Source organism: Pithys albifrons, chromosome 18 (assembly GCF_047495875.1).
Source record: "Pithys albifrons albifrons isolate INPA30051 chromosome 18, PitAlb_v1, whole genome shotgun sequence".
NCBI lineage: Eukaryota > Metazoa > Chordata > Aves > Passeriformes > Thamnophilidae > Pithys > Pithys albifrons.
In genome coordinates, this window is record NC_092475.1 from 3,808,544 (window position 1) to 3,880,632 (window position 72,089).

Below are 72,089 nucleotides of genomic sequence, written 5' to 3' on the forward strand. Positions count from 1 at the left end.
GAGTATTTTCTCAACCTGTGGAGCCTTCAGATGCTTTGCCCTGCTGAAAGGAGAAGTGTGGGTGATGCTGGGTGGGTGTTGGAGAGGAAATGAGCAAAATGAAAGGAAAAATAAACAAATGCCAAACTAAAACAGCAGCAGTCTGGAAAGTGGATCCATTGAGCAGTTTATCTGTGAGTCAGATCGCAACATGCCCAGCTCTGATGCCTTTCCTGCTGCTTCCTCTGACAGCCCAGGAACACAAAATTAATTCTGCAAATACAATATTTTGCCAACGCTTCTTGGAAGTACTTCCTCCCCACTCCCCCCCAGAATGATCAGAAATAAAATTCCACAACGATTTTATAGGAAGTGAGCATGAAACTCAATTAGTTGCATTAATCTGCTTTACAATTTCTTTATTGTACATTCCTGAAGAATAAACCCATTTTTCCCAGCTGGAGAGGGGCTGGCTATGAGCAGAAGCTGCAGCACACACAGACTGTGCTGCTTCTTTGTCACTGTCCTGGTGTGACCCAGATTCACATGGGATTTGTCATCACTCTGGGGGATGAGACCAAACATGACCACGGGAGGCAATGGCTGATCCATGTTTGTGGAGGTTTTGTGACATTGGCCTTGCTCTGGGCTTTTGTTTGTCCTGACTGGGCTCAGATGGACTGTGTGTAACTTGTAGACTCTTTTCAGCCACTGGGGAAAATTGGGCCAGGTAAGCAGAGCTGAGAAAAAACCCTGGAAAAGAGGGTAAAGTGATTCTAAAAAGCAGCCTCTTATACTGCCCACCTGTAAGTTCAGACCCATCTCCTACTAAAATTATTTATGGGTAAGTTCCCTAAAAAAGTCTTAAGGTCTTAATATTTTTATAACCTCTTTCATCCTTCTGGTAGGACAAGGAAAAGGGAAAACAAGACTGGAAGTCACATTTTTGCTTCCAAAAGGAATAATTTGATGATCTAAATTGATGTCTATTCCTACACCAGGATCAGCTGCTGGAGCCTGGGAAATCCCTCTGGTGTGTGCCTGGCCCTTGGAGGGGCAGCTGGGCTGAGGCAAAGGCTTCAGGGCACAACACAGACCTGGGACAGGCAGGCAAAGCACCAGGGAAACCTGCAAATTCCCATTGCCTGTGCATTTGGCTTTCAGGACAATGATGGTGGAAAAGACATCAAGGAAGAAAAACTGTGGTTATTGTCAGATAGCAAAGGCATCAGTCTGATTAATCTGCTATTAACAGCCTGCCTGTCTAAAGGGGCTCAGCTGTGGCCAGGGAGAAGGAGGTGGGCAAACAGGGATGGAAGTGGCTGCTGTTTCTGCTGTCTGCTGGCACTGATGCTGCATAAACCATGGGATGGGAATACAATGGGATAAAACAACATCACTGCTCTGCATTCCAACGTTGAAAAGGCATCTGCAAAATAGCAGGGGTTATTTGACATAAATCATCTCAAGTTCATCCTTTTAGGAACTGTAAATTCTTGGTATAAGCAAAAAAAAAAAAAACCAAAAAAATTGAAATATCTATGAAACTGAAGAAAAAAGAGAAATGCAAAATGAAAATTTAGAGATCTGATTCTTTCTGATGAAAACGAGTTGTGAGGTTCCAGCTTTTCAGCTCACTGGGGCCCCAATTAATATTTTTTTTCCTATGCAGGATGTAAAATCATGTTGTTCTGTTTTGGAATGTGAAAAAGGGATGGTATTGTTATGAGATTGGAAAAAAAATCTCTTTCTCCCTTTCATTGTTAATAAGGCACAAAAAATAACAAATATTCATTGTGCAAGAACCTTTGCTATTCTGCACTTGGGTCTTTTCCCCTGTCTCCTGCCTTTCCCCTCATCACTAATAATCATGTAAATATGCAAAGTATTTCAGAAAGAGAGAAAGGAGATGTGCCTTTGAGATAACACAACATATTTGCAACTTCAGGGGAAGAGTCATTTGCAGCTCTGAACCTCTGCTAATGAGAGCAACCTCGTGCTTAGTGGGAATGTTAATCAATTAGACACACAGAGTATTAATGATGTTCTTTTGCCTAATTAGATTAGCAAAACACGAGTACAGCCACTTTGTTTTTTCCCTTCCAGCTCTCTGACTTGTGCTCCCAAGGAGCACCATCCATCTGGCTCCCTGCAGGATGTTCTGGAGGGAGGTATTTCCCCAGGCACCCCCGGAGCAGGGAGCAGCTGGGTCCTGCCTATGCCACAGCTCCCCGTGCCCACCCTGGGGACAGGCAGGACACCACAGTGGGAGTGATGTGGGAAGGTTTTTAGTTCTCCCTACAGCTTTTAAATTTTTGAAGGCAGAAGTTTAGCAGCTCCTCCGTCTGCTCTGGGCTGCCACAGGGAACCCCCAGTCCCTGAGCTCCAGCACCCACAGAGATGTAGCACATTATTTCAGTGGAGCTCAGGGAGGACCAGATGCTTTCCTGTGTTCACAGGACTCACAGAGAATCTAAAACCCAACTGGGCATTCCCATGAGTCATCCCACGTGGAGCTACCAGGATCTCCATGATAACAAAACAACGGAGCTATGGAAAAATGAGATGAGCCTTATCTCCAAGGGAAGAGAATCATAAGATTTAGAGCAAGACAAGAAGCAGATAAGATGACAGAAACATTCACAGGTCCACTGACCTACAGAGTGAGATGCCTGAAACACACTGATAAACTGTCCTGAGTGTTCATCAATTTTCCTTCTGGTTATCTGATATATGCAGATGCAGGTAACACTGCTCAGCTCCCAGCACAGAGAAAATGAAAGACAGGCACTGCAATATAGTACTGAGGGAATATTCTTAGAGCAGATCCAAATGAAGTGTTAAAAGGATTGCACGAAATTAATTGATCTTCCCAGCTTTCTGGTGGAGAATTGGGGATTATCATGTAAAAAAAAACAAAACCAAAGTTTTAACATGTCATTAAAGGAAGATGAGCTATAACTCAGAAGGCCCAAGATTTGGCTTCTTTAGCCCAAGAAGCACAAGAAGCAGCAAGTCTTTAAGAAGTAAGTTAGATGGACAACCCCCAACGGATTCTGTTTGATGTTTAAAAGCACAAATCCATCTTTCTTTGGGTGCATGAAGTTAATTCTAGTGCATTTTTATTTTTTTTTCTCCCATAGTAAACCAAGAAGCAGTATCTGCATTTCTCAACAAAAAATCCACTGCCAATCAATCCTTAGGAATGAAGGCGTGCAAAGATTAAAGGTACTTTACTTTTGCTGTTAAAACTGTTTTTCATAGTTGCTGCTTAGGTGATAACTAAGCAGTTGGAAGTGGCACAGGTTGCCCAGGGAAGCTGTGGCTGCCCCATCCCTGGAAGTGTTCAAGGCCAGGTTGAGCAGGGCTTGGAGTAACCTGGGCTAGTGGAAGGTGTCCCTGCCCATGGCAGGGGGGTCGGAACAGGATACTCTTTAAGGTCCCTTCAAACCCAAACCATTCCATGGTTCCACAATTCTGTGAACTACTGGGCAGATTTTACCTGTAATGCCACAGAGGTTCAGATAGCTCATAATTTTTAATTCCTCCTCCTGCTGAGGTGAAGGCTTTATCAACTTTCAGAGCATTGCTCCACTTGGAACAGTTTTTGTATTTTTAAACCAGATAGCTAGAATAGTAAGAGATCACATTTTTCCTATTACTTTGATCCAGGACACATTAGTATGTTGAACACTCATGTCTAGAGATACAGTTTCTATAGTTACTGCAATATTCATTTTATAGCAGCTTTGTTTCCCCTTTACTAGAACAGGAGGTTTGTAAAGGGAGTTTTTGGTGGGTTCATCCCATTGTATGTACTTTTAGGAGCTTTCTCAGGACTCTCTTAACTGACAGTGTTACTTGGCAATGAAGCAGGAGAGATGTAATACAACTGAAAATTTTAATTTAATGTGAGATTTGTTCTTCTTTGTGTCTCTAGGAAATTGGACAGCAGGTTCCTGGCTGAAGAAGACATGCAGCACCTCATTAAAAGGGGCAGAATGGTCTCATTTCCATCTTCTAAAATTGCTGCTTGCGGGTCAATATGAAAACTCCAGGGAAGACAAGAAAATTTTAGCATTTATTCTGTTCCAAAGAAAATTATTTTTTGCCACAGAAAATACCAGCACATTTTGCTCCCTGAAATGCTCTGGAACTGTCCAACAGAAACCCAGTTCTTCTCCTGCAGCAGAGCCACAGCCACTCCACACCTCCTGCCCACCCCCAAGTTCATGAGTTGAGGCTGCTCAGGTTGGTAAAAATACACCTTTCCCTTAACCTGCCATTCTTCTTTTTTGCTGTTTGATTTTAAAGCAAACCAGAGAAGTCATTAATTATGAGCCTGACTCTGAGCCCACCAAGCTCAAGTAAAATGTTTTCCACCAAGTTCAGTACCTGGGGCTATTTCTGTGCCCCAAACCAAGCATCCTGTGTAACTTCAGAACACAGGTAAGCTTTGCTCAGAGTGAGGTGAAAGGATCAGGCTAATAGCAGTCAAAATTATCATGTTTGGAGAAAAAAAATCAAAATATAAAGAGAAAAACTGCCTTTTGAGTGAGAGCTCAGAGCCCTCCATCCCTCCTTGGGAAAGGAATGCATCAAATTATCAACTTTTGTATAAATAATGCAGCTGCTCTGTTTGAACCCTCACCTGTTGCATAGCTTTGTGATTACAAATGGTATCTACTTTATGTAGAAGAATGTGTACTAGATACTAAACCTTTATTTTAGATCTTATTTGGATCTTATAAAATATATTTGTGATTTTGCTGTTGCAAATCTGGAATCCAGTGCACTAATTTGATTTTTGTCTTTTCTACAAAGCACCAAGAATTTGCTCTCAGCAGCACACAGAGGTTCTGGACATGCCATCGTGCTGCTGACTCCATTGCCATCTAGTGGTACCATCCCCAGTGCCACCTGGCCCTGCACAGAACCCTGACTGTGGCCAGGAACAGGGTCTGGCCCCCTGGAAAAAGGGACATTCTTCCTTTTGATTAAATCAAATCATGCCAGTCAGGTTTTGTTTGTTTGGGTTTTGCTTCTTTTCCTTTCCTGTATTATGTTAAACTGAGTATAAAAAGTGAATTCTCAGTGTTTGCTGCCATTCCTGTCTGCAGATGGGGGACAGGGATGGGGGCAAGGGGAGCTGAGGATGCATCTGCTGGGACAGGAAGGCATCGAGGCTCTTCTGCACACATGGGCATAAGAGAGACCATGGCAGCAGGAGAAGGGTAGGAAGCTCTGTAGGAAGCTCTGAAAAACCATCTATATGTCTTTCAAAGCTTTTACTTGCTGGCATTTTAAAACCTCCAGGAAGCTTCCAAACAAACTCCTCACCAGAGAAAACCAGCTCACTGACTGCCTGAGATTTTGTCTACAATAAATAATGATCAGTTCCTCCTGTTTTCCCTCCCTCTGGCCACTCATTTGTTTTACTTCCCTGCAGTGTCTCCTCAACACCAACCCCGGTTTGTTTGTATTTTTTAACAGCAGGAATCACCCTTAGCAAACCACAGGTGACACAGAACTCTGACCTCATTTACCTGGTGCAGGTCTGGCAGAAACTCCATGGCTTTAACAGGGTTGGTCTGTGGAGGAAGAAAGGAAATGAAAGTTCTTCTTCCCCAGAAATCACAAACCTCCTTTTCCCTTCCAAAGCAATTATCCTCTGCCTCAGGAGGAAAGGGTAAATCAGTAGGAGACACCAACCAACAGGGTCTCAATGTCACCTGGTGCCTGGTTTTATTAACACTATGATTTAAACACAAACCTGAGTTCAAACTCTCCTCCTTGCAGACACCATGATGACCTGCAGCAAAGCCTGGCACAGGGAATACACCCCTGCCAATAACAGCAGCTGGGAAAGGGTCACAACTGATGAAAAACACACACAAATAACTGTGAAATACTGATTGTATTACTATGCTTTTATAGCAACATAATACTTCAAATGAACTGGGAAAGACACTTCCAATTTTTTCAAGGTAGCTGTACACTTAAACAATCTGTTTATGGTTGCTGCCTTGTTGCTGTTTACTAAAATTCATGACTTACTAGTCCCACAGCAACACAATAAATGCCCAGAATCCTACAAGCTTTTGTTTTGCTCTGGAAACAACACACTCAGATAAAACTCATTTTATAAACACTAAAATTGCATTTCAATATCCATATATATATATTAAGAAAAACTTCTACCTTTCATAAATACATCATACATAAAATATGTTCCCAAAATACATTCATGCATTTCCCCCATCTAAGATCCCTGCTTGTACCCAAAGTGTCTAAGGTGGGAAGGGCAAGGTCTGGAGAGAGGCAGTTTGCAGGTGGTTCCAAACCCAGGTGGAGGTTGTGAAGAAGTCTGTGGTGTTTGGTGGTGTTGTGGTTAACTCTGGCATCAGTGGGTCTCATCCTGCCTCCCTGGTAAGACAGGGCTCTGCTGCACACTGTGCCCCAACAAAGCTGCACCAGCGGCCTGTGTACAAGCAGCCAAAAACCACCATCCATCTCAACCTTAGCACTTTTAGTTTTTCCAGCAGTTACTGGAGATAACATCATGGAATCACAGAATGGTTTGGGTCGGAAGGAACCTTAAAGCTCATCTCGTTCCAACCCTTGCTGTGGGCAGGGACACCTCCACTAGACCAGGTTGCTCAAAGCCCTGCCCAGCCTGGCCTTGAGGACTTACAGGGATGGGGCAGAGATGCTCAAGGGATGCTTTGGAAGCAGGAATCTGGCTTTGGTGGAAGGGAATCTGTGAATGGAAGAAGCTGCTTTCTTGATGACCATCGACCTGAAGATGGACCACACTCCCAGTACCACCATCTCTGTCTGTAATGGGAATGGCTTCACCTCTGCTCTGAGAGTCAGTCCTTTGCTAAAAGAGCAAGAAAATGCCCATCCCATGTCCGTTTATGAAAGTATAAATACACAAAATATACAAAAACATCTAAAAAATAATTCTAAGTAGGAGCTGGCACAAAAAAAAGCACCACTTTTGCAGCTCAGTTATGTAGGTCCCGCCCCCTGTGAACATGGTTCTACAATGTAGGATTCCAGGGACTGGCCACAGCCTCCCCTGGAGCTGTACCTGGATCATGTGGCTGTGCAAATACAGGCAGACCAAGCACTAACCTTGCCTGATCTGGACTGAGAGAGAAGCCAGGCATAAACATGCCCAAATTCTACTTTTACCCCTCAGAAAGGGTCCAGGTCAATATGGCAAGTGCACATTCATACATCATTTTGGGAACACTGCCCTCTCTGCTTGCAAGCAGGCCAGTTACAAGTCAGCATCCCCTTCCCACAAGGCAGTCCTATCCCTTAAGCTAGTGGTCTAGAGGCAAACTAAATTCACCCTAACTTGTCCACTTACCCAAACCCAACATCTTTACAGAACAACCAAACAGAAGCATTGCATAGATCTGTATCTCATGTCTCCCCACACCCAGCAAACAGCAAGAAGTTCAAGTTTTGCACAGTACATTACAAAAGGCATCACTTCTAAACAACACAAGGGAAAAAAAAGAAGTGTCACCACGGTGTAAACCCTGCAATGAGTGAGGCAGTGAGTGTACAGTGCTTGGCAGCTCTGGGAAGACTGCCCGTAGTGTACTGATGGATTTGTTAATCAAATCTCCTCTCAAACCCATCTCCCCTCACGTGGTAATAGGAACTTGCATAATGAGAGAACCTGCTCCTGGACAAACGGAGCAATGCTGTGTGTCACAGGAAGGAGGAGAACACTGCCAGGGCCATCTGCTTTGTATACAGCAGTTTAAGGGCCAGTTGTCCTTGTTGCAGGACAGCAGTGCTCTTTCCAGGCTTGGGAAATCCCAACAGTTTTGCTACAGTTGGCTTTACAATTGAGATACAAGGGCCCAGATCCTCTGGTGGATTAAACCCCACATGCTCCATTGGAGTTACTGGTGCTTTTTTCCACGAGTGGAGAACGTGGTCCTCACTTGTCACAGACACAGAATAAAGCTACAGTAGCCCTTTCTTTAAATAAAATTAAATAACTGCATATGGCACCAGCGCATGATTTTAAATGTGCTTCTGCCATTAAGAAAATAGCAAAGCACACCAGTGGTTAATTAAATTATTTAACTTCAGCTAAAAAAAAAAGTTATAATATTACTATTAATTTAAAAACCCCTGGGGACTGCATAATGTCTTCTCATCATGTTTTTGAGGCTGAGAAAGTCACTTGCATGAGTACAGCTCTATATATCCTCTTCAGGTGGCAGTGAAGGCTTGTGCTCCTGGAGGTCCCCGTTGCCATTCTCAGATGCATCTGAGCTGCCTGGAGCCGACTCCAGTGGTGGAGGTTTGTAGAGTAAATAGGCAATGATAAAGAAGGTTGTCCCAAGCACCTGCAGCCACAAAGACACCCCATTACTCTCTGCTCCCTGCAAAACCTGGTGCCTATCCCACATCTGGAATGGGATTTGCTGACCAATCTTTGAGGAGGAATTGATGCTGGAGGCCAGTCTGGGGAGCAGAACAGCACACAGAGCCACAGGGGGTAAAAATCTGGATTTAGGCAGCTCCATAGCAATGGGACAGTGAGAATTTTCCCCCTACAGACATCTGGAGCACAGTGCTGCATGAGCCAGCCCTGCCTGAGCCATTTGCTGGAAGGCTTTTGAAAGGCTCTTTATCAGCAACTGCTAAACACTACTATCTAGAGCAAGTGCTTGTTTGGGAGCAGTTAAAATGATGGTTTTCTGCTAATAAATAAAAACTACAGCTCTAAGCTCTCTTATTTTCTAGCAGTGATCTGGGAATGGTTGTTAACAGCCTGCCCACAAAGCCATCCCTCACTCTCACTAACACACTGCAGTTATATATTTTACTCAATTTCTAGCAAACATCACTTTGGTTACCGTTTGGAGAAGAGGAGATATTTCATATGGCACAAAAGAAGCTGTAAGCCTAGAAAATAATGGGAATTTAGGAGAATGATGGTGTCTGGAGCACCATTACCTGGTGAGAAGGAAACAGGGCTTTTGATTTCCCTGAGAACAGATCTCATGTACAAATTTAATCTCCTCTAGTGGAGGCCAGATCAGGACAACCCAATTTTGTGAAATTCTCTCCCAGAGCAAAATGTTGTCTCCTAAACACCTGCTTGATTTATCAGAGAGTGAAGTTAACTGACAGCATCACCTTGTAGACCAGTCCAGCGATGAGGGTGTATCGGCTCATGGCTGAGTTCTGGTAAACATAGCAAGAGCCCTGCTCACCACACTGGTCCTGCCAGAGCAGGCAGGATTTATCAATCATGGATCCAAAGGCAATGGGGCCAGGGATGCCTCCTGTGGAAGAGAGAGTGGACCTTCAGTTTGGACAGCACCTACACACTAGCGCTGCAAATCACAAGGTGCTCGCAGAAAAGAATCAGGTTCTGCTGTTACTGTGACAGGGAAAACTCATCCTGCAGCATCCAGAGCCACAAGGTATCCAAAATATGCTGGATTTCAAGATCTGAGAGTCCAGCAGGTCTTTTGACCATCCTGACCTATATGTTGCATAAGAGCCAAAAGACATACAGGAGCTTCAATACCTCTGCTGCTTTTTCTTAAGATAAGGGCATGCTGCCAAAAATTGCTCGTCTGCCACCTGTGACATGTCACAGAACCCTCCATTCAGTTTGCAAATCACATGCAAATGGAATTAGGTTTTTATGAATGACAGCAAACAAAAGAAAGCATCCTCCTTTCCGCAGTGCATGTCCTACTCCCTTCTGTTCCAACCCAATGTGTTTTATTGTTAGATGACAGCTTGGCACACACTCCACAAAAACACAAGACCACAGTAGTGCACAAATTCCCTCTGCTCCATACCTAGTGTTCGTACCACAATCCACTGGATCCCGAGTGCAAAGGACCTTTGCCTGTCGGAGACACACCTGGGGAACAAAAGGGGTTTGTTTAAAGCCGCTGCCAGGCTGCTCAGCACCTCCCTGCCCTGCAGTACCACACCCTCCATTCCAGTACACCTGGGACCTCCAGCCCCTCTGGAAACTGAGGATCACCCCAGTGCAATGTGCCCCCACCACTGCTGTAAACAAGAGTGTATTCTATGACAGAGGATAAAGCTTCCAATGCTGAAATTTGCTTTCCAGCTAGACCGGGAAGGGAATTAGTCCTGATGCTTCCAGGCTGCAGTAATGAGCTGGTTCTCATCACACCTTCCCCATGACTTGAGCCAGAGGGATAAAGCAAAGAGGTGTCTACTGAAGCTTCTGCAGAAGAAACAGAGGACAAGGCCATCCTGTGCTTACCTCAGAGTGGCAGTCAGGGCAGGAATACTGCTCAGGAAGGTGAAGAGGATGACCACGAACATAAAGCACAAGAGCCAGGGCTGTTTCGCACAGGAGGAGGTGCATTTCCCTGCCTCTGCCTCTGCCTCTGCCTTGCCGGGGCCGGGCAGGAGGGTTTTGTCAACACAGCTACACTCATGATAGACCTGGAAAAGAAAGGCTGATGAGTGTCCTGCCAAGGAAAGCACAGTGATAGTAAAGGCTTTAAAAGGAAATCCAGGGAGGGCAGAGAACAGCAGGTTTCAGTTCCAGAATCAAGGGAAGTGGAAATCAAGCTGCATTCTTGACACGCCACTGTTTCAAAGCAGGTCATTAAGTAAGAAATATTAACTCTGACAAGCAGCTTTTGAGTGCTGAATATCATCTCTACCTCTCTTAAGCCTTTGCCTGGCTCTAAGAGCAACATGCTAGAAGGATGAGGAGGTGCATTGTATTCACTGAAGACCCAAAATGAGTGTTAGGGAGGAATTAGGTACCTACCAAGCTACTTGCCTACCTGGCTGATTTACCCTGGATATCAGCACAGTTTGACCCAGAATGAGGCAAAGATGATTGGATATAACAAGAGAACCAAAGCAGCATGACGTCAGGGTACCCTCTGTACCTGAGAACATCCATTATGTGTCAGCCTTCTACACTGATTTGCAGCAAAGCTCAAACCTGTGGACACTTCTGCAGAACTGGCCAAATCATTCCAAAGATGTGCCACCACCTTGTTAATACACAGTGCTTACAGACATACCTTCTTGCCATTTCTGAGGTTTTCAGACACTTTTTTGCACCCAGCATGGCAGGGAGAGTAATACATAATGTCATCACTCCCGCAGACAGGGCTGTAGGTCTCCTGCAAACAGCCACACTCAGCATTGCAGGCTGCTGTCAGGTTGAGATGACCACCAGGCAAAGCACTAAGGGAAACAAAGGAGCAGTCAGTGAACAGCATTTTCCAGGAGGAAATGAGCAGGGGAAGAGAAGGAGAAGGGTGGACAGTAAATGTGACGGATCCCCAAGGAACATAAAGGCAGGCTTGGGAAGAGTTTCATCACACCTAATTTAAACTTGCCCTGGAGCTATCTCTTTCCCACAGCTATCATGAGAGTTTAAGGGACCAGCTCTTAGGGTGACAATTCCATTTGAAGAGAAGATTCCCACTTTTGGTCGGGTTTATCCCACTGGTTAGAGATGGAGGACACTGTGAAGGCAACTGAAGAGTGGAGTACCTTACATTCTGGCAGTGCTGATCTCCCCTCCCTTACTAACTAGGGAATCTCTTTCATAAAGTCCACCTAGATGAAAAAGTTAAGACACTTAATTTTCTGTGTCTCATGCTCAATATCTGCCTGTAAGACTGACTAGACATCAACTTTCATCCCAAACACATTCACATGTGACTGCCACTAGTACTGTGTGTTTGGAGTTATCCTTCTATTCTGACCAGAGCCCTGCAGCACAGACAGATGGGATGGTTGTTGTTACCTTCCGTTGTACATCTGTGTTACTCCTGCCATTGGCATGTTAGGGCAGTGGATAAAAAAAATGAATATTGCCAGCAGACTTGACACTGTGCAAAATAAACACAATCTGATGATTCCTGAACAGCGGAGTTTAAATTTATTTACAAGGAATCCTCCCAGGAATGTGCCCCCACCTCCAGCTGGCACAACCAGATAACCTGAAAAAACAAGGGGGAAAAAAAACACAAGCAAGTTTAGAAATGTCAGAGAGGAGTTTTCATGTTTGAATACAATAATTGCAGTGTGTCTTGTATATAAATGACTCCTTGGTTGCTGTGTGGCTTCTTGGTGGGGGTTCAGTGGATGTTGTTACAGTAGATGGTCCTCTGTAGTAGCTCAGGTAACATGGCATGAGCCTGGTCAGGCAGCTCTTCCTACCCAGAGATCTTAAAACTGACTCTTTGAGAAGCACATAATGAGTATTGATGCCTGTTGGACATCACTTCCTTGGTCTATGTTATGGCAGTTACAAGAGGATCCTCCCAGCTTTTGGATGCTGACAAAATACGTCCCCCAGCCCATTTAGAGGAAATATTTAGTCAATATTTTCTGGTAATGCATGAGAAGCAACAGACTACAATTATTTTGCCTTCCTCTAGAGGGTAACAGATAGCTACAGAAGTGACACATTTCTTCCTGATGTCAGTAGATTCAGCTCTGAAAATTTCCTTGGTGGAGATGTGCTGATGGGAAATGATCCTATTTAACAGCTGAAGAGGGTAACCACTCCATAAGTGAACTGCAAAGCATTTGTCTCCACTCTAAATGAGTTAAAGTGCTCTTTATTTGTTGCCAAAATGGGAAAACATTGCAAAAGCATGGTTTCCTTACCAAAAAAGGTAGCAGCTTCAGAGGCACTTAAACTAAACTGAGACTCCAGGAACTTGGGTCCAAAGGTGGACATCCCAGCAATGAGGGTGGCTTCAGTTGCTCCCGCTAAGCAGAGGAAGATGAAGGTGGGGTTCTTCAGAAGTAGCAGCACTGACCTGTGAAGGACAAATGTATTGGAACTGAATCACTGTGGCACATTTTAACCTCAGGTCTGCCCCTACATTTGAGTCAGAAGGATCACATATCAGATGAAGCAGCATCCCATCATGCTGCACGTCTTTGAAAGAAAAAATACCAAAAGGGAGCTAATTGGAGTTTGAAAGAGCAGTGACCTTCTCCCTTTATGCTTATTGAGTCCTACCAGCCAAGGAAGGATGCTGAGGGCACCCTCACCTGTCCCTAAGTACCTGCACAGACTGGATCTCATAGTGCATGAATGTGATAAAATTCACATCCAGGGCACTCACGACTTCTACACAGATGATTTCAGCAGTAATTTTCCAACATTTAGGGTCAGGCTGAGTATTTTCTGTTCCTGAATGGGGCAATACTGAAAGGACATTACTCCTCAACTGATATTAATCACTTCAAGGTTTTGTTAGGCCCTGATGGCAGGTATCTCAGGACTCCTGACTCACCCAAGAGCAGGGAACAAAGTAGTGCTACATCCTCAGATACACACGTTATTCGTGCATCCACATCCTCAGAACAGTAACAACCTCAGGGGAAATACCAAGCAAGCCTTTCTATATGGAGGAAACACCTCCAAGACACCTTACATCCACTAAAAAACAGAAAGTAATCTTTCCCCCACAATCTAAACACAGCTTTGGTTGAAGCTTAACGTATAAATTGAGTAAATAGATTTTATTTTGACCCACTAGGATTTAGTAGAGAGCTGTAGATATGCCTGAAAAAATGCCATCTGACATTTATATGCAGATCCAGCAACAATTCCATCTCTGAGACACAGAAAGGCCCTCGGGCACATGGGATGGTCTCAATTACCTCTCGCTCCCTCGGATATTGGACTGAGAGGGCTGACACTGCTTTGCAGGGGACATTTTGTAACGAGCTTGAAATTCTGCCACAAGACTTTCCCCAAGCCAAACCCAGACCAGAGCCACAGGTTATCCCATTTCTGGGATGGGCACAAACCCATCACCCTGCAACAGTGACAGCAACAGGGATGCCGTGAGATGCTCAGTGAACAGAAAGGAACACTCACCACCTTCTGCTCCAGAGGAAGTGTGAGATCAGAGAAAACCTGCTGTAGTACAAGTGAGTGAGAGATGTGCTGAGGTTCAGCCTCAGATTTATGCAACTTCACTCACATCAAGGGAGAATTTCATTACATCAATAGAACAAATAAGCTGAAAGACAGAAACACCACACATTCCTACACTTTGATTACATGAAGCTTTACACTAAACATTGTTTAGATCTTGGGATTAGTTTAATTTCCTACACTATTTTCTAGATCTTTCCAACTATGGTTAATTTGGAAGCACAAAACCTCATCTTGTAGTAAAAAAACCACTTGTGGATCTTGTGGCTGATGCAGGAAATGGACAGTGCCTTCCCCTTTTTACAGAGAAGAGTTGTTCCCTGGCACCAGTGTGACTTTGTGCCCTTTCCCCAAAGGTTATAGGTTAGACTTGTAGGTAGAAAAATGCAAAGGAACTCCTTTCAGCACTTAGAGTAAGGATTTACTCACATAATGTCATCTGTTTGAAGACAGAAGATGTAGCTGTGAGCAGCTATGGCACATAAAATCTTACCAAAGTCAACACAGACCTTTTCATCACTATCATTAGGACTTCAAATACATACAGAAACCACCTCACTCTTGAACAGCCTTGATTGTCCTCAGTTCCTGCAGCCAAAGGGATTTCAGGAGGCTTAGCACTACACAGAGAAGAATCCCACCATCTATAAAAGCTGACCCTCCAAATCTTTACTGATATGGACACATATAGAAACTTTTTCATCACACAGTGGTTCTCCTGAGTAGGTTGGGCCTGCCTGTATAACCACAGCCTGCTCCCCTGAGAAACCCTGGCATGCCCAAGACACCTCAGGCTGCAATAGAGTACAGACACAAGATAATGAATCGTTAATAGATGGATATTTATGCAATTTATTCACAGCATGTGAATGGGGTTGTTTCCAGCATAAAATGCCACCTACAGTCACCACCACCAAGGGAATGGAGGCCAGAGAAGCTGCAGTAAAGCCATGAGACAAACCAAAGTCCCAACCTGCACCTAATCCAAGAGTGATAAGCAAAATCCTGACCACAGCTTCTCATGTTGAAGATCAGGACTTGGCAGACCAGTGAATGATTCTCACAAACTCTGTTCCCCACCTCACTAGGACAAAGTCTCCTTTCCTGGCACAGCTCTACATGCCTTCTGTTTGAGCCCCTCCGCTCTGACAGGAGGGGTTATTCCAGAAGAGCAATCATATGGAACCAGAGAAAGGAAAATGCTATTTTATCAGGCCTTTTCAGCCCAAGAGTTAAGACAGAAGTCTCATCAGGGCAGAGGATTAAGCTGTAAGGGCTGCATTCCTGTAAGCTCCTGCTCTTAGACAGCACTGTGAATACAGCAATTCATTAACCTCACTTAGAAAGGACCTGATGGCATGGAACAGTATTTTATTTCATCAGTATTTCTGCTTATCTTTGAGACTGTTCCTGTCTGTACTGTGAGAAAATGGGTAGCACACAATCCCTTACTAAAATAAAAGGAACAGTGAGTGTCCTTTGGCCTCATTCTCCAGCCTGGTCCACGTGTCCCCAAGAGCTGCCTGCACAGATGTGATCTCCTCTTTAATGCAAGTTTCCAGAATAGCAAGCCTTTAAGGCACTTCCCTTTTATTAATCAAAACCAGGGATCACAAAAGTCTGTTGGGTTTTTGCTTTCAAGTGAAAAACCACACTAAGGTCTGGACTAATATAAATTGTTTGATATGAGCTCCCCACCTTCAGCTATTTGTTCTTCAGGAATGAGGGGTGAAAGAAGACGCTGCTGAAGGAGGACTGCCCCCTTTCCTGCTGTCAGACAGCCTTCACCAAAAAACAGGGGGAGGTTTGTTCCAGACAACCAAGAAAAGCATCAACCACTGAATTTCATCCCTCTCTGCTACACCCTCTGTTTGTGCTGGGTTTAGTCATAACCTTATCATTATTTAAATGCAGGTTTTGAATTCAATTTCCGTGCAGAGAATAAGCCATGACCTTGGAAAATGGCACCCAGTCAAGAATGCCATTTAATAACAGTATTGAAATCTGTTCAATGTAATATTCTTCACAAAACTGTCTTAACCCCTGCTAAACTTCCTACGAAGTCTCCACGAATTCCAGACCAATGTGAGCTGTTGTATTGACACAACACAGATCGACTGGTGCCAAAAACTCCGGTACTGAGCACCTGCTTCCATCCTCCTCTGCCAACACAACAGCAAAGACCACAACTAAAGCTCAGAAATAACTGTTGGCAGAGGCCTGGGGTTTGGCAATATTGAGTGTTTGCCTTTGCATGGAGCAACTGCCACATATGGATACAATCTCCTCCCTAAAAGTGGTCCTGGGAGAATTTCAAAAAAGAAAAATCCCCTTATTGACTGCAAGCTCCAAAAGGAATTGATACTCAGGTATCTGCAACATCCAGAGCCTGCATGCCAGCTATCCCCAAGCTGTCAATAAAGCAGCAAACACCTCTCCCCCTACCCTCCCTTTAAATAAAACTCAACAAAACAAAAAACAATTACAAAATATTTTAAAGATTTCATAGCAAAAGTTTCCAGGTTAAAAGACCTCATTTTGTTTTGGTCACTGGCTTGTTCCCAGCCAGGACCCCTTTAAACCACCTCCTTCCAGACCTCTCTTGGTGCAAGAATGCTCATCTGCACCACTGAGCCAAGCAGCAGCTCAGAGATTAAGCAAGTTGCTGTGTCACTGCCTTGCTGGAGAGATAAGAAGTAGAAACACATAAAAGGTGTCTGGAAGATGTGAAGGCAAAAGGAAAAAAAAAAAGAAAACTAAGAATAAAAGAGAAAGGAAACTGAAAGCTACTGTGCAGTATATCTTGTTCCCTGGATTTGGAATGGAGCTGTGAGAATCAGGGGGCCTGTTTCATCTTGTTTCTCATTAAAAGGACAAAACAGGGATCTAACATAGATAAAAATAGAGGAAAGGAAAAAAGCCCCGAGGGGTTGGAGAGGAGGAGATGTTGGAAAACACGCAGTTGGGCCAGGTGAGGCCAGGCATAAGCAAACAGGCAGAAATAATTTTGCTGGGGAGAGGGAATGAGCTGGCAATGCCTGGGCATCTCCAGTCACATAAAGCTTGGCATCAGGCCCCTTTTGGTGGAACTCAGCATGTGGCATAGGACTGCAGGTGGACCTGCACATGTGGATGTGAGCCTCTGAAAATCCCAGATGGGATTGGTCACTTGTGCCCTGCTCTTCCATGCAACCCCCAGCACCAGTCCTAGTTCAGCTCCTTCACTGAAAGCTCCCAGATGCTGATGGGACCAGGCACTTTGACACCAACTCTGCAAGAAAGTGTCATTGCTGGAAGATGGGCAAAACCTTTGGTAAGGTTGAAGGCAAGTTCAACATCGGCTCATTACTCTCTCCCCTGAAGCTCAGGCATGGGGTGGTTTTCTCACCGAGGCAGATCTTTAACTGTTTTCCCAAAGTCTGGATCTGATGCTTTTTTGTGGCTCCCATCCTTTATCTGATGAGCCTCTGACACCCTCATAACGATGTACCGCTGGGAGCCTGAAAATGAGAGGCAAACAGGAACAAGGAGCATGTCAGACATGGGATGTGGATGCCACTGAAGCAGTGGCTTTGCAGAGAGAAAATGCAACACAACGTCCTCCCTCTGCCAACAGCTGCAAGGGACAAGCAGTAAAAGAGGCAGATGGAAAGCCAAGGCAGTGAAATCCGTTTAGGAATTACAACTTAAGCACTGGAAGTGCTTCCTTTCCCCCTGAGGCTCCAGTGACACACGTCCATGTGGATGGAAGCCCCAAGGCCAGAGTGAGCAGCACAGCCCCAGCCCCAAACCTGAAGCTGTGGTGGAGCCACATACCTGGGAGGCGCTGGGGGTAGCCCAGGATGGGGATGGAGATGAGGAGGGAGGCTGCTCCGGCCCCGAGGAAGCCGATCCACCATGCCCCCACCCACAGCGTGTTCTCTGGGGAGATGCTGATCCTGTGAGAAGCGAAGGCAAAAGGACACAAGGGAGAGAGGGGGTAGTTGGAAACAGAGCAGGACAGCTCGGTGTGCCTCTTGTTGAGGCTGGCAGGGGCTGGGGGGGACACTAAGGGGATGACAGTGAAGGAAACCGAGCTCTGGCCTCTCCGTGGTGATCTGATGGGGATGCCACATCCACCATCCCTCCTGGCACACCACAGCGCTGCCTGTCTTATCAGAGAGCACAACACTTAAAGAGCCCAGGAAATTGTATAACTTAATTCTCATTTAACCTCTGGCTTGCACATTCACCTCACCCCTTTTCAATTGTGCTTTGAGGGTTGCTAAAACCCACCCTTTGCAAGAAAACTGGTGGAAATAATCCATTTCTTCCCCTGGAAACCCTTTCTCCCTTTTTAATCCATTCATCTATTCTAATGGAAGGTGTCCCTGCCTGTGGCAGAGGGCTTCGAACTAGATTATCATTAAGGTTCCTTCCAACCCAAACCATTCTATAATTCTGTTATTTGCCAAAGAACCTGTAAGGAAACAAGAATAAATTACAAATACTACAAAGCAATGAGGGACTAAGCATCCTGGTGGGATGACTGGGAGGACCAGCAGCAGTGCTGGTAGCACTGCCTCATCACAGAACTCATTCAAAAAATTCACCTGCTGCTCATAGCCTCATTAGCACAGGCAGTGCAGCGTGAAGGAGGATTTAAGTTGACAGGTTTGTCAGCAATTTTGCTCCAGTACCAGCACTAATGCAAACCACCCTTGAGCCTCTCCCCCCTGCAGACACACCAATGAACACCACAGGCACACTTCCACCCACCCACCAGGTCATTGCTCCAGATCATTGTTATTATTTATTGTTTACCCCAAAGGAAACTTAGAGCATAAAGGGAAAGGAACAAGATTTTGTTTTAACAACTTACTCTCTGCCAATTTCAGTATAAATATTTAGAAACATTCCTCCTACCAGATAACCCGCTGCAGGCCCAAGGATTGCAGCAGTGTAGAAAACAGCTGAAAAGGAAAACAAGCTGTGTTAGACAACCAGCAGCCTGCCAGCCAGGGATGCTGCAGAGCATTGCTGGTGCCCAGCATCCCCAGCTCAATTCCCTCCTGGATGCAGAATGCTCAGCCTCTGGCTACATCACACTCCTCTCCCTAGACCACTGAGACACGAACACAGATAGTTCCAACAAAGTTTCATCTCACGCTTCTGTTCCAGGGAAACTTTTGCATCCAGCCTGGGAATTTTTAAAGCAAGGGGCAGGCAAAATTGGTTCAGTGAAAAAGCATATTTAGCAGGGATGCATCTGATCCTGCTGCCACATCCTGACTGCCAGTGGGATGAGCAGCACTGTTTTATCCCCACTGATAACATGCAATGTCTATGCTAAACACAGCACCACTGGCACTTATTTTGTTTTTCTGTTTAAGCCACAATACATGGAAAGATCACCAACTTGCTGATGATCTCCTTGTGATCTCCTTCCCACTCCACACAGACTTTTGATAAAATATAGGCAGACTAACAAATTTTAAAATTGCTAAAAGATCACCCTTATAGCAATTTCACCAACTAGGACTGTAAGTATTTGGCAGGTGCTGAGTGACCAGCAATAGAGAGGAGTGAGTTGAGCCTCTGTTCTTGGCTGCACTTTGCACCAGCAGGAGCTGAGCAGCCCAGCGACCATCCCTGCTCTGCTGTGGCACTAAAGGGTTGATGATTTAAAGATTTAGATTAGATATAAGAAGTGAGTTTTTTACAATGAAGGTAGGAAAACACTGGCACAGGCTGCCCAGACAGGTGGCAGATGCCCCATCCCTGGAAACATTCAAGGCCAGATTGGACAGGGCTCTGAGCACCCTGATCAAATTGAAGGTGTCCCTGCTGATTGCAGGGGGTTGGACTAGATGACCTTTAAAGGTCCCTTCGAACCCAAACGATTCTGTGGTTCTATGTCCCCTTGCACAGATGGGGTATGGCCTCATGGCAGTCTGCCAGAAATGCTAATGCCAAACACACACCAGGGCACAGCCAGAAGGCTCTTCCCAGCTGGCCCCATGCCAGGAGCAGGAGGCACCTCCTGATCCACAAGGCATGCACTGCAGGAGGAAAAATACCCAGCTGAGCTTACAGTGCCTTCCAGCGAATAATCAAAACCTCCCCAACAGCTGCCACGTCGCTCTGATTTCCACCTTGCTTGTTATCAGGAACAAAAGACTGAACAGTGTCAGTCGAGGTGTTCCCAACGTGAGCTGTTGGGTGGTGAAGCAGAAGGATCATCTCCTCCCTCCCATCACCCTGCTCATGGGTTCGAGCTGCCCCTCCAGCTCCACTCACCAATGTACACAGGGGAGTAGTTAGTCTTGACGTTTTCATCTAAATAGGTGACGCCGAGCGTGTAGAGCGGCGTGGCTCCCATCCCGTGCAGGAACTGCCCCAGCATGAAGACAAACCTGTAGCTGGAGAGGCTGGAGGCAGCCTGGGAGCACGGCAGGCTCTGGTTCCCACCACAGACCCCCACCTCGGCCGCCGAGCGCGCCTCGTACTGTCCCGTGGTGAAGTGGGGCAAGGCAAAGAGCAGGGAGCCCAAGCCCATGACCAGCACCCCCCAGCCCAGCCATCGTGGTTTGTGGCCATTCCCCCCAAAGTAGCTGACGAAGGTCAGGCAGACACACGCCGCGATGTCGTAGGAGCTGGCGATCAGCCCGCTCTGGTAGCTGCGGAGGTCGAAGCGACGCTCGATGGAGGTGATGACAGTGTTGATGAAGCCATTCACTGTCATGCCTTGCAGGAAGGAGGCCACGCAGAGGAAGAACAAGACGCCCTTGGATGTGTTACAGAGCTGTAAGCAGCCAGGGGTGAACCCCCCCCAGCCACAGGCCAGTTCCTCCCCTTCAGCCGACACATATTTAATCCCTTCCTCAAACTGTGTCTCCTCCTCTCCCGGGGTGCTGGAGCAGAGGGGTTCAGCACATGAGTCAGAGGGGCTGGGTGCACCTGAGGAGGTGATACCATTGCTCAGGGGGGTGCCACAGGCATCCTGCCCCCTCACAGCTCCGAAGGTCTGGCCGGCATTGCCAGGATGAGAAGACGAGTGGGAGAAGTCGAGAGTCTGAATGAAACAAAAGCCATTTTCTCTAGTGGAATTCTGGGGCATTGCCATGAACAGGAATGTGGAGTTGAGCAGCAGGCTGAGGTGGGCTGGTGACCAGGATGACTTCAGGGGGCAGCGAGGACTGACCTGTCCAGAAGAAGCAATTTTCAGCACTTACATCAGTAGGGAGATGGTGAAGGTCTTAGCCAAGACCATTCTGATCTGTAAAAAGAGAATTTTTACATGCCTTAATATAAAACAATGCTCAAACCCCTCAAATACTGTTCCCTCTTTAGCTATTTCTTTTATTTTTTAAAAATAAGTATAAACATTTCACTGTGCAGTTTGGGTCGTGTGCCCTCCACCACGGGGTGTGTTGGTATCTCAGGTGTCAGGGCATCACTGACATTACAGGAGAGAACAAAACATTCAAGAGCATTAAAAAAAAGCACCCCTAAGGAAGTCTCCCCAGCAGTTGAAGCCCCCTGTCTCTCCTCTGGTAAAGACCTGGTTAGACTTCCACAGCCTCCCTTCCTCTCCTTTCCCCTGCAGAGAGCAGCTCACACAACTACAAGTTTCCCTCTGCTTAAAGTCCTTTGGTCTCTCTCACACTCTGCCAGTAACAGTTTATAATTATCCTGAAAAGTTTCCACAGTCAGATTGATTTTATTCCAAGCCCTCAGATCTGTTTACAACTATTCAGTAAAATCCTTTCTACAACTAATTAGACTACATGCCCTTTCAGAGGGAGCTGGAGGGCAGAGGCAGCTGACTCTAACCTGATTACCAATGCAGACTGCCTTTTTTCAACCCGTTCCTGTGCATTGCAGCACCTGACCGTGCCAGCAACCAAGAGTATTTTACCTTAAATGCCTTGGCTGAACTATAATGATGAAAATAATAAGGTTCTTCCTTGAAGCCTGGTCTTAAATATGAGAACTGTTTTATTAGAGAGCATCCTCAAAGCATCCTGTATTTCCTAATATTTTTTGCCAGTATCTGTTTGAGGGATTCCTATAAAAATGTTTCCCCTGAGATGGCAATCAGCCTCATCAGTAGGGAACATGGGAAAAGGAGCATTTGTTTCCCTGGCAAAATACCCCATGTTCAGATGGCTATAACCTGAGGATACTGCAAACTTTGTTGAAGACATTGATACTTATCTATGGGTTGCAGGAAAAAATACTGACATTTGCTGAGTAGTTATCAGTGTGCATGAGCACTGATGTGCTTTTCTCTACTGGCAGATCTGGCAGGCATTGGGACAGGAGGATTTGGCAGAAGGTGATGCTCAGAGCAGCACCGAGTTCCTGCTCCCACCCCAGAAGGGCAGAGGACAGATCACATGTGCTACCAAATATTAAACATTCAGGTCAGTAGTGCTACAACAGGTCTAGTCCTTAAGGTAAGTTAAACAAATGAGATCCACCTTTCATTGGTAAAATTTTATCTTAATCACCCTGTCTGGGGAGTAGAGTGCATGGCCTGTTTCGAGGTCCAGATTTCAGCAGGAATTTGAGGCAGAGCAGGTGAGTCTGGTAGCCAGGAATCCACACTGGATTCCTCCAGGTAGCTCCTACCTTACCTGTCTGAATGCAGTGCAGGTAACTTTGATTTGCAACATGTAAATGCAAACACTAACTGCAGGCGTTGAAATCTTGCTGCAGAGACAGACTGTTGTAGTGTTTTGGCACAAAAAGATAATGCTTTGGTGCAAGGCTCTATTTTTTCACTTTTTTGCCTCCCCAATGTTCTTATGACTCTTACAGCTCTAGATCTGTTTCTCATCTTTGGATGCAATATTGGAAGCAGTAAATAAGACTGCTTTAACACTCTGTTAAAGTCAGCAGTGATTACGAGGCACTGAATCAGGCTCTAAGGGGCGGAACTGCTCACGTTCATGTAAATCAAAGGTGGCTCCTGCACGGCAGCCACTGATTGCAGCTGCCACTGCCCCTGTCAAACTTGGAGCAGACTCATGTCTGATGTAACATTTGACTGCACTTGTAAAGAAGGTTTCTTGGCTGGGGACTGATTGTGCTCTCACTGATTTCAGCAGAGAGAAAAAGCCCCTCTCTGTTATTACCTGATGCAACCAGGAGCCATGAGCTCCCAAACTGGGCGATCTTCACCCTGGAGGAAACATTTCTATGTCTCTTTACCAACACTGGGATATCTCCTTTGATAATTCATAAATTTATATTTTGATATTTTATGGGTCAGGAAAGAGATTAAAGCTTTTCATTAAAGACTTTTTTCCCTTGAAGTGGCAAGAGTCTGGGCCACCAGATCCAGGTGACCACATCACCCTTCCCTTCAACTTCAGTCTCTTTTAGTCCTAGTTAACAGCAAATAAGGTGAAACATTTGCAAGAAAGCAACTAGTCTTTCCTTCAAGCAGCAGATGTTTCCCCCCACCCAAAAGCCTTCTTGGCCCCAACACCCACCTCCTGGACATCTCCTGATGGATCTGAGCTAATGACTAGTGCCCAGGTGCTGTGGGCAGGAAGCCCACTCCTGCTCCGTGCTGTCTACTGAGCTGCTTGTCATCTCTTAAAATATTTATAAACTGACTGTGACACATTGCCTGTGAGTTTGAGCTTTCATAGCAGCCATATGCCACTTTAGAGGACAAAATATAATATTTAGGGAAAAAAACCCAAGCAACTTCACCCACTTCCTAATCATTCTTATTCATCCAAGCCATCCATTTATTGCGTCCCATTCATCTCTGGTTTTAATGACTCAGCTGGTGATTTCTTGCTTACATTCAATCAGTCCCAGTGCTATTATCTCACCACCATAGATTTCCTCATTTTGCTTCAAGATTTCAGCTCTTTTTTTTTCCCCACTGTACAGCTGGTTCCAGAGTGCCAACATCACTGAGTCAACACAGCAGAAGTAGCAAGGCAATGAAAGCATATGATTTGTATTTCCTGATGAAATCTGTAAAGCCTTCCCCTGCTAATATTTAGCATTAAATCAATAGTAAAATTTACAAGCTTTTCGTCAGGTGATCATTTAAAAAGTCACAGGACCAATTAAAAACATTTTGTATTTCTGCCAAAGGCTGTGATTAGATTAATGGTACAAATTAACTCGTAACTGACATGCAAAATAATCCCATTTGCTGAAACATGCCCAATAATACTTAATCTTCCCTCTCACACTATGGTTTTTGACTTTTATATGGTATTATTGTGGCAAATAACATCTATTCATAACTTCAGCTTTCCATAGCTGAGCACAGTTTATGAACAGGCTTAATGATTTTTCCAGTTCTATGGCATACACTGAGCTATTTCCTAAGGAACAGAAAGACTGCAGACTGGGGAGGAGCAGCCTCGGGTGATGCTTGGCAGCTGCCATGGGTCTCCTTTATTTTCCTCAGTGTGTGAGTGAGACTGACCTCACTGAACAAGTACTTTGATTTGGGGAAAGTCCATATTTTAAGTACCAAGTTCATGCATCTCCAGAAAGTGACAAATTCACCCAGGTTTGTACATTTAACTTCTCTTGGTATCACACACTGAATTTTTCTCGGATAGTTTGGCTTCAGAGGATTAGCAGTATTACTTCTCTCGTGGCTGATAAACACCATATGGATCAAATGTAATCCACTGGCTGCTTTAGGAACAGAGAAGCCTCCCAGGAGTGAGATAAAACCACATCTCACTCCTATGAACAGGACTTGTCTTTAGGGCACTGGTTCAGTTAAAAGGAAATAAAAATAAGCATGGGATGTGTGAGTTTTTCCCATGCAGCACTGAATTGTTTTCCTGGCACCTGAGGAACTTTACCCAGCTCACAAGTGTGAACCTTACATTTTTTATCACACTTTCAAAAATCAGCCCTTTGGTTCAGCAATACAGAGAATGCTGCTGCTGCTGGGTGTGCCTTCGGGACCAACCTGGATTCTTTTGTAAGCAATTCCTACGGGAACAGCATGTCTCTACACACAGAAAAGTTTCAGAAATGAGAAACACACCTAGAGAGCAGCCAGCTGACTGTACAACAAATGCTGTGCTCACCATCAGTGCTGCAGGGACAGCTGGAGGACAGGGGATAAAGCTCCTAGAAGTGGAGGGCAAGAGGAATGCCCTGGCCCACCCCTCATGTCAGACAAGTGTTTTTACATTATTAGCCCTGCATTGAAGAGAGCAGTAGAAACTGGCTTTATCATATGAACAAGGACATATTTATAATTAAATAAATTCCAAATAGTAAAGCTTAGCACTCACAAATCCTTTGTGTGTTTTCCAAGGGCTTTCGATTTGCTGGCAAATCAATGCAATAATATGCAAGAAATCAGGAAGGTTGCTTGTATAATTTTCAATTAGCTGCTCAAAAATGCTTTGAAGATAAATCTAGCCAGACTTTCTGAGTCTACTTATTTGTGCCAGCTTATCTGTGCAAGTACAATTGGAAGCAGCTGCCTTAGACCTTCTGTAAAAACTTGCAGTGCCAACGTACGAAGCAGATTTAACTGGGACACTACATTTTGCTATAGCAAAGATTAGTCAGACAAAAAGGCCTTTTATGTTATAATACCTAATTCCCTCTCCCTAATGGCTCTCTACCTTTTTCCTACCCATAAGTTTGACCAGTGCTGAGGTTTTCACACTGGCTCAGCCCTGTGCTCTCCATCGCTGTCACTGTCCATGGAGTTGGCTGTCTCCAGATACAGCACCCGCATTTTCCCAACTTCTAGCCCAGCCCACTGCACCCTGTTATTTTCCATCATTTGGATTCTTACACATTTAAGAATGTTCAATATTCAGGATATAGTTTCTGCATGAGCAGTTAGTCAGCTCTTACCAGTTAGTTCCTATAGCTGCCCCTTCTTTGTTTCCATGCAGAAGATGCAGATTCAGGCAAATCCTTTATCATATAAGAAATAAAAGAAAATGAGCAAAACCCAAGTGAAGAATGTGAGACACGTGATTCTTTGGTACTTCTAAAGATAGAAGCAATAAAAATGCAAAAAAATGCAACATCCTGTGTGACATAACACAAGGATGCTGTGTTTAGAATAGATATTTGAATAATGTTGACATCTACCGTGGTTTACAGAAACTTATTTTCATCCTCATGGCTTGACCAGTATGAAGGTAAAAAAAATAATAAAGGGAGAAACAAGTGAAATTATACCATGTAACTACCTACAACTTCATTTTTTCCTAAAACACGATTGCCTTCCAACCCTCCTTTGTCCTAAGTGGACTTTACAGGGAAAATCATGTACCACAAGGTCATATTGCTCTACCAGGCAAAGAGAGACTTTAGCTTGAGCCTCCCATGACAAGTTCTCAAGCTCAATCCTATGTTGGTGGGCTGGATGCCCCCCCATTCCTCACTCAAACCAGACAACACAGAGCTGAAGGGAGCACATTAGAAGAGCTAAAAGCATCACAAAAGAAGAAACTTGCTGATCATCTGCATCCCCTGCAACACTCACCACTGGCAGTGAGCACAGGAGTCTGTGAAGACAGGCAGGTGGAGTCAGAATCTACAGGAAGGATTCAGCTGAGGGAAGAGTATTTCCCACACAAGCCCACTTTTTTATTTCCAGATCAGCAAGCAATATCTTCCCCAAACAGCCCCCAGAGCACAAGCTCACTGGTGCACACCGCTTAGCCTGGATCTTGTTTAACATTCAGTGATGCTCTCTAATCCTCTTAGGTATTAGTCTTGAGATTCCTGCCAAGCACAGGAACAGCAGAGCCTCCCAGACAGCACTTAAATGAACTCACTGCTTGAAAAGTACAATACTTCAAAATACAGTAGAACTCCAGCTGTTCTGTTTCGGTTAACCTCAGATTAGCACCTAGGAAGTCACTTTGGCATGCAAAATGCAAACTTAAATCACCTCAATTTCTGCCTCTCAGGTGACTCCCTAGGAAGTCATTCTGTACTAGGACTGCAATTTTTCTGCCTTAATGACTTGTTTAAAGCTAAGTCTAATATGAGTTAGACATTCCTATTGTCTCTCTGTTGCCCACTGCCAGGAGATCTTCATGTTCAGGTTTTCTACAGCTCTCAAGTCACATAATAACAGAATGGTTTGGGTTTGAAGGGACCTCAAACATCATGCAGTTTCCCTGCCATGGGTAGGGACACCTTGCACTAGACCAAGTTGCCCAAAGCCCCATCCTACTTGGCCCTGAACACTTCCAGGGATGGGGCATCCACAGCACCTCTGGGCAACCTGTTCCAATACCTCACCACTCTCACAGGGGAGAATTTCTTTCTCCTATCTAACATAAACTTACTCTCTTTTGGTTTGAAATTATTCCCAGTTGTCCTATCACTACATCCCCTTGTAAAAAGTCCTTCTCCAGCTTCCTTTAGACACTGGAAGGGGCTCCAAGATCCCCCTGGGGCCATTTTTTCTATAGGCTCAACAACCCCAGCTCTCACAGTCTGTGTTCACAGCAGAGGTGTTACAGCCCTCAGCCCTCTCCCATGTCTCCACTATTTTGTGTTGCTAAATCACCCATTACTGCGATATGATCTGGAGTAGGAACAGGCACATAATCATATTTCTGTTGGATTAGCCAAACATATTACCCTGAGCTTATTCTGGCCTCATGTTGGCCACCACAACACAAACAATATTTGATCTAGCACAAAGCCAGATGGTGCAAAATTAACTCCTTCAGCACAAATCTGATGTGGCACAGGGAATTTGGTCCAGATCAATGCACAGGCTTAAATGGCTGTGGGACTTCCGACATGGCACCTGCAGCCTCTGAGTTTCCTGACACCAAATACTCCCCACCCACCCTGCAAAGATGAGCTAAAGCATCCCACTTTATTGTACTTCAACCATTTAAATAAACACAGTGTCAGCTTGCAGATAATTTGCATTTGATCATGCAATATCCTAGATCATGACACACTGTGGCATACTGGGGGATTTCTTTGAAGAGGGCAGTTCCCTGTTGTGTAACCAAGAGGAAATGATGATCACTTTCTAAAGGATGACTTCTCTCCATTCCCTGACTCAAAATCCCAAACCTGTGCCATAATCACAAACTACAGCAACTATGAGCTGAAGGACAGGAACCCAGAGCCAGAGGGGAATGGGGTAGAGCATAAGATCAGCACTGGCTGGCAGTGTACAGGGCTGCTGACCACTGCCACCAAGGATGGCAAGAAGAAGCCAGTCTGAAATGATACTTTCCTTAGAAATCTCAGATACAGTACAATGACAACTCCTGCAGTGACTACAGCAAATGTTTCCTGTAGAAAGTACTGAAAACCTCAAGCATGGCCACAAAACACAAGCTGCAAAGGGGCAGGTAAGCCCTGGCCGTGCTGTCCTTGGCTACAGGCATCTTCCATGGCTGGCTGACCCTAAATAAATAAATAAAAATCATCCCTAATCAGAAGAGGTGAGACTCCACTGACTCCTTTAAGAGATGCTGGTGGGAAAATGCTGAGCCATACTGTTTGGCATTAACAGGCTTCTCTAAGAACTCCAGCTCAGTATGAAACAGCAATTCCATACACACACACATCAATATATACAATGAATGTATGGAGAAAAGGGTGCACAGAAGTGAGTGCACACTCTGCAAGCACCACAGGCTCTGCAAGCTGCCCCTCCTGCAGGCTGGCACGTCCTTCACCTGGCAAAGCCCAATCAGGTCAGTAATTCATTCCCACTGCCAGGAAGCAAATTGGTGCCAAATGGTGTTTCTTCCTGAGATAAAGGCATATAATGACAACAGGCATATAATGTTCCCACTGTCAACCCAAAACATCTGCTGGGATTCAGAGGGGTTTGCTGCCCATGCGCAATGTGGAGACATGTTCTACCTTGTACCCTCCCGTTTCTCACGCATGAGGAATCACAGCCTTAGACAGCAGCTGCTGGAGGATGGATTTACTTGGAAATCTGGAAACTGCCTTCAAGGGATTCCTGCTTCCATGCAGCAACATAGTGAGGCTTCCAATTCCGGGTCAAGAATCTATTATCTTGGTATGGACCTGCTCACAATTTACAGTTCCCATCAAGGTGCCACGAGAAATGGACATGGCAGGATAACCTTGTCCTTGGTCATCAGCTTGAAGGAGGTCACTAAGGGCTGAGTTTGATCAGCAATGATGGGCTGATGCTGCCATTGCTGCTTACCCATGGCTGTATTTGTTCACACAAGCATCCAAGCAGGGTTCTTGAGATTGCTCAAAGAAAGTAAAAGCAAATTCAAAGGAATAAAAATTGGCTCATTTGAGGTGGTAGGCAAGGAAGACTGTTTATTGCCTCTTGAAAAAAAGGCAATATTTCAAATATTAAATTATTTTAAAAGAATAATATTAGTGGCAGATAATCAGTGTATCACAGCCTGGTTACCTACTCTTCACTCCTTTTAATTCAGTCTCTTCAGCATCTTAAAATACTCTCTTCAGTGTTTTCTGCCAAATAGAGGGGAATATGCAAGACTAGTGGGATCACAGGTTATATGCCAGGGTTACATGGGGACTCCAGAAAAGGCTGACTCTGTTGTAACCAAGACCCACATCTGGCTCAAAGATCTAAATCCTCTGTGAGACTGAATCCGCTCCAGCAGTACAAAGGAGACCGTAAAGTTGCTTTGAAAGCACTGCGAGGAAATCCCTTTTTTTCTGGGAATTCTTATGCTAACATAAAGCCCAATGGCATCTGCCCTGTCCTTGATTATGTTGAAATGGTGCAGGATCAGGTCAGTCATGGAGGGAAGGCCTGGGCAAACCTTTCCAGCCAAGGCAAAGTACAGCAGCTTGGCTGCTGCTCTGACTTGCAGCCTGGGCAAGAGCTGAGACTCTGTTTCCTATGGGGCTTTTAAAGCAAAAGAAATTTTGAATTAAATTTTAAAATCTGAACTATGTGGAGTTTGGCAAGCTAAAAAGATTAATGTAGTTTTTTCAAGGGGAGTCTGTGAAGGAACAGAACAGAAAAATCTAAAAGAGCCCATGTCCTTCAGATGTTTTGGGGACTTTTTATTTCTGTGTCATGGGTTGGTACCATTTATCAAAACTCTAGAATAGAACCTTCACATTTTTTATCTCTTAATTCCACTTAGAAAAATAAATTCCTATCACACAGTATTACCCAAAGCACTTGAATTCACATATATGAAAATATAAAAATGCCAAAAAGTACTTTTCCTTGGATATTTTTCCAGTCAGAACATTGCACAGTCAAAGTATCTTAAGAAAAAAAGTGTTTGATCTTGTCTTCTCAACATGAAAATGACTCTCTTCAAACCATCAGCCCCAGTTAAACAAAGATTGTCATAATTTCAATTTATTTCATAAAGCAACGAAGCCAAGCTCTGGGAATTCAACTGAAGATTGTAGACAACATACAGCAATATACTTTATCCATCAGCAATTAAATTCAGTTTTAGTGTAACTTTACATATGTCAGTGAAATAGCACAAGAGAAGAAATGGGACTAGTGTCTCTACTGCTCCAAGAATTTCAAGAACTGCTGGAAAGGCTCCACACTTTGCTGAATGAGGTGAACCAGAATAAACTGAGTATTTCCCAGCGGTAACATATTCCCATTGCTCAACCTCATTTACAATCTAGAGGTGAAATGACATTATTTTTGGCAGCAGCAACATTGTAGAACCCCAGATTTAGGGGTACTTCTGCCTGAAAAGAGATTTAAGCTCAGAATAACACTACTCTGTTAATATTAAAGACCTCACTGCCTCATCACATGCTCTCTACTGTTATAACAAGAGGTCTGACACAAAATCTACTACAGTTAGTGGCACACTCTGAGTACTTGTCTACAACCACTCATCCCAGCTACTGAAACAGGATGGATGCTTTTGTCTGAGATTCACAAACTAGCTGAAGTCCTTGACCTCTCTCGGAGCATTTTTCCCAGAATGTGTTTGCAGAAAGTCTTTGTTCTCAAATCCTGCCATTCAGCATCCCCACTCGCACGCCACGAGGTCACTCAAGGCCAAGATGGAACAAAACTGATTATATCACGGAGAGCTCAAGCAATAAAACAGTTTTGAAAAGGGAAAGGAGAGTGGTTCCAGCAGAGAAGCAGTTCTTGCATCTAGAGTTCCCACAGCTAGAGAGGCTGGGACAGCTGGAAGCCTGCTGGGGGACATGAAGGGAGAGCCACTGACCCCACAGGCAAAGCACCTCATTCTGCCTGTGGGGTGCTCTGGACTACCACTGCTCCCAAATTCTGCTTCTCTGCACAAGGATCAGCCCCTCACCAGACCAAGAGGATGTGTTTATCAAGTGTACTAGGGAAGCACAGCTCACTTGAGTGGCCATGGAAAACCAGAGCGATGCATTTCAGGGCTGCTCCATCTGTAACAGCCTGTGCATGGTTAATAACTCCTACACGTCACCTTAACACTTTGACCTCAACTATTTAAGGAAGAAATCCAAAGGGGGAAGCTTTCCCCTGAAATCATACTCAGCACTTCACTGACCCACTGCCAGCTTTGCTCTGTGGGTGCAGAGTCTTGCAAAGCTTTTCCACCATTCACTGTTGCATTAATGGGATTCTGCAAGATGTGAATGTCCCAGGCTCTGAATAATCAACTTATGGGCAGCAGCTCACGGAACCACGTGAGGAAGACAAAAACCCAAATGGTAAAGCAAAGTGTATGGCAACCTTGCATACAAGCCCCTTCACCTGCACATCATGACCAAACCCACAGACAAAGGCAGATTTCTGGGCTTGGTACACTCAAAATAAAGGAAAGCAAAACAAGTGCTCAGTGATGCTTTTTGGGGTGGAGTGAGCAAAATGAGCAGTGTAAAACAGAGCTATGATTTACTTTTTGTGCTACTGTAGGATGTAAAGCCCCCAAATCAGAGGGCAGGATCCCCCCCAGCATGCTCCATGCTGCAAAGACACACACACACAAAAGATTAAAGCCGCCTGGAGGAGTTTGCAGTTGGAAATCATGAGGCACCGAGCAGCTGGATGCTGATCTCCCTAAGCCGCTGGGTATTTCTTTTGTTAGTGGCTGATCCCATCTTCCCCCTTGCCTGCAAATCTCTAATCTCTCTAAAGACTTCCAGTGACTACTTGCTCAGGTAGTTTTGGGTTTCACTGGCCAAGAACATCCAAACCTAACAGGAATTACTGCTTCCCGTCTCATCTCTCAACCCAGGGTCACACTTCTTGTTTCTGTCACTGTCACTTAGTGAGTTTGCTCCACGTGCAGGACAAATTAAGGCAATGTCAGTGGTGTGGCTACTCCCCAGATGGCCCTTGTCACACCTGACCACGCTCATCGCCCACTGCGCAGTTCTGGTCAAGTGGTGTCTGGCCAGGTGGCTGTGGTCTGTCCCTCGCAGCCCACCCAGTGCACAGGGCTGCTGCTTCAGTTCCTGGTAATTTTCGGCAGTTTGCAGGCCACACCTCTTCGCATATAAATAGCTACATTTTTTTTTCCCCTTTTCGTTATCTGACTAACCCTCTCTCCCTTCAGTTTCATCCTTTTGCACGTTTACAAGAGCCCTGACATACTTTCGTAAAGATCTCCTTTGTGTTCATTCCGCCTCAAATGCTATTTTAATGTGTGTTTTTACAACCAAGTGGCACTATAGAAAGTAGGAGCTCAGAAATATATATATATTAAAAAAGAGGCGCCAGACAAGGATAACTTCAGCTTTGTAGTGTGTTGCCTAGTAAAACCAAACAGCCTATAAAATGGTAGTAAAATGTTAATGCAACAAACTCCTGATTAAGGTCCACTTGTGCCTTTTAAGCTCTCAGAAGTGAAAACCACAGTTTTATTTTAACAGCTTTCCATTACTATCATCTGAACAAATGGGTTATAAAAGTAATACATGGCAAGTGACTAAAGTGTTCTGCTCAGCATCGTGCCTGCTACTTCCTTCTCTAACTTCAGTTACTGCTCCTGTGAAACAGTTATTATTTTAACATAACATTTTTTCTTATTGCAAGGATCCTTTTGCCAGGTCACTTTACTATCTTTCCTTACTTTGCACCTTTGCTCGGTATCTTTTTAATTTACCACAGAAAGACACGGTTTTGCTAAAAGGAAAAGCCCAAACCGCACTGAATCAGTCCGAACAAATTTCAGTTACAGGCTTGAAGCATCCTCGGGGACCATCGCAAGTGGAAAATCTCAATGAGTTGGGCCATTTCGGTGATTCTCCCCACCCGTGACATCAATACAGCTCTTCCCGGAACGGACCCCGAGCGCTGGTCCGTGACCCACCGAGCGCGCACACAAAAGCCCGCACGCCGCGGCACCAGCGCTGCTTCCCCGCACAGTCCCGCACCGCTCATCCCAGCGCCGAGCCCCCCGCCCCACTGCGGGGCTCTGCATCCCCCCGTGGTGCTCCTCATCCTCCCATGGGGCTCCTCATCCCCCCGTGGGGCTCCTCATTCCCCTGCGGATGCCCCGTGCCCATCCCCGTCTCCCCGGGGCTTCCCCGCGCCTCTCCCGCACACGCGTGTGGCACCGCCCGGCAGGTCCTGCCGTGGTGTGGAGGCTCCCTCGGGCATTCCCCCGCCCCTCATCCCTGCCCGCGCCCCCCGCCCGGTGCTGTGCCCGGTGCTGTGCCCGGTGCGGTGCCGGTACCTGCCGCTCCCGCCGCCGCCGCCGCTGCTCTCGCTCCGCCACCCCCACGTTCAGTGGGGCGGGCACCTCTCCCTGACGGACGGGCATTTTCTCCAATCGGCGACAGACGCGGGCGGCGACCGGGCCAATGGTGGAGAAACTGAGGCCGAAGCCAAAGTGGGGATGAGGCAGCGGGCGAGGGAGAGAGGTGGGGACCGGAGGGGATGGAGGGAGAGGGACGGGGTTGGGACCTGGGGAGCGGGAGGGAAGGGAGAGGATCCTGTGCCGGGGGGGAGGAAAAGGGGGAGAGGGACAGCAAGGAGAGGATGTTGAAAGGGATGGGGTACCGAAAGGAAGGGGAGTAAGGAGAGAGCAGGAGTAGGGGAAGGGATAGGGGTATGGGTACGGGTAGGAGCAAGGCTAAGGGCGTCGGCATCATATCAAAACCGCCCGATTTCCTGCCCTCCCTGCGTACATGCAGCCCTGCAGAGCCTAGGCAAGGCTAAGAGTGGCCATCGTCATCCGCGTGTATCTCAGCCTCCCCCCACCCCCAGGATGCTCATGGAGAAATTCTGGGATACATCCATGCACCAGACCGAGTGCTGAAAGAGCTGCATCCGTGTCTGTGGTGACAGAGAGCAAAGGCAGGACTTTCATCTTTCCTCCAGCTATTGCTGGAGCTGAGCTGTTATAAAAGAAAGGGAAAGTGCAGAAGCAGGTGCAGGGGCGTTATTCTACCTGGAGCACAAACACAGATATTGCAGTGCTATCTGCATCAGTACAATATCGTGCCAGGCACTGTCACGCTCTGCATAGCTGAGTTAATGATTGCAGAGGAGGCACAACCCCTCCAGAGCTGAGGGGATTGAGCAGGAAAGCTGTGGGACACCCTGAACCCTTTGCATTTGCATTTACACATTTGTTTGAGCCCTTTTCTTTGCTCTTTGGGGACTTGTTGTCACAGTGGTTTGTTTGAGGCACAGAGAGGGCCCTTGTGTAGTTTTACAGATGAGTCTCCAGACCAGCACCCACACCTGAGTGCTCCACACCCTCAGCACATAAACCACCTTGGCAGGAAGACTCTCAGCAGCTGGGACATGTGCATGTGTGAGGTTCTGACCATGCAGTTCCTGCATTGCCCACCTGTGCAGCCTTTGCAGCCCCTTTGCAATTTTTACAGGAGCTGTTCCACATCACTTGGGAATTTGGCCTGTTTCTGCATGTTCACAGATAAATAATTCAAGCACTGCATGTTCAGCTCTTAAAGTGCAATCAGTGCTCCACTTCCCAGCGTGCACAGGATAACCTGGGTAATGGAAAAGCCCAGCTAACACTGCGCAAGGAAGGGAGGAGGGCAAAGGCGTGGGCAGACATCTGACATCCAGCCACCATGCTGAGCCCTGTGCTGCCCTCCCTGCTCAGTGCAGGGGCAGCAGTGTTGCACCTTCCCCAGAGCTGGGGCAGGAGCCGAGGCAGAAGCAGAGCCAGCAGCTCACCAAGGCTCATCCAGGGCTGTGGCCATGTGCCACTCACATTGCTGCCTCCTCCTCTTCCTCTGAAGCAGTGGCTCCGGGATAGAGCTGGAAGGCGCTGCCTTTTAGTCCCATCCTTGCTGTGCCCCTTGGAGTTGAAGGTGAATGGGCTTCTTGTGAGTTTTGGTTAAATTTGGAGCCGTTAAATAAGCTTTTAAAGCAAAATGAAGTGTAGGAAAGCCTGTTGTTTGCAACAGTCTGTGGTCAGGAAAACCAGGAAGCATTTGCTCCGTGTACAAACACTCATGTTGTTTTATTATATACAAATCATTTCCTGCACAATGAATGTCAGGTACTGTTTTGGCTGGTGCTGTATAACCACTGATGAGTAAGGGCCTGTTTCAAAGCATTTATATTTTCAATGAACAGAGTGGAAAAAACAACAGATGTCCAAAGTGAAGTGATGTGTCAAATCATCCGAGCTGGGGAATCCCCCCCACATTTCCTGTTCAACAGAGCTGCAGTCATCATTTGCTCTGGCTGCAAAGGGTTGCATTCCTGCCCCTCAGCCCAGCTCACTTCTTCACATATGTTTTGGTCCATCCTGCTTTGGGTGAAGTTGTCTTCAGAGGTGCAGAGTAGGTTTTTTTTACTTACTTATTGGTGATTCTTTGTACAGAATCTCAAAGTAGGTTACCTCTTGGGTGAGGGAGATATAAAGATCTTGTGCTATGGACTTGCCTGACCTAATAACAACTGTGATAAAGAATTCAAGGCAGAAGGTGTGCCAAGGAAGCACAGAGGTCTCCTGGCAGAAATCTGTCTCCTACAAAAATCTTTAAAATATGTTGAGCACTGGCATAGCAAATCAGCCTTGCCATCTCTGCTGACTCACTTGCAAATAAAAAGGAGCCTATCCCAGGGGCAAGTTTGTTTTAAACTCTGGTTTTACAGCCCCTGGGGCTCAGTGTGAGCCAATGCACGCCTTGCTGTGCGAGCTGCAGAAGGCTCCTCCAGAGTCTTCCCAAGACTGGGCTTATCCTAAGGATCTTGGTAGCTGTTCTAAGGAATAGGAGAAGGTGGAATTTGTTTCCCAAAACACAGTGGTTGTTTCTGTAAGCATGGGGCCATCTCTGCCTCTGTCTGTACTAGGAGCTGAGAACTATCAGGGCAGTGATGGTGATAAACAATGACAAGGGGACTTGTAATCATATTAGCAATGTTACTACTAGCAATACAATTATATTATTGTTACTGTATGTATTGCTATCTCCGGGTTTGGGGCACATTGATAATTTTAGTTTGCATGAATTCCTGATTTTATGGATCATGTTAACACTTGCAGATATACCTGCATTGGTTTTCATTCAATATTTCACACGGGTGGATTTATAATGTGCTGCACTTCTGTTAGAAGATTTGGGAGTGTCAGCAGCTCTAGGTTGCCATTTTTTATAAATTTCCATAAATCATTAAAACTCTGGTTTTAATGAATGCAAATCCAGTGCCACAGAAGGAAAGTCAGTTGGCTGGAAGTGCTTCCAGAGCTGGAATCGCTCTGTCACCAGTGGCTAATGAAAGATGTTTCTTCGAGTTCAGTCCTGTAAGCCATGTGGGGCCTGAGATGATCATGACAATCTTTTGGTTAAATCTGTGCAGACATCAACTTTATTAATGCCCATCAAATTAAACAATCCTCGTTTTTTCAAGATCCACAGAGCTGACAGGGAAGAAAGGGGAATTGCATATTCATAATGTGAAGTCCAGGTCTGGGAGCATTTACATTTTTAATATAGTTAAGTGTGCATGTATTTACAAGATTAGATTAACATAGTAATAGACAATTTATTTAAAGCCATAATGCCTCATACAGATTTCTGGTGCCTGAATGATCATTTCCTAATATTGCTGTTATAAATACTTCCATGATTAACATCTCCTGTTGAACAAACAACAAACCCCCAGAACGGAAGGATATATCTGGGGTTTTTTTTAAAAAATAAGATTTTTGAAGAGTTTTATTACAACTCTAATTTGAGCCAGGATTTCTTTCACAGGAAATATTTAATAAATAATAAGTAAAGATGGGATTTTTTGAAAGTGGTGCCTGGTGCTGGCTTGCAGGGGGAAATGCACTTCTGAAAATCCGTCCCTGGGATTTTTACCAGACTTTGTGTTATCCTGCTTCTGTAAGAGCCTTTGGCTTTGCAAGCTGGAGCATCAGAATCCATCCTGCTCAAGTCTGTGAGCTGCCTTTATTTTTAGGAGAGCAAAGGATCCTGTAAATGAAAGGATGAGGTAGGAGGTTTAAAGTAGCTCCTGATTAAACAGTAGCAACTGGTGCCGGAGGCATTGCAGAGCCAAAGTGTAACTGTATTTGAGGGAGAATTATACAAAGTCAAGGGTGACATACGCTTTGGTAGCTGTGAAACCAAATAATCTCTGTGCAAACCCCAGTCTTGGATGTTCCCAAAGTGCTGATTGTTGGCAGCCAGGGGAATGTGTCCTGCCCTCTTTATAAAACAGCAACAGCACTGCCATGCTGGGTCTCTGTGATACTGGGAAACAGCAGTAGGAACTTTGTTGCTGAGCATGTACAAGGTGTGGTGTGTTAATTTTAAAAGAGAGAAGGGAGAACTGGAGCTTCTCTTTGGAAGATTTCTGAAGGGTCTAAGCTCTTTGTCCTGAGGTCTTTCCCATCAGGGGAGGCACAGACACTGCAACCTTCCTTTCCTAAGAGAGAAACAGAACTGAGTTCTCGCACACCAATTGAATTTTATTTGAAGGAAATATGACATTAGATTGGCAAGAATGACAGAAAAGTCTGGAGGCACCATCATCTGAAGAGAAGACACATTGAAGTTTAGTGCAGCAGCTGTAGGTCTGTTCCTGCAGAGTCTGAGCAGTGCGTGGCACCCACAGCTCTGCGTCACCATCAAGGTCATTGCAGCCTAAGGAGTTAAAAGGGAAACTTTTACTGTGGTGATGATAAGCACAATATTTTTGTTGTTGTTTTTTGGCAGAAAGCAGCCCAGACTAGCACCATTGGAGTGTGTGTTCTGGGTGCTGTTGCCAGCAACACCCTCAGCCCCTCTAGGGTGTGGGCCCAATGCTCCAGGCAGGCTCTCAGCAGCTCAAGGGCTTCTTCCTCTGTGCCAATGTGCTGCACCAAGCACGGGAGATCCTCAGCTGCATATGGGAGTGCTGCAGAAGTGCAAACAGAAATTAATAATAACAACAGTTGCAATTCAGATCATTATATGCATCATGCCCAGATCCAAAATTTAAATTCTTTGAGTATATTATTATATATACCTGCCAAATTATTATCTAGGAAGGACTATAAATCATGACCTGTTCTCTGACATGAGGGCTGAGACAAGGCACATGCTGCACCTTAACTCATGGGCTGCTAGACCCAAAATTCCACTCCAGGACAAGGATCACCACCTTGGAGAGCTGCAGGAATTCCCCAGCCTGGGGAGGGAGTGAGGGCAGAGTTGTGCCCCAATCCTGCTTTTCCTCTGTTCAGTACACTGGGGGAAAAACTATGAAGAATAATCAGAGAACAACATATAAACTCAGAGCAAATATTTTATGGCATTGCGACAGCTCAGAATTCATCACTTTCTTGTACCAAGCAGGAGTGCAAATGGGAGCCTGGGGAAAATGCCCTGTCCTGTGGTCTATGCTTCTTATCCCCTTGTTGTGCTGCTGGCACTGTGTCAACTCTTGGTTGAGCAGCAGCACAGACTCCAGCACACCAAGGAAGAACACGCTGAGCTCTCGCAGGGCATGAAGGAGGCGGCAACATCTTGGAGAAGATCCCAGCAATGCTTGCAGTTTGTGTGGGAAGCAGTGAAGGGCATCCATGCAAGGGTTTGAGCTTTGCCTCCAACTGAGTTGCCATGATCAACACAGTGTGTTTGTACAGCAAGAGGAGATCTGTTCATCAGAGCAACACCCTTCCTTTTTACGTATGTTTTTGGTGTGTAATCACCGTTGAACTGCCCATTTATCACTGCTTCTCTCTTGCTAGGGAAGAGGTTATTTTCAGTCACCAAAGGTTTTACTTTTTATTTTAATAAAACACAATGCAAAAAACACAATTATAACTAAGGTATGAACTATTAATGTCTTTATTTCATAATCTTTTTAGGTTCCTGTTGAGCTCAATGAGTCTTTCAACTGTCTTTGTCACCGGCTTAAAATGCTGGCACAAGCACTGCTCCAGCTCTCATGTACTGTGCTATTTGCTCTGCCCAATCTCCCCTGCAGATTTTGGTAAATGTTGCCATTGCAGTGCAATGAAGTACAGAGGCTTATTGACAGTGATATCATCTGCCCGTGTGATCTGGGAGATGGTCATGAGCAGCACATGTTTGTCAAGAATATATTCCAGGATGATATGGAGCATGCTTAGTTAGCCATATTGGAAAGATTTCCAGATAGCTATTGATTGCCCAGCCCTGTAATTAGTTCAGAGATTACAAACATAGAAAATATTGCTGTGGAAATTGATTTTTTTAATTGTTCATAGCACCAAAATATGACGTGACTGCGAAGCACATCACGTGCTTCCTGCAGAGAAAGACTTTGAACTGTGGGAAAATATTGCCCCTGTAAACACTGAGAGAAATCACATGGTCAGTTCTGTTGCTATCTCAGATAAGGCCTTGATCCCACTGATTCTGACAGATTTTGAAAATCCATCCCTATAGTTCCTCTTGCAGGATCAAGGTTTACATGAGAGGTCGTTCTGCTGGATTTGACCCTGGCTGGGAGATGCACGGGCGGATAACGATGAGAGGGTGTCACCACCTGCTGTGCAGAGCCCTCTGTCCAGTGCTGCCTTGGTGTCCTGGGGCTGGTACTCACCCTGGTCATAGTTTTTTGTTACTTTGTGCTCTGTGCTTACCATCACATAGCTGCCTCTTACCCCTCCAAAGAGGTCACAGCCTGTGGAGCTCTTCCCATGTAGTTCCCCAGCAGGTGGTCCTATCTGGACTCAGCTTGGAGATGAAAATGCCCCTCAAGAGGAGGCAGAATCACAGAATCATTTAGACTGGAAAACCCCTCTAAGATCAAGTCCAACCATTCCTCCAACCATTCCCTCCAAGCCCACCAGTAAACCATGTCCCTAAGTGACACATCTACTTGTCTTTTGAACCCCTCCAGGGATGGGGACTCCACCTCTGTCCCGGGCAGCTGTGCTAAGGCTTGAGTAAGCAAATGTACTTGTCTGCTTTGCACAAGCAGATGTGCCCTGGATCTGCCAGGTCTGAAATGTCTATTTTTTTCTATTTCTTCCAGGATTCTGAGTCCTCCCAGTGAGGTGTATGAGCTGGGCACTGCTTCATGCTGGTGACTCAGTGGGCCTCATTGCAGACACAGGGTGGGGTGGCTGGTGCCTATGGAAAATAGGAGTAGGTGGGTCCGCTAAAACACACAAACTTTGTCTTCCAAAGAAGCTGTTATTTCTGTCTATCAGGTTAATGACAGTTATTTTCTGTGTAGGCAAAGCCAGGAGACCCCAAGAGAGGCAAGAAGGGCACTGCAGTTAGGGAAGTTATTAGAATTATTTCATCTCATTGCCCAGCTGTGCCAGGCATTAAACAAATCAGTTGAGTCACTTCTCTAAAGAGCTTGCAAATTAGGAAGGTTGGGCAGAGAGCAAAACCCCCCAAAAAGATTATTTCCACTTTAGAGGGATTACATATTCTGATGTAATCACTCAGGCAGTCAGAAAATTTGTCTCCTGGGAAATTTCTTCCAGAACCTGTGAAATCTCAGGAAGCAAGTAGAGATGTTCCTCTTTAAAGTCCCAAACTAGTAATAGGAAAAGTAGTCAAACTGGACAGTCTGCATCTACAGCTGTATAATTCCCAAATAAACCTAATTTCACACAGGCAGAGTTCTCAGTGGGCTTCCATGAGGCCAGAATGTTCTCCAACACTCAGTCTCAGCAATTCCTTGGGACATCTCAGGAAATAGGAAGTGTTGCAGTGAAAGTAAATTTACTAAGATATTAATGAACTGGGTGCCACCCCTCCCTCACCCACTGCAGCTTCTAAGGTGAGTGGTGTCAGGCCAGGACACAGATTATTCTCCTGCACATACAGTCATTGCAACAGCCTCATTTTATTTTCTGTGGGAAAATGGTATCACTCAGAGTATCATCACACAAGAATCCCATCAGAGATGGGAAGTCCTGTAGAAGGAAAGGAGAAGAAAATGCTGCTTCATTTACCTTTGTCTGTTGGGTATTGGACTAGATGAACTTCAGAGGTCCCTTCCAATCCTAACTATTCTGTGGTTCTGTAATTCTTTACCTCATCAAACAATTTTTGGGGTCACTTGGATTCCTGGGAAGCAGGATTTGGGGTGTAGATGAGAGGAGTGAATTGCAGTTTTCCTCCCATTTCCCTCTGTTCTAGGACAGCTGAATAGGAGGGAAAATATGAATAAGAATATATCCAGTCTTTGTGTAAGTGAATATCCCTTCCAGAGTGGGATCCATCGGCATTCTGGAATTTTGAGAAAGCACCAGGCAAGCATTAGTCCCCCCTAACCATGCACTTTTAGGCATTTGGGGAGTTATCCACTCCCTTCCCGAGGTAGGGGGATTTGCAGCACGACTTGATGGCATCTCTCAGTAGTCTTCTCCCTTCGGAATTCCTACCGGGATAAGGATAGGAGAAGCTCAGTTAGCTCAGTCTCACTCTCCCATCTAGTGGTAAAACAAGGAAAGGTGGTCCAGGCAGAAAAAAAGAAACTTGAGCTTCCTGGGGCTTCTCAAGGGGTATCTTTGTGGATTCAAGTAAACACATAATCCTCAGAACAACAGGTATTCCCTGAGAGTGTCACTGAACCATCCAGAGGGAAAAACAGCGAAGGGCAAATGTGGCTGAGTTTTTCCCTGGGTCCAGTGGAGTTTGGGGGCGCCTGCTCTGGGAATGAGCCACAAAGAAAAGAGGTTTGCACACTGATATATACACACAGCTGGTACAGTCTGGGTGTGAAAGCATGAACTTCTTGAGCAAAATAACGTCTGTTAAACCCGTTGCAGGGTGTGGGAGGTGGAAAGATGTACAACCGTGTCTTCCCACAAATAACCTCTTACCTTCCAATAACTGCACATGAGCACCACAGCTGCCTCACTGCCTTCCCAGAAAGGCCCCTGTGGGCCCCCAAAATAGCAGAGAGAGGCACAGCCCACAAAGGCTGATTGCACAGTAAGGTCAGGGACATGTGGGCACCTTCCTCAGGAAATGTGCTGTCAGAGGTGTGAGCTGGGGCTGCACTGCTGAGCGTGGTGTGCAGAGCCCAAAACTTCAGCAATGCAACAGCTTTTGAGCTTTCTTCTAGGATGGGGTATGGGAAAGCTAAAGTATGGAGAGGTGCATTACTCTGAGCTGTAAAACTGTGTTTTATTTCAGACAGACCCACAGACCTGGAGGAGAAGGGTTTCACCAGTACCACAAAAAATTAAGATGCTCAGGGTGATTCAGGCCAAAAAAAAAAAAAATCCCAATTTTTGCTTGAGGAACTGGTGCAGAACCATCTCAACCCCATGGGGATGTTTTTTCCCCTAGGCTGGGGAGGTGCAGGGGCTCAGGTTCTGCAGTTCTGGATAAAGGATGCTTCAATTCCCACTCCGATGTCCACAACTGGGTTCCAGAGACCTGAGACACAGAATGGATAAACTCTGACGGAAGATTTATGTTCTCATGTCAGATACACGACTTGTGGTATTTCCTGGAAGGCTGAATGATGTTTTGCTTTCAGCAAATAAGGTCAAAATCACAAGGGGAAAAAAAGTCATCTCTCATGGATCAGCTGTTTGGCAAACCCAGAGGTGCAAGTGGTTGTCTCACATCCCTGTTCACATAAAAGTGCTTTCCTGGAGCAACATGCTGCTACACATGGCTTTCCCAGGGTGGCACCCACACAGTCTGCCACACAAATAGACTCAGCTGGGAAAAGATAACTCAGAGGAGTACGGTACTGACACCTACACTACCAGATTATAGAGACAAAACAAAAAGAAAAAGGTACTCAGCAGGTTTGGAAGCGCAGGGATCAGGCAGGTAAAATGGAATTCTACAGCAGTGCAGTGCTCTGGGTGGTTCCTCAAGCAGCACCCTCCTGCTGGTGGAGAGGGATGAAGATTGGATCCAGCATCAGAGGTGGCTGGTGATGGGGTCAGGCCACCTCTGGGGATCGTGAGGCCGTGTTGGTCTGTGCTCAATGGGATGGGACATCACTGCTCTGTGCACGGGACAGCTGGGACAGGGCTGGTGCTGGCAGAGGGCCCAGCTCTGCCATCACATCCCCTGGATACTCGGTGTGTCGGGAGAGGGCAGCCTTCACCACAGGTGGATGTGGCCGGGAGGGTGTGAGGACCCACACCCAACTCCCAGCACCAAGGGAATTTGGCGTTTAGGAAAAGCTTAAATGAGAACTTTTAAGTAATGCCCAGTGTGGAAAAGGCAGCTGTGCAGATGAAAAGTCACCTTTCTCTCAAGAAGCTGCTAATGCTGCCAGGGGTTAAGGACAGACCCGTCTGCATCCTCAAGGATGTCCCAGGATGTGATTCACATGGCTGAGCTGGTGTGATGAAAATGGACCTGGCGCAAGGCTCACCATGACCTGCTGCTCCAAAATCCCCTCTCCAACAGACTTCTAGGCATGTATCAGGTTTCTCTTCTTCATTGCAAGCTCACATACAAGGAGCACAGACCACCAGGCTCATCCATTTGGTTGCAATAACACCACATGTGCAGCCTGAGCACCTGCCTGGGACATTCTGGACTTGCAGATCCAGTGACTCCACTGTACACCCTCCCTGGAAAGCACCTTCCCTGGTACAGCAATAAAAAAATAAGGTTAATGAAAAGACAAGATGGAAATGAGGAAGCACAGTTAATGCTACTGCTGTGATGCTTCATTTGAGCTGCAAAGAGAAGATAAAGTTCTGCCTCCCACTGGAGAAGTCACTGGGGAAAATGATTGCTTCCTTCTCTAAATGGCATCACACTGTTTCTTCTTTTCAACTTGCTGCCAACTTGATGTCACAGTCTATTTTTTCAGGACAGTATTCTGGTTAACCTACAGTGGTGGTGCACTCCATCCAACCTCCCACCTCTCCAGACAAGATCAGTACAAAAGATATTCAAAAATAGATTCACCTAGGAAAGAAGAATAAATAAGGATTGCTCTTGGCTTGTGAATAGCTAATGAAGACCCACTTAGCAGTCTCGGCAGACTCATCAGCTTTGGCGGCTGATCCTTGATTGTGTGTCTGCAGCTCCTGTTCGTCTTCGCTGCTCATTAGACCCAGGTCAAATAAAACACACACAAACCGTGGCAGAAATGGTAAGAACTGATGGAGATGGCCACAGTAGTGACCCATCCCAACTGGAAAATTACCAGTAAGGATTTTTTATTACCTGTTACATGGAGCTATTTCACCTAACAGCCAGAGGTAGGTCACTTCTAATCACTGAGGGTGAAATCCAGCCCATCACACCTTCCCACATCTCTCATTAACAAGAGATGAAGCTGAACGGTCTTTCATAGTAAATCCCTTAGAGAAGCACCAGGGCACACATTTCAGGGGTTGTTTAGGATTCACCACCACCACAGAGTGCTGGCACTGCCCAAAGGGTTTGGGCTGTCTGCACTAACCTGAATGCAAAGGCCTCAGGGGAGGCTTGAGTGGGGGCACACATCTGTTTGGCACCAGCTCCTGGGAGCAGCTCTGGCAGTGACTGCCACCCTCATCAGTCACTGCACCACTCTCCTCTGCCCAGAAAGACTTCTCCCTCTTAGCAAGAGACTTTTCGAGCTGTAGAGTTTCATGAAACTTACAGTGAATAACATACATAAATACATTAGAAGCTCTATAAATATAGGGAATCCTCTAACAGGATTTTCTTCTTAAGCACCTTAGGACACTGATTTCTCCCTTTCCCGAAACCAAATCTGGTGGGCTCAGGGAATGCAAGGTGAAGGAAGTTGGAATACTATATTTCTTAATAACCTGGGAAAGAGGAAAGGAAACAAAAAAATTAAGAAAGAGCAGAGCAGCTGGATCCTGCCTCCCCCGTGTCTTGATTAGTTTGTCACTAAACTTGTGGCAGTGCGTAAGATGGGAGAGGGTTGCAGTGGTGTGAAACACTGTTGCCAGAGGACTCTGCTGCAATTTGGATTATGCTGGTGTAAAATCTGCTCTGTTCTACTTGTCTGTGCCCTGAGACCTCCCTGACAGTGATTACTCACAGAACCTTCTGCTTCCACTCTTCTCTGCATCTCCTGCAAACCAACCTCTTCTCACCAGTTCTGGGTCAGAGGAAAATGTTGTTATTAGGTTACCTCTATTTTATGGTCTTTTAATTATTTCCACCTCTGTGATTACACTAATTAGCTAACTGGTTTCTAATGGCTGTACAGTAGCTCGCATTACACTTTCATTAATCACAGCGTTAGCCAGTCTAGTTAAGAGTCCCTGATTTTTGCATTATGATTTGAAATTATTAAATTATAAAGTAATTTGAAGGGGAAAAAGCAGTCAATGGGATAGGGACCACCTTTGCCAGCAGCTTGGCAAAGAGCCTCTTTGATATATTTAGAAATGTTACGATTCACAAGAACCCGCCAAGCATTTACTTAGTGTCTATAAAAATAAAGAAAAAAGGTAAGTCTGAAGTTTCCAATCACAACTGGTAAAGGCTTCTTCTCACTTTCTTTGATTCGAGGCAGTTGACTGACACATTCAAATGAGATCAAAAATAAAACAACTGGCAACACATCTCCTCCATTCTGATGGCTGTGACAGAGCACTCGCTGCAGCTACACCCAGGGCAAAGCAGAAATGAAGATCTAAGAGGAGGTTAAGTTTTTGCTGCTGGAAAAACATTACTCTGACAGCTCTCAAGACCTTCCTATAAATCCTTATCTAGGGAGACTATTTGTTGTGCTAAAGGACTCCATAAAATACCCAAAATTAAGAATAAAGCACCCCACATTGTATAGCTCAAATACAAGCACAGAGGAATGTTCATCACTGGTTATGGTAGAATGTCAGAATAAAAATAACAACAACAACAATTAATAATAACAATAATAATAACTATTATTATTATTATTATTATTATTATTATTATTATCAACATCTACTTAACAGGAAAAGCTCAAAAGTCTGTACAAACACCAATCAATTAATTCTGCTAACCTGCTGCATATCAGGCACCCAGTTCAATGAGGTGCTTCAGTGCAGCAGTTTTAACGAGCACTGAGTAAAGCTATTTTTTTTTAGCAGGTGGGACAGGGGTGATGATGCTTTCACTTGCCAGGGTGTCTTTGACAAGGAAGAAAAAGCAGAGAGCCTTCATTTCCCAAAACTAAGAGGTTGAACTGCTCCCACAACAAGCGACCTATTAAATTGAATAAAGTAACAGTAATACTGAGCAAAATATCACTTCAGGGAAAAAAATTCTGTTTGGTTTTAGTACAGATGTTGATATTGCACACTCAGAAATGACTGAAATGTGGAAGCACATTTGCAGTGTGCTATTAGATGGTGCGGAAAAGCGAAGATCTGTACTTGCAGAGGGAGGAACTAAAGCACTTAAAAATTAAAAGACATATTAAAAATGCCTCCTGAAAGTCATTTTCTTCTCTGAAAGAGAAGTTGTGGGTAGGGAGATTGAGCTTCCCCAGATCACAGAGTCTTAAAGCCAGAGCCTGTTGCTACCTTGAAACACTTGTCCAACACTTCACCTTGTTTCAGGAAAAGGGAGCTCTGTTGGGAACCAGCCATCACCTCTGCAGATCCCATGGGAGCTCCTCTACCTGTGGTGAGGCTGTGCCAGGCTTACCCCCCAAGGCCAGCCTGGGTGGGGGCTCCTGCCCACAGCTCCCTGCACCACCTCACCTGCAAACACACGTTCGTGTGCTCAGGAACAAATGTGGAGTGGGACACCTGCAACGTGCCAAATTTCCCCAGGGAAAGCCCTTCCCATGCCTGGAGCAGACACGCATCCTGCCTGATGCCCGCACAGCTGGAGATGCTCTGCGTGTGAATTCCAAAGAGCTTATCCATCCAGCACCCTCGGTACCTCCCACGGAGCTCCCACAAAGCACAAGGGCTTGCTTTTCAAATTAATGAATGTCGTTATTTCAAACCCCAAATCCCCTGGGAGGAGGGAATCCTGAGCCCTGTGGGATGAGGGAATCACAGACTGAAGCTGAGCGGAGTATTTTGGGCATTATGCATGTGAAGGTGGCACACAGCAAGGCTCAGGCATAGAGGTGATTGCTCTGCACTTTCCATATTCCCTCTGTGCACTGGGCTGGGATTTTTCATTTCATCCATAATTCATGTTTTGCTGCAGCGACTCTATAGAGGCAGCACAGGGCTTCAGCCCTGGTGATAACAAGGGAAAGAGTTGCTTTTTGTTGCCAGACTGCAAACTGTAGAACCTGTGTCCAGCCAGACACTCCACTTTATCCCAATTAACCTGCAGGCAAAGATGTGAATAGACAGAGTAATAAGGGCTCTTTGCCCCCATGTATAAGTGGCTGCAAATGGCCCCTGCCAACCCCACATGAGCCCACGTTCAACCCTCCTGTGTGGGCTCTGTCTGTAGCCAGGAGTGGCTGTGCCCAGCAGCAGCAAAAGGCTGTTATTACTCCAGCCCTGGACCTGTTTTCACACATGCATGTGATCTCTAGCTGAGCTCAGTGCTTGATGCCCACGCACTGTTAGAGTTTGGGACCAGGCTGCTTTTCTTTTTCACCTGACCCCAGCAGTGCTTGCTGTCACTGTGGATGGGGAGATATCTCACTGTGCCACTCTGGCTGCCACACATACACACAAAGCAGCCCACACTCACTCCCAGAGCTATAAACCTTTCCCTGCAACCCTGCTGCCTTTGCTCTCCATAACACACAGACCAAGAAACCCAGTTTGTCAGAAACTAAAGTGTTTTGGGAGATTAAAATGTAAATGTTGCACTTGGCTTTTCAGAGAGGGTTTAGTATTTTAGTTGTGACTCTGCAAGGAAATAGATTTTTGATAACTCTGTGGAACTGCTGCTGCCCAGCCACTGCTGCAAACAGCCAAAACCTTAATAAATAAATCCTCTGTCAGCCAGCTTTGAAAACCAGCTTGCTGGTGGTTTCAAGAAATATTGAAAAATTCAAAGCAGTCTTGCACAAGGAGACCTGCAATTACTGCAGTCTCTCCTACACTGCCTGAGTTTGAGAGGAGAGAGGGAGTGCAGTGTCATCCTTGACAGTGCTGGCAATAAACATTATATATCAATTTTTTACTATGTTTATTAACTTGAAAATACGGAGAAGGGGCCATGTGAAATGTTGTGCTTTGCACTAGGTATGGCCCAGGAATGGGACACTGAAAGGGAATGTGAAAATAATTCAGACAAAATTCCTGCTTGGCTTGGTTCTGATTTGCAGCCTCATCTTCTTGGAAAACCTGCAAAAAGTGCTGCCTGAACCTCAAGCTAGGCCCCTCCCAAGGCAATCTCTCTTCGCTTTCTGTGACACATCCAGATCTCTTTTCTCTGAATTCTGAGCCTGCAGAATCTTGCACCACCCTCAGCACTCACCGCTGTGCACGGCTTTGGCTCTGTGCTAACAGACACGGGACACCATGGGCTCTGTGTTATACAGGCACCTCACTGATCCACACTGCTGTAAACAGTGGTGAAATTCAGGGGAAAAGTAATCAGGAGGAGTTTGCTGACTTTCTGCTGATGCCAAAACTCTTTTCCACCCACCAGTGTGGCCAGAAGTGAGTTGCTGGCATTTTTGCATCCTAGTTAGCACTTATTTAAATAGTTGAACCTCAAAATAAGAAGTTCTTGTTCAATGCTCTCAGATGAAAACTATGACCACATAAATATTCACTGCTTTATAATCAAAAAGCATAATGAGTTTAAATTAACCTTTCTTCTATAATACATGTATTAACCTGAATATGACCACTGCACATGTAAACCAGCAGTGCTCAGAAATGATCAGCAAGGCAAGAATCACTCATAGGATTAATTTGGAAAATAATTTCAAACAATTGAGATCTATATGAAAATGAACAGACCACACATTAATAGAGCTTGAGCCTGCTCTGTAAACTTAGCTACTCACTTTTTATCCCTTAAGTAAACTAGGAAGAGTAATGTATTTATAGCCTCTTGACGTAAGTAGCCTCAGTGAAATATTGTTTGTAATAAATATTCTTCCATCTCAGAGAGCCTATAGGACAAAGCAGTACCAAGGTACTGCAAAGGCAAAATGTATGTGGCTAACGAGTCTTGGTGAGGTGCCAGCCAGCTGAAAACATTGCAAATGAGAGAAAGCAATGAAAATATACACTTTATTAATATAGGAGAGAGTTTTATTAATGCAACCGCAATGCAAGGTCAGTGGGTAAGGACTTTTGCCTTTCAGCTTTGCAGGGTGCCTTTAATCATTCCTTTCAACCATCACCTTGGAGTTTTGTTAGCTTTATCCCAATGTTTTGTTGTTTGTCAATCATTTTCTCCTCTGTTTTCCCTCCCACCCTTTCCTTTCTGAGGCAAGGATCATAAGATCTTGGCCCCTTTTCCCTGCCCCATGCTGCCAGCATTGCTTTTTATCCAATTACAAATTACACAGTGCATCTGCATTAAAACAAAATGTGTTCATCACCAATTTTAAATAAGGATGTCATTTGTAAATGCTTTATTCATAATTAATGGAATTATTACTGGGTGCAGCCACATTCTTCATCCATGTACTGTAAGATATGTTGTAAAGTGCATTAGTAAAAAGCTTTATAGATGGGGATATGACAACCCGACTGTGAAGCACATTACGTGATGTACTGTGGCTATTGTAACAATCTTTATGCAAGATTTTAAGCTATCATTCAGCCAGGGGCTGATTGATAGTGTAAATGTTAATAATTAATAATAGGATAATGTTGATAACTGTGATTCTATGGTGAGTATGGATTTTTTTAGTTAGTATTACACTTATATGCATTATTCACTGAATCATAAAATCACATTAGGGATGAGAAAGTCTCTCTGGCTTTCCCCATTCATATCACTGATGAGTCAAAGCTGCTCCTTCCTAAAATTTCCAAAGCAGCTCTTTTCATTTGCTTTTCTGCATGAAATCTAAAAGTTAAGCAGTATATTTTAAAACAAACTTAGAGCCTTGAATATGTGCTTACCAGAATGATGTGTAAAGCCAGGCCCTTCAGGACAGGAGTACAACAACCTGGGAGATCCTGAATCTGAGGGACTCTCTGCTATGTTTGCAATAAAATACTTTAAAATTTAGGAATTTATACTGCAGATTCCTTTCACTTTGGCACCTGAAACATCCAGTAATTTAAAAACATCAGGCACACTTACCTGCTACAGGGGGAACAGGAACACCCTTGGGCTGATGAACAACAGGTAGCACAGGAAAGGTGTGAAGACAAAGACACAGGAGAGAGAAGCAGAGAACTGTGAGGTGGCTAAATAGTGATGTCATTTTTTTCATCTGACATTATCTTTTTTTTTAATATACACTAGACAGGATGGAAACAGGCATTACGTCAGGCCAGGAGAAGTGAATGTCGGTTTGCCGCCAGCCACAGACTCCTCAGAGGATGTGAAATGCCCGTAGCAGCCTCAAAATCAGGATTCAGAAATGGATACAGTGTAATGGCCCCTGGGACATGCTGGATTCCAAGGCTCCCAGCAGGGAAATCTCTCCTTCTCCACCCAGCAAGATTGTCTCCATCACCCGTCGCACAGCTGCCCTTGCAGGACCAGAGATTTAATTTTGCCTCCTCCAATTTCAAAGACTAAGATGCAGGAGAGCTCCATCCTGTTACTCAGCTGGTTGTAGATAACCCAAGACAAAGGCATCAAATATACTGAGCTCCTGGCATTTTCCTGCTGGTGTGGTATCTGACGAGGTGGGTGTGCTCCATGCACCCCCTTAATGACATTTTAAGTCCTTAAACTGTGCTAACACCCACCCAGCTCTCTGGCAGTGCAGTAACACAGCTTATGGACTAGTGTGAGAGCAATGATTAGGGAGAGAGAGCACTAGATACTGGAGGAATTGTCTTGTTAGAGGAAATATTATTGGTAGCTTTTTCTTAGAGAGATAAGATCAGCTTGGAGCTGATCATGGGTTACATTTCTTATCCCTCTTCCCTCCCCACCTCCTGGATTTTGTGTTTGGCTCTTCAATGTTTTTATTTCAAATAAATCCGCAAGCACATTTCCAGGTGGATGTCACCAGGTTCCACTTCCTCCCAGCCCACAGACAGTCTGTCTCTTACCTCCCTTACATTAGTATCAATTATTTACAGCAGGAATGCTAAATCACAAAAACAAAGTTGCAGCAAACCTCTGCCTTGTCTGAGTACCCCACACTGGTTGCAGCTTCCAGAGCTGCTGTGCTACTTGTACTTGGCCTTGCAGAGCAACAGACATAGATTTCTTCCCCTTTCACAACTGCAGAGAAGAGCAGTGCCTGGGCACCCACAGTCCACATTCTTCACAGGGGTAAAAGTCATAGGGGAGTGCATTGAGCCACATGTCTGTAGGGAAAGTTTTTCCAGGGTATGCAGGTCTTGGAGCAGCACAGTGCTTTCCAGAAGGTTTCCTTTGCTGCTTCTTTTCCTTCCTTCCACAGAGGCTTCCTGACACTGGAAAGTAACATGTGGAGGAAGGATCATCTCCCATCCATGGAGCCTGGGATGTCACCACCCCTTTGCTGACATTTCCCTCTTAATTCCCATGGGTATAATCTCTCTTTTGGGACCCTATAATCTAGGGGGAAGAAGCTCCACCCCATTTGTGGCAGCTGGTGCCATCAGTTTTGAATGGCTCTCACAGTCAGTGATGAACTCCTTAAATGACCGAGGGTATAAAGGCTTTTTTTTTTTTGAGGAATAGTATTTAAATATGACTAACAAAAATCTCCATTAAATAAGGGTATTATACAGCTTAGGACTGTATAAACACAAGTGTCTGGGTTCTATTCAAGTCTTTACTCTTCAGATCCAGAACAGCAGAAGTATTTTACTTCCATTGGTAAGTTCACCACTAAGTGAGGCGATGTTTACACCCTTGACCTTGGAACAGTGCCTACACTTATATTTACAGTAATTCTCAATATTTCTTAGATAAATCTCTGCTTGCTTCAGAAAACCTATCCTTTCCCAGGTTAGGTTCAACTGCTTACCCAGCACATTCCCACTTTGCTCATTACAACTCACAAAAGTGAAAAGAAACCCCTTAGAAAATAAAAAGAACAAACAAACCTTCCAAAACCTGGTTGTAGAGAATATTTAGAGAGTGAGGAGATGCCCTGAGAACAGACCAGAGTCAAAAGATGCTGAGCAAGCTGGTCTTGACCCACAGTGGGCTAGCAAGGCAGTTGTCCACAAGACCCAAGTTAGTCCCAAGGCTGCAAAGCTCCAAGCCTACAACACAGATCTGTACAGGTATCCTCCGATCACCAGTGGCAAATTCAGCCCTGCTGAATTTTGGGAATTTTTGAGAATTTGGGGAATTTGGAGAATTTGGAGAATTTTGGGAATTTTTGAGCCTCCCTGAGAGTGTGCAGTGGCTGTGGTCCATGCCAGGCTCATGGCAAGGGGCTGAAGAGGAGGACATGCCTTGGTTGGAGATTTCCATTGCTCAGTGGATGCTGCTGGAGATGGAAACCTTTATCCAAAGTGAGTCCTGCACCAGGCTCAAATGAGCTGGATTGACCCTTAACTGGAGCTTTTCAGTTGCCCATGGGTATGATTTTGGGCAGACTCAGGGGTCATTTGTGAAGGACAGGCATGCAGGGGAGAATGGAAAAAAGTGAAGGGTGTTTAATTCTAACTTGCTTTGAGTCACTTCATTAGCCCTGGCCCTGTTTGACCCTTTTACTGTTATATCAGCCTAACTGTTTATTTTCCTCATAAAACTAAACCAAATCGATTACCTCTGTCTCAAAGCCCTTTATGTGTCTTGGCGCCCAGGAACAGCTCTGCTTTAGCAATGGGCCTAATGCAAAGGAAATCTTTGGGAAACAGGGACAGGTTGGAGCAGACACCAAGCCAACCTCCCCATCTTTCTTCTTTTTTTCTGATTAAGCTTCATCTACTGCATTTAAAAAGGAAACTTTATCTATTTATTGTAAAAATAGCTGTGCAATGTTACCTCTATAAATGTGCATGGTGTGTCTCTCTTGTGTACATCTATACAATCAATAACTGTGTCTTGCTGGGGATTTAAATATTAGTCTTCAAAATCCAGGTCTAGAGCAGCAGATTTATTTGTATGAACACATACCCTTTCCTGCTTAAGAAAGGATATTAATTATAGATGCAAACCCATAAATCTTCTGGCTTTAGGTGAGATATTTTCTGGATTATAAATATGAATTGGAGATGAGGGTCCTGCCCTTCCTATTATTACTATTATTATTACTTACTGGTTATTATTTTCTGCATGATCTGTATCTTCAGGTGGGTCAAACACCAGTGGGGAATGGGGAGCTGAGCCTTCAAAGGGTGCACATATGTTGAATTCATTAAAAGGTTTTCTATCCCAGTCTTGCTCTCTGCTGCATTTCGCAGTTGGCTGAGTCATTAAACACCCTGTTCAGGTCCCTTCCCCTCCTCTCCGTCCTGCTTTTGGTACCTCATTTCATTGTACTGCTTTTGCCTGATCATATCAAGCTCCCTAATGTTTATTAATGATGTCCTGTGCATCCTATTGAAAATGTGCTATTGTTTCTGAGGTTCTGCTTCAGCACCAATCTCGGAAAGCAGCCAAACCAGGAGCCACCAGAGACCCCAATATCACCCAGAGCTTTGTCATAGGGGACAATTTTCTTCTCTGTCATTTATTATGGTAGATCTGGGAACATCAGTAATAAGCTGCAAGGGCTTCATTGCCCAAGGAGCTGAGCTCCTTGAATACCAAGTGGAGGATTTGCTTCAAGCAGGATGTGAGAGCTTTGATGTGACAATTGTGAACAGCCTCGATGCTGCTCAGTATCTTCCAGGACAGGGCCGGGGAAGCCTCACCACACATCGCCCCCAAGCTGGTGATCTGAGTGTCTCTATTTAATTCAACACTAACAGAGATAGGAGTGCATTGCATGGATCTCACAGACTTACCAAGTGCTCCAGAGCCAGCAATGCCAACAAGAGTTAAACTGAAGACATCATTGATGACCCAGGGTTGCTGCATTTGCCAATGTTTCACTGTTGATATGGTGCTCCAGCCATGCTGGTTGCTCTGTGGTCGAACAAGCTCCAAACTAAGCCAGATGACAAATGAAAAGGACTGGATGTTCACCAACATTAGCAGAAGCAAAAGGCATGGAGCTGCTCTGGTGTGCACCAGGAGGGATTCCTAAATGTAGCTCTGGCAGGTGCAGCACCACAGCAGGCTTCTGACCAAAAGAGAACAGGTAGTGAGATCTCAAAATAAACACATAGAACACCCTACCCTGAAATTAATAGGCCCTTGTATGCCAGGTCTGTAAAGACAGGGCTCTGTATAAGGTCTGCTTTTTTGAATTAGGCTCCTGTGCTTAAATAAATTAAGTTAGCTGTCAGTATACTAAATGATTTAATGCCTTCTTCGGTTTTGCAGTGGAATCCTAATGAAAATACTCTTCAATATAAAATGCTGAATAAATTAAATGGTGAAGTATTTAAATAAATGGTCTGTTGTTACTGTGAACCACATTAAATTAGTGTTTTCCTCTATGGTAATGATGTTGCTTTAAAAGAGTTTCTGCTGGTTCAGGCTTTTTCTAACAAAATGTAAGTGTTGTGCTTAAGATGTTCAGTTCAAAAGCATCTGCACAGTTCCTGAGCCAAAACCTGAAATCAATGGCAAACTTGTCAGCTGGTTAACATGGAGCTGCATTAAAAGGCATATGGAGCAGAGAGCTCTTGCAGACTGAACTGGAACTACTGCAGAATTTGCAGGGTGATGCCCTCTGCTCTGAGCAGGTGGTACAGAGGTGTGTAGGGGGCAGGTCAGCATCCTTCAGTGCTGCCTTTTCCCACTCATTAATAATCTGGATTATCAACTGTGGCTCTCAGGTGCTGGTGACAGCAGCAGACACGTGGCAGGCAGTGGGGACAGCAGCCATGGCTTGAATCATGCCAGAGGTAAATCCAGCACAGCTCAGGATGCAGAGTCCTTGGTGGTGCTCAGCATGGGCAGACAGCTCCATGGTGTGGGCAGCAGGGATAAGCCATGGTCCCAGACTCCCAGTTTACAGCTGGATAGATTTTGCTATTGAAGAACCACAGTGATACCACGAATAACCTGTGGAGGGGCTTAGAAGTCTTTCTTTGCTGATCTCATTACAAGTTAAGATAACAAATGGCCTCTCTTTTATATCCTTTATATAAGGTAAAGACCTGCTTTTAAAGGTAAAGACCTCAGCAGGAGATAAAGTCCCTTATATATAAATCAATTATGAAACAAGTTGTCCAGCTTTTGGATATAAATTCTTATCTAATCACCTTCACCAGTCACAGTATTTCTAGGGAAGGAAATCTTTTTAAGACTCTGTCTTCAGAGCTTTAAACCCCAGAAATAATGTCACAGTAACCAAAGAAAATTAAGAAATAAATTCTATATGTGTGTATATACATATGTATATGTATGTGTGTATATATATTTATATATACCTTTTTGGTCCCCAAGTACATCTGGATGCACAGAAGCAAATCAGCTGAGGCTTGCAGACCAGTCCCAGGAGAAATAAATGGGTGGCTCCTGGAGCTTCCTGAGGGGTCTGCAGCCAGGACTTCTGCTGAAGAATTTCTGTGAAAGGAGAAATTTCAACTTCCAAACCAGAGAGCAGAGATGTGACGGAGCTCCTGCAGAAAATCCCATAAGAACATGACTCTCTCTCATTCTGTGACTTCCTGGGTGTAGATGAGTCTGACATCAAACTGCACAGTTTTATCAATTTTTAAGGAGTATGGGCATATTCCCTGAAAATTCTATCAAACTACAGCAGCAGATGGGGATCAGCAGGATTTAACTGAATGACTAGAATGCAGGTCCTTCATGTACTTTGAGCTGCTCCCTTTGGCACTGCATTTTGGGGTTTTTTGTAGGCTGGGTTTGTTTTATAGGGTTTTATAGCACTTTTCCAGCCTCCCATTGGCAAAGATGAAGTACCAATAACATGGAGGTGTCTGCGTGAGTCTCCACCAAGGCCAGACCAATAACTCTGGGAAAAGGGAATGGTGCCAGTCAGTGCTTGAGGATAATGGATTAAATACTCATTATCAGGAAAATTAAAAACCCAAAAAGGGCCATGGTGTGGATGTCTGTACGTTGACTCACAGTGATCTTTGGTGGATCCAGGATGTGTCTTAAAAAACCAAAAAAACGCCCAGGATGAATTGGAAATGGCCATTGATGATGAAACCATCTATCGAGAAGTTGTTCTGATGTTAGTCCTCCCAATTATAAAGCACACCCTTCCCAGGCTGAATTTAACAGCGTCAGCTTTCAGTCACCAGCTCATTTTATCGCTCTGTCTGTTAGATTGAGGAGCACTCCCTTTCTGCATTCCTGTACCCTGTCTGAATACATCTGGATTGTCATTAAGCCATCCCTTAACCTTCTCTTTGTTAAGCTAAGCGTATTGGGGTCCTTGAATCTGTCACTATAAGGCATGTTTTGCAACGCTTCAGTCATTCTCATGTGCCCTCTCCCATTCATCACCATCCTTCTTGAGTCGCAGGCACCAGAAATAGCTGCTGTGTCCCACTAGATGTTACACCAGAGATATTTCACTCCACTATTTTATCAAGTTTCCAGCATTGTGTAAGAGGATCCCTCCTCCCCCCAGTGAAATCCTGGCTCCTAGAAGTGTGGCTTTGTGTGTACCCACGTTAAACAGCCTGGAATTTGCTTCCATCTGGTTCATAGAAAGTGCATCCACATGCCAGCTGTGGTCCGACTCCAAATCTCATCAGCAAACTTTGATTGTAATGAGTTTTGATTTTCTACCGTTTGCTAAAAATGATGAACTGAAAGGCAGCCACTTGGGAAGCTCCTGTGATATGTTTAAACATATCAGCAGGGTTTTCATCCGTTTAGCGCGTGCCGTGTTGATTTTACATTGTTTTAGCTTCCTAATAAATGAGACAACATTAAGTTAAATGCCTCGCAGAAGTCAAACGTAACAGTGTTGATGAAATGTACTAAATCAATCAAATCTATAATCACATTCTTGAAAAATTATATCAATTTCGTTTAATAAGATCTATTTTCCATTAACTCATGTTGATTGTAATTAGTTATTCTCCTTAAATTGTTATTAATCAAGTCCCTTATCAGCTCTTCCATTATTTTTTTCACAAAATCAACATCAAACAATCAGATTTGTAATTACGCAAGTCATCCTCCTCATCGACATTTCTGCATTGGCACAAAGTCAACACTACTTAGGTCTTCTGGAAAACTCTGTGCCGGTCTGGGGCGCTCCTGGGACAGATTTTAAAACTCTCAGGCTCTGAATATTGAGAGCTGCTGATCAAAAAATCCTCTAGCTGTAGTGGCAGCTGTTTAACATCCTGAGTTGGAACACAAGATATTCCACATCATCATATTACATGGTTATTTCACTTAACTTCCCCCCCAACCCCCCAGTTGAGAAATTAAATAGTGTCTGCCTTTTATGCATTCTTTTTTAAATGTCTGCTATTCTGTCTAGACAACTATTTTTATTCTCTTATGAGCACTTCTCTACTGCCCTCAGCTCTGCTTGCACAGGTTTCACCTCACAGCCTTCTGCTTGGGGCTGGTTTATGTTCATTCCTACTCACTTTCCCCTCCCTCCTTTCTCTGAGCTTACCTACTCTCACTCCACTTTGAGCTTCACTTCTTAGCCAGAATGACCTTCATTTTTCCCAATGCTGAGGTTTTACATTTCCTAGAAGCTTGAGTGCCTTTAAACCAAGAGTTGACAAATATCACCCACATTTTCTGTTTAAAATCCTCCAGGTGCTCTGGCTTACACCACCTGAAATCAAAGGGACCGACTGTCGGCTCAGTTTTTCTTCTGTCTGTGCCCAGCACGTACAATTGAAACAGGGTCACCTCTGTGATGGCTGTAGCTGGTTTTCAGATCTGTAAACCATTTTCCAGCTGTCAAGATGATCCTGTTGAGGAGTCTCCTAGTTTTGGTTAGAAAATGCTCTTCTAAAACATTTAGAAAATCCCCAAAGCAGCAGCATGAGCACTTGAGCTCAGATCATTCAGGTTGAGGTTCCCTTGAGCAGTGCAGAGAAATTTTCTCCAATATAATAAATATGTGACTAAGAAGCCAGTAGTCCCTGTTTTCTAGTGAGAATTGATGGTCTGAATAAATGCCTTTTTTTGGCTTTTATTTGTATTTGAGGGCACTTTCTCTTCAGTTTCTAGTGGTGCTTTGAATGCAGTAATGTCACTTCTCATATTGATTGTCCCTCTTGCACCTTCTTTGCCCACTCAATTCTTTCTAAATAGGTTAAAACTATTGATTTTAATATTCCAGACACATGGATTTTTCTCCCCAAGTTTAAGTCATGCTCTTCAGATAGAATTTGTACTCATAAATTAGTCGTTCCCAGTTTTTTGTGTTGCTCAGACTCTGCACCGCTGTACAGGCAATTAGTGTTCTTCTCCTCGCTTCCCTAGGTGTGTTCATTAGTTCTTTTCTCAATAGCTTCATTTCTTATTTGGGCAAGGGATGGATGGAGATGGATGATGAAAGAATTCTGTGCTTCTTCACGCTCTCCAATGCCTATTTCTGCTCATCCAGTACAAGTGTCCCTCCTTCCAGAAAGGGCACTAGACCCAACAGCCAGCAGAGCAGAAGAGAAAATCTCAGCCCAACCACTTCCAGTTGCAGCACAGGTGGATTTCAGGGTCATCATGGCAGAGGATACAGAATGAGTCAAGAAACAATCTGTCATGAATCTGCTTCAGACACTCTCCAACCTCCCAATTTCTTGTGACATCCACCTCCCATATTCCTCTCAACCTGCCACAGCTGTTCCCCAGGCCCACACTGGCACTTTCACTGGGCTGCCACAGAAACATCACATTTGGGAAATAATCTTACTTGCCTTTTGGTCCCCATGGAATTTCCAGAGGTTTTGTGAACCTAGGTGGATAAGCCAAGAGAGAGGAAGAGCTGTGCACTGTGCAGCACCTGCGCATGTGGCTGGAGATCTGAAGGTTTCCTCCCACCTTCTCACCTCCTGCCTTTGGCACACGCTCCAAGGTTGTGTTGGCTTGATTCCAGCTCAGGACAAGCTGTGCTGACCCCATAACACAGAACATAGAATCACAAAGCCACAGAATCATAGGATCATAGAACCATTCATGCTGGAAAAGATCAAACCACAGCACTTCTCTAGATTTGGCCATAGCTGCACACTGTGCCTGAGGACATGCCTATCCCTGCTCTTGAAAACAGCCCGCTCCATTTCCTTTAATCCAGCAGAGAATTTAGGGACAAATCTGTAAGTAGAGAAGTGGTGAACTACAGAAGAAGAGACCAGAAATTCTGTAAAATAAAAAAACCTACAAAATGTCTCCTGGTTGCTCTGAATAACACATTCTTCCTGTCAGGAGATGTTCAAGGTTGTCTTTTTCTCTCTTCCTGGAGACTCATTTTCCTTTTCTTGGATGTCTCTGCTGTGGGTTTATGGTTACTTTTCCTTTCCTTTCACTGCCCTTTGAACAATTTCTTTGCTACCTTTTACAATTCAGAACATGACAAACGAGGTCCAACCTCGGCTGTGCAGTGTGGGAATGGGGAAGGGATATTTGATCTGTAGTAGAGGTCAGTGCCTGCTGCAGGACAAGCATCGTCCCAAACCCCTCAGGGTGGTTTCCCCCTGTATGAGCCCAGGACAGATGCACAGTGTGGTGTCTGCAGGTACCCTGCACAGCTCCTGCTCCCTCACAAACCTCGTCCATCACCTGTGCAGAGCCAGAAGCTTCACTGGGACAAAGTGGGTCTCCCTGACCCTTGCCAAAAAATGTGGGAGCTGTTCTGGGTGAAAGCCTGAGCTGCTCGTTTCCTTAATGCAGTTGGTGCTTGGCTCTGTAATGAATTCAATTTATAAATTGTAGCTTCTACTTCTTTTTCCTTTCTTTTTTTCTCCTTTTTTTTTTCCTTTTTCATTAAAATCTCTAAATTTCATTAGTTTGCACTTACAAAAATAAACCTGGCATCAACTAGTGAGCTCTCCTGAGATTGTGTCATCAATTTACCCTGCCACTGAAGCAGCTCCGTGTCACGCCTGGCACGGTGACAGCACCCAGCTTCAAAACTGCAGCTGCCTGCAGTCACCTGCCCTGCCTGGGAGGGGAGAGGAACTTCCATGGACTTTTCTGATTAGGAACTTTGGTTTCAAGGTTTCAGGAGGGAAAAAAAAAAAAAGAAATAAGGAAGTTGATTGTAAATTTAATTCCTGCATCTTAGTCATTTCTGAACCACGGGTCATTAACCACACATTAGTGCTGCTACCCATTTTTCATAGGAGCTGCACCAGTGACACAGAGTGTGGCTGCTGCATTCTGGAACATCCTGCCTGTGGCCCGTGGGTTTCTCGGGGTGGTGGGAGGCACCCACAGCCTACATTTTCACCAGGCAAATCCGTGAGAAGAGTCAGAATGGTGGCAACCCTGAGTGCAAGTGTGACTGATAAATATCCTGGGAGTGGTGACTTCTCTGTATTTTACTTTAAAACACCTCCTGGTCTTATAAAATATCAGCTTCATTTCTTATCCTCTCCCAGTCTCATGTTCATTTTTAACCCTTCCAGCTAGCAAAGGTTAAACAGTTTCATGCTTCAGGCATGTTGTCAATGACTTGTCCAGCCCTAACAGAACCAAAATTATTTGTTGCCAGCCCAAACTCAGGTTTTCTTTTAAAGAAAAGTCTCATGTGTCCAGCAGTGTGAAAGATAAATCTGTGAGCATGTGAAAGACCCGTCCCAAGATGTGCCCAGCACCGGCCAGAGCCACAACACCGGTGATGTCAGTCTGTCCAGGCTTGACAAACAGCCCAAGGAAGCTGGTTCCTTTAATAGGCTTCAGGGGGTTATTTATAGCCCCTTGGAATAAGTGCAGCTGATACTTAAGATCGGCGGATTTAATGACAGTGAGCTGGCGAAAGGCCAGGTCTGAAAATAGTGCCACTAAAAGTCTTCTCCGCCGTAAAATTTGTTTAATGTAAGAAATCATATCGTGTAGGGTTTTGTCTGCCATTTTTATAATTAGCAGGAGAAATCTACAGTTCGCTCCTGAGAGCAGCCAGAGCTTTATGGGACACGACTGTCTTTTGGAGCTAGTCTGGAAATTTATGTCCACATTTGGAGGGACCCTTGTGCTCTCTGTCCCATGGGAAGGGGACCTTGACACCCCAGATCTCCTCGCACTTCCCCAGAGATGTGGGGAGCAGGGAAGAGAAGCAGGACCTGTGCCAGGTCCGTGTGGTGGCTGATCAGGTAGGAGGATCACACCCTGCATGTGCCAAACCCCAGGATCGAATCCTCGCCAAGGAGCTGCCAGCCAGTGCAGTGACATTCCTCTGAAATTTGACCAAAAATCCATCAAACTAACCAGTAAATCAGCTTCTGGGCTGAGCAGACCAGAGTGGGGTAGTTTGTCACAGACAAAATGCATTGAAACCTCCTGATTTGGTCTCACTTTCTTGATGTTTAATAACTTCTGGATATTTTTCTCTAAAATGCCATATTACAATTTTGCAAGTATTCCTCCTTTTTACAGACCTCTTGATCATACACAAAATTGCCAGCAAATTACTGCAAAATGAGTTACTCTATTCCCTTTTTTTTTCTTTTCTCTAATAGAATAGAAATGAGTTTGGGTGGTCTTGCTCACTAACCACAACAAATGACTCTAATGGAGCAGCGTACCATGCCCTATGGGCTGGCACTGTCCCTGCCACCATGTACCTGGGAACAGTCTGAGCAGGTGAGTATCTGCCCTGGCATTTGCAGAGAGATCCCAGACTGTTTTGGGAAAGAAGAGAGATCTCTTCACCCCAATCCACAGTCCACTCTGCTTCAAAAAAGGCTGAGTTTGGGCTGCTGCACTACTTTGCCCTCTCTGAGGGAAAAGTGCCTTGAAAACACTACATTTTTAGGATAATAAAATGCAAGTAAGATGCTGTCAAAAAACAAAGTATTACAAATCACATTAAGTTTCAAATTTAGTTGTATTTCAGGAGGTCTATGCCTGTGGTCTAGATACAGTGCAATAGCAAACAGGTCACCTGCTTTTTCTTTCCTGTGATCACCCATCTAGCAGCCATCAACATCAGAAGGGCTGAGAAACAGGTTTTTGCTCATCTTACTTTCTGAAGGGTCTCCTCAAGATGTGTCCTTTACCTGCACACCTCTGAAACAGCCATCACTGCCCACTTGTGCAGATACCTCTCTCTCTAGGTGCCTGTGGGGCTGTGAGACAAACTGGAGAAGATGGGATTATTCTGGACAACTTTATAGGGACATTTTTCCCCTACATATTCTCTGGACCTCCTGCCATCTCAGCTACACACAGATTTTGGTCTAGTTTCTTTCTGTTAAAAAGATTAACCATGGCTGAGCCCCAGTCAGCTCCATAATTTAGGTTACCCATTTCTAGAATGGATTGAGCACTTCCCTGGCTGATATTTATAGGCACACTCAGGATCTCAGATAAAACACTGTGTCTTTAGTTGAAGATGCAAGAGATGATTAGTGTCCTTTCCATGGGATATGGTTTAAAGTCAAAGTACTTCAAGAGCTCCTTAATGCCTTGCTGACCTGGGACCTACATTCGGAGGAAGTCTTAAAATTAAAATAGCCAGAAAAAGGAAAATAATTGGGTGGATTGTGCTGAAAAAGGTGCTAGCTATGACTGTTCACTCTGTCTTTTTTTAATTTTTAGGCTTTTCCTATCATATTTTCCCTCCAGGAGGATGAAATATTGTAAAAGCCAGGCACAAGGAATCTCCTCCTCAGATACAGGCTAGAAGTGCACACACAGGCATTTATTTACTGGAAGGAGGATAACTCCATCATGCAGAGATGTGAAAGTGTCTCCTTCAATTCCCTCTGCACACACAGGACCCAGGAAATCACAGGGGGAGCTGCCAGTGCTGGGGGGGTTCAATCACAGGGAAAATGAAGCTTGTGCTCTACAAGATACCATGTGTCCTATTTCCAGGTAAGAGCTGGTGTGAAAGAGGCACCTCATTGCCTATACAGGTGTTCAGACCTGAATTTCAAGCTTTGTTAGTCTTAGGGGTCCCAGAAGGCTCCTTCATGCTGCTTGGGGGGGGATTTGACCTTGTGAGGGGTTTGTTGGTGCTGTGCAGGGCAGTTGTGGGCTGTTGTGTGCAACATCCCTGCCATGGCAGGATCCACAGATTCTGTGCCTTTTGGGATGCTCAGCCCTGCTCTGCATCATTCAGGGCTCAGCTGTGGAATCCCCTTTGGGAGAGGTTAGTGCTGCTCAGGTGCAGCCACTTTGCAGACACACCTTGGAATGATGCTCTGACATGTCTGAGAAATGAACGGTCCCCTGGCCCTGTGCGGTCAGTGGGGTCAGGCAGCTTTGCTTTTCATGGAACACTTTCCTTCCAGAGACACTGAGAGGTGTCTGCAGTGATCTGATTAGACAGGGAGCTGGCACTTGTATTTTGAGTCCCCAAAAGGTCTTTTAAGATTTCAAAATGGGCTGCCAAAATCCTCCAAGAGATTTGACCCCTGAGCAACCCCCATGCAGCAGCTTCAGCAATCCTCATTTCAGCACATCGACTCTCTATCCTGCTCTCAGATAATGCTACAAATCCAGAGGATTTTTGCAAAAGATGTATCAACTTGAGTGAGTTCCCTGTACAGTTGCCATCTATTACCCAAATCCGGTGATCAGGAACATGCTCTTCTCCCTCCTGTACCCTGGGGTGATGAAAACCCACCCACAATCACTCTGGACAGGAGCAGGAGCTCCCAGAAGGATTTCAGGAGCTCTCTGGGGTATAATGACTGTTCCTACACCCAAGAAAGATGAAGCTGATGTGCACCCAGCAGCAATCTCCAGAGGTTGTTACTCCATCACTCTGGTACTTGAAGGGTGGTTTCAGTGACTGTGGGTTGTGTTGATGTACAAAAATTGAAACTATCTATTTATGGAGGGCAGAGGGAGCCTCCCAATGGAGCTGCTTATGGATCACTATAGGACTAGTGCCCAGAGGGTTGTCCCTTCCCAAACTCAGGTGTATCCCATGTCCCAGGTGAGGCACCAATGCAGCCTGAATTTTAAGCCATAAATGGTTGCATGGAAATAAAACATTTGGAGATCAAAAGTAATTTTGCTACAAAGTCTCCAATTTCAAGCAGTCAAAGCACTGATGAGAGGATGCTGTTTGTATTTTGGTAGCATACAAACCATGAGCAGAAGAGGGCATTTCACTCCATAAAGCTAAAAGTGTCGAAATAACCTGGATTTTTCTGTTCCAAATTACTAATTGCAAATTATTCACCCAGTTCTCATAGAATGTCCTCTTTTTGCTGAACTAAACCCAACTGTATAATACCCTCTTAGCCTACTGGGCTTATCTCCAGAGCTCAAAGCTGTTCAACTTCCTTGTCTCTCTTATCCTTCTCATTTATTTTCCATATGATAAATAACAAACAAACAAAAAAATAGAATCAGAATAAGACAGAAGTTTTATTTTTTAGTGTATGGTTTGCTGGGGCAAGGGGAGAAGGCTGGAGAACCTGAACTGTTATCAAAAATGCCACTCAAATTACAATATCATTGTTTGAAAAAAAAATTCTGGCAGCTAATTCTGATTGCAGTGCACATTTCTGTGCCTGTGACAAATGATTTCTAAAGTTAGACTCAAGGACACGGAGCTTCCCTAAAGGTCAGTCATCTATGGTGTTTATTTTATTTCCCATACCAAAAGAATTTTTAAAATAGTTAAATTAAGAATGGGGGGGGAGAGGGGGGAGAAGGAGAGAAGGAAAGAAAAGCAATGATGATCTGAAAAGGATTGAAGTATTTTGTTTTAAAAGGAGTGATGCTCAGAGCCATAAAATATGAAATACAGGAGAAGAAGCAGATTTGGGGCTAACCTATGATATCACACTAGACTTTAAAGCTGTTCCAACAGACTAAGCATTTGGGAAAGAATCGGAGCTGTTGGTGATAAGTTGCTCCTCTTATCGGCAAACTGTCATCTGTCTTGAGTGAGAACATTTTTTCCACCCTACCAAAACAAGTCAGAAAAATTGGATAAAAACAAAAATATAAATCAGAAGAGTAGCTGGGAGCAGAACTGAAATGATGGCAATTTCCTGGCAAGGATCACTGTACAGCTAAATGTCAGATGTGGCAGAAAGAATTATACTTTCGACTTGAGGTTGGGAATTATGTGTGAGCATGTGGTGGCCAGACCGCGGCCAGCTCAGCCACCATGGGACCTGTGTGGCCTTTGGTGACAGCAGTGGTGGCTCCACGGGCAGCAGTGCCCAGCATATCCTGGCTGCAGGTGAGCTGGGAGCATTGTGGCTCAGTCCCATCATGGCATGCTCTTCTCTTTCTCTGGCTGCGGCACAACGCATGAACCTCCCAATGATTTCAGCAGGGTCTGCACTGCTGGATCAGTCCCTTCCTGCTCACAGCCAGGAGCAGGAGCCTGTGGTGACAGCAGCACACTGAGAGTCTCAAACAATCCTTGCAACTGGAGCTAAATGTTGCTGGAGATGTCCTGCCCTGTGCCTCGGTCCCCACAGACACTTCTCCACACCATAAGTGCTTCAGATAAACAGAAATTAAGGGCTTCCCAAGCTCTTTCTAGATTTTTTTTTATAACTTAAAATTAAAAATCTAAAATTTTATTTAGACTTTAATTTACTTTCTAAATAATAATTTCATTGAAATTCCAAAGCACACCTGGAGCTACAGTGTGAGATGGAGAATGAAGGTGCACACTCTACTCAGTGTGCATGCTAGCAGGGTCATGGAGACCAGATGCACCTAAAGTGCTGGACTCCCCCTCCCCTGTGTCTCCTGCTGGTATATCCTGCTCATATCAGGGGAAAACATCGGGATACAACCCATGCCTTGGCACTGGTAAGCATGAATAACCCCTCTGTCTGCCCTCCCCTGCTCACTCCAGTGGAGACATTTAGCTACACCCAGAATTCTTCATGCTCCATGTCCTCAGGCCAAGGGGACAGTGCACAGGAAGGTCACAAGTGCATGTGAGCCTCTGGAGCATGGAAAAACCTCTAGGGATATGGGCACGATATCACGGCAGCACCTTGGCATTTGAGCCCCAGGCAAAGCAGGGTGTCTGTGACACCACCAGGGGTGAGCCGTGCTCCTCCTCCCCAGGCAGCAGCTCGGCAGCTCAGGATGGCAGACATTGCTCTGGGTTCAGGGCACGCACCAAATTTAGGCAGAGCAGGGCAGTGCGGGTGGAGGGGCACCAAGGTGCCGCCTGCCAGCCCTGTCCCTGCGCTGCACCTGATGCTCCCAAGTGTTCTTCTCCTTCACTTCAACACATTTAACACAGTGTTCCCACTGCAGCAGCCAAGCTGATACCACTGGAGGCAAGACCTGAATCAGATCCTGAAAAAATCAGCTATTTAAATGCACCATAGTTGCTGCGCTCTCGGCGGCAGCGAAACCACAAGACACATAATTGTAATTTGGAAGCAGAGCTACAATGAGGGGAGATTTGGAGATGTCCTTTAACAAAATCACCGAATGGGAAAAGAGAGCTGCTGGGTGGAAAAGAGGTGTGTGGTCTGTCAGGATGTGTCTGGTGAAAGTCATGGCAATGTCAAAGGCTTGTACAGTCTGGGGCAAGGAGCAGGAGAGGGAAGAGTGTTCTCTGCTCCTGGTAAATGAGCAGATGAAGAGAAGTCACTGGAAAACTCCCTAAAACCCTTTGCAAGTGGGGAAGGTGGAGCTAGAGTTGCTACAAGATCTTACAGCCCTGAACACTGGTTCCTGTCCAGCCTACCCCAAGGTCACCTCACCCCAGTCCCCAGCAAACCCCTTCCCCAGCCCCTCATCCTGCAGGAGGGGAGCATCTGATGCCATGGGGTTCTTGGGGCTGTGTTGTGGTGGACTACCCTGTTTCAATTTGGATTTTAGTTTTTTAAATTATTATTAATTTTGCAATATTTTGATCCTCAAGGCACTGCAAGTGCTGCTGTAAATCCAGATGAATGAGCTGAGCCTTTGCTTCAGCCCAGCTAGGAGCAAAACACCCCAGGAAGGCAGGATTGCAGGGACTGCAAAGCCTGGTGCAAGAGATGACAGCGAACGTCACTCTCAGAAAAACTGAGCAGTTTGTAGCAGGAGAACTGGGATAAGAGACAACAATTTATTCCCTTTGGAAATATCCCAGCTTCAGGACATCAAAGCTGCCCTTTAAGCAGGAGTTGCTGAGAGGTCAGTGCAAACTCATCTCCTGAGGGTATCATTTAATGCACATTTTCTTGCAAGAAGAGTGTGACCCATGCAAGGGTTAATCAAGGCTGTGCTGTGCACCTGGCACATATACACTGCATTTGCAGCAGAGTGGGTGCCTATCTATCTATATATATCATATATAGATATTAATTTATCTACGGCATGTGGGCTTGGGAGCAGACAGGCTCTCCTCTCATCATGCTGGGGTGTGGAATGCCACACAAATTCTCTTTATCATTTCTCTGGAAATCCTGGCAAGCCCACGGGACCCTGCAGTTGATTAGCACTGTGCACCACTGAGGGAGTTCTCTGCAGCATTTTGGGACACCCTGGAGCAGTTCTCACTCAGACAACCATATCCTCCACAGCACTCCAGGGTTGGCCAAACAGTTAACCCTCCTGGACTCCGCCTGACAGATCCCAGGTTTGCTGTTGAGATCTTTCCATTCCATTTAGAACTTTATTGGCTTTTTCTTTCTGAATCGTAATGCCCGAACATCATGGTTTGTACAAAAGAGATGGAAGATCAGCCAGGTCATGGACATCAGACACACAGGGCTGAACTTCTGCTTTGGCTGCTTTTGGTTTTGTTTGTTTTCTTGCACGGATTATCATCTTCCCTGCCTGTATTGTACTGCTGACAATAAATTCAAAGCAAACAGGGCCCAAATTTTTGAAGACATTTCCCTAAGAGAATGTCAATTACCTTTCCCTTCCAGCACCGCCAACGTCCCCTGGCACTTACAAATCCCAGTTTTATTTTGAGAAATGCAGCCACTTGCTCTAATTATTCGTTCTGCACTCTGAGGCAAGCAAAAAAAAATATTTAGTAGGTAAATCTGAAAAGGGAAGGGGTTGTTTTAATTGGCGTGGTCGTGACTCTGGGCATGGAGAGGTAAAACCCTTTACAAAGACAGTTTGTGTGTATGCAACCATTTGTGTATGAAACCAAGGAAGGAGTGGGAGAGCATTGTAGACTGACTCTGGAGGTCTCATTTGGGTGAAATTCCTTCTGGAGGCAGCTGGTATTGCTTTTGCTGATGGGGATTTGGATAGAGAACATCAAGGGGTCCTCCTGGTGCTGGTATGAAAACTCAGAGAATTCCTCAGGGAGTAACTGTCCTCCTTTGCCTTTGGGTGACACGTTCCCCTCTCAGCTCTTGTCCTCCAGGTGCTTGATCTCACTCCATCCACAGCCTTTCCCTTCCCCATCTCTCTCTGCATGGGCTGCCAGGCTCCTTCAACATTTAGATGCCAGTCTGTCCTTGCTCATTGCTATTCCCCACCCATCTTAATTCAGCCCAGTTTCAAACACAAGTGCTTTGTCAAGGTGCCAGGATCTCCTGGTGGAGGTGAAGGTTGACAGATCAATGCCATGAATGCATCCCAGAGGATGAGCATCTCTGTACATCTTGTGCCCAGACAGAGGGACCAGTCCCAGAGTTAGAGGTGCTGAGGATCCTCCCTGCAGTTGCACTTCCAGATTTGCAGCCCCCCTCATCTGCCAGCTTTACTCCAGCACTTGGCTTTCCCCTGGGCTCACCAGCCCAGCTATGAGCACTGTGGTGTTTGGGAGCCAGCAGCCTTAATTATCTTTTAAACCTCATTATTCTCTTTCCTATGATCTCCTCTTTGTTCTTCCTTCCATGCTCTGTGTCTGCAGGCAGTGGAGAAAGCTCTGCCTCTCCCCACCGTTCCTCAAAGCACCACCGTGTTCCCAGATGATGTGCACTTGGAATTTTCATCTAAATCGCCCCAAAAGCAAGGGCATAATCCAAGATTCATCACCTGAATCACAACCAGACCCCAGAGAGTGGCAGCAACTCAAAAAGATGCAAGTGCCTTTGTAGAAATGCGTATGTGAAGAACATGCCCCGTTGCTGTCAGGGGCTTCCCAGGGATTTCGAGTTTGGTCTGATGGGAGAAAGAAGTGGTATCATCCCAGGACACAGAGTCTGGCTTTCTGTTACATATTATTTGTAGGCAAAATCACCCTGTTTGTCTTAGACCAGCTCATTCTGGAATCTCTGAAATTAGATGTCATTACTAGGTGTCATTACTCTGTGGGTATAAAGCTCTACCTAGTGAGCAACCCAGCGATCTGCAGACAGATGAGGAGGATAATTTGATTCCATCTTTGGAAATGTCAGACTTTATGGGTGAATAAAATACATTCCATTTTCTTCTGTTTATCAATATTGGGTGAAAACAGACTAGAAATTGCTTATAAATGAGGAGTGTAGAGAGAAAGGCAACCTATTTGTTACCCCTTGCAGATGCACAGCACTGCCACAGCCACTTCTGTACAGTGTGTAAGAACCACATAAAGCAACAAAACAAGGCACAGGTGGAAGGAAGAGTAACCCTCACTACCTTTCCATTTACAGCTATCACTGTGCAAGCAGGTCCAGGTCCTGCAGCCAATAATCATAGTCATGCAAAATAAGATGTTCTCAAATCCACTGCAAATTCTTGTCTTTGAAGGGGAATTTGAAGAAGCCTGTAAGGATATGCTGACCTGAGCTCTGAGCCAAAGGCAAAGCAGAGATCTTGGGCTTAATAAACAGAGCCCTGTGCAGCAGCCGAGCCCCCAGTCAGTTGCCCATGGCCAAAGCAAGAGGGGGCAGATGGGACTGGTCCAGGGAAACACAGATCATTCATGTGCTTGAACTGTCAAGCCCAAATCAGGTCAGAATCTGGACACACAGCAAGGAGGCAATCCCTGAGAGCACAGTAATGGTACAGGGAGAGGTTTCAGGAAGAAGAATAGAATAGCAGTGAATGAACTTTTCAGATAAATTATACCTAAAGAGGAATGAAACATTATAGTTTCAATTACCACTGTGCCCAGCCACGCAGGTAGTAATTCAAACAAGAAACAATTGCTGGATTGTCACCCTCAAATCAGACACATACCATTTAATTCCATTTACTGAGGGTTCACTGACTGTATTTTGAATCAAATACAGCCATTAATGTGCAAAGATCTGAAAAATGCATGTGTCCCTTTTACAAATGTGACAGCGAGACTGTAATTCCTGTAAAATCTGTTTTCTTCAGGTTGGGCTGTTCCTATTGCCGTTAGTTTTGCAGATATTGCTTATTAAAAGTTCCACTGTGCCAAGCTAGTTCTTTTGAAATGGCTTGTACCTTTTCTGTTCGGGGCACATGAAAAGCACAGCCAAATCCAGCCTTATATTCCATCATCCAAACTTATCAAATTGATTCGAATGCTGAAAAAGCTACTTTCATTAAAACAATTAAATCCTTACTATTATTGCCCTATCTGGCTATTACAGCACAAATATAAATCATCAGTTACGGGAACTAAAAGCTTTCAGCTGGAATTACTCTAACACCTGCTGCCTCATGCAATGGGCACAGGAAGGATGATGTGCACTTGGCTTCTTCGGGGGCAGCACTGCTGACTAAATAAAAACCTGTCATATTCAGAAAGGGAATATTACTGTGCTGCCCTGGTTTGCTCTGGCAGGAAAGCAGCACATGCCTATGGGCAGGGTGAGCAGGAGGAACAGTGCTTGGGATGAGAAGAGCTGACACCTTCCCCAGTGCTGCCTCAACCTGGCATGGCCATCACAGGGTGTGTGTGACCCCAGCTCAGTCTGGTGTTGTTTGAACCATGCAATGGCACTACACAAAGCCAAAGTGATGCCCTCCCTCACCAAAGAAACAATTTCATGGGTGAAAATGTCCCGTTTAATGTGAGGAAGTGGAATGATTTTGGCATAAAGTTTGGGGATTGTCTGGAGTCCTTTTCCTTTTCTTTTTAAAATAATACCTGTGTGTACTCCATGTGTCAGTACCATCACAAGCACTTCATGTAGTCACAAAGTGTGTTGCCTAATAAAACCAGACCTTTCCACAAAACTACACATGCCCTTCTGATCTGGCAGAGAATGCATCAAAGTGCTGATTGTTTAAATATAATTTCACTGGTTATTGTGTGGGTCATCAGAACTGGATATATGTAATTTCAAAGGCTTTTTGTCCTCCTGCTCCTCACATCATTCCAAGTCACACTTCTCTACAGGTGCTTGCTGTTCACTCAAGGACATTTCCAGGCACAAGAATATCAACAGAGCAGGGATGGACAGGCCAGCTCATCCTACACATTTTAAATTGCTTCAAAAGACCCAGAAGCCCTTTTGCAAAGAGAGTCTGTGGCAGGGACTGAAATCAGTGCTCAGCATGTGGCTTAGACAAACAGAATGGTCATTAGTGACTGTTGTCATTGTCACACCAGTTTAGACTGTTAATTCAGCACAGGAGTCATTAAAAACAAGCCTCGGTGGAGAGAGGAGTTTTTGTCAATGCTAGATGACTTGGCAAAAAGTAAAGAAGACCCTCAATATCCTACATGGCTCTGCTTGTAAATTCAGAACAAAAACTCCCAGGAATTTGCTGGTGACAGGATTAGGCACTAATTATTTTCTTATGCTGAAAGCTGTTAGAACCCAACCCTGCTTTTGCTCACCCCGGAACTAAA

At 45.0% G+C, this 72,089-nt stretch overlaps 1 protein-coding gene across 2 annotated transcripts; it reads right to left on the reverse strand.

The window, feature by feature from the left end:
- Positions 1-4,996: 4,996 nt before the first annotated feature.
- Positions 4,997-33,607, reverse strand: SLCO4A1 (solute carrier organic anion transporter family member 4A1). 2 transcript variants are annotated; one of them, XM_071572695.1, is made up of 13 exons: positions 33,568-33,605; positions 25,799-25,861; positions 20,225-21,203; positions 18,807-18,897; positions 17,762-17,883; positions 17,334-17,445; positions 12,658-12,812; positions 11,789-11,984; positions 11,055-11,220; positions 10,274-10,458; positions 9,834-9,898; positions 9,157-9,305; positions 4,997-8,360 (listed from the first exon to the last, which is right to left on the reverse strand). In XM_071572695.1, the coding sequence occupies exons 3-13, from the start codon at positions 21,048-21,050 to the stop codon at positions 8,211-8,213; spliced, it is 2,217 nt and encodes a 738-aa protein (XP_071428796.1). In that variant the 5' UTR covers positions 21,051-21,203; positions 25,799-25,861; positions 33,568-33,605; the 3' UTR covers positions 4,997-8,210. The 2 variants fall into 2 exon arrangements, with proteins under 2 accessions (XP_071428796.1, XP_071428797.1); XM_071572696.1 differs by lacking the exon at positions 25,799-25,861 and having other exon boundaries at positions 33,568-33,607.
- Between the last annotated feature and the right edge of the window lie 38,482 nt (positions 33,608-72,089).

Coding starts and splice junctions, on each gene's coding strand:
- SLCO4A1 (XM_071572696.1), bottom strand. CDS start 21,050: ATGGCAATGCCCCAGAATTCCACTAGAGAAAATGGCTTTTGTTTCATT. Junction 18,898..20,224: donor CTACTCCCCTGTGTACATTG/GTGAGTGGAGCT, acceptor TTTCCTTTTCAG/CTGTTTTCTACACTGCTGCA. Junction 17,446..17,761: donor CTACCCCCAGCGCCTCCCAG/GTATGTGGCTCC, acceptor TCTCATTTTCAG/GCTCCCAGCGGTACATCGTT.